We start from the raw sequence: 72,089 nt of genomic DNA, 5'->3' as shown, positions 1-72,089 counted from the left end.
AGATCTCATCCGGGACTCCGAACAACATTCGGTAACCAACCATACAACTCAAATACGCATAAAACAACGTCGAACCTTAAGTGTGCAGATCCTGCGGGTTCGAGAACTATGTAGACATGACCCGAGAAACTCCTCGGTCAATATCCAATAGCGGGACCTGGATGCCCATATTGGATCCTACATATTCTACGAAGATCTTATCGTTTGAACCTTAGTGCCAAGGATTCGTATAATCCCGTATGTCATTCCCTTTGTCCTTCGGTATGTTACTTGCCCGAGATTCGATCGTCAGTATCCGCATACCTATTTCAATCTCGTTTACCGGCAAGTCACTTTACTCGTTCCGTAATACAAGATCCCGCAACTTACACTAAGTTACATTGCTTGCAAGGCTTGTGTGTGATGTTGTATTACCGAGTGGGCCCCGAGATACCTCTCCGTCACACGGAGTGACAAATCCCAGTCTTGATCCATACTAACTCAACTAACACCTTCAGAGATACCTGTACATCATCTTTATAGTCACCCAGTTACGTTGCGACGTTTGATACACACAAAGCATTCCTCCGGTGTCAGTGAGTTATATGATCTCATGGTCATAGGAATAAATACTTGACACGCAGAAAACAGTAGCAACAAAATGACACGATCAACATGCTACGTCTATTAGTTTGGGTCTAGTCCATCACGTGATTCTCCCAATGACGTGATCCAGTTATCAAGCAACAACACCTTGTTCATAATCAGAAGACACTGACTATCATTAACCAACTGGCTAGCCAACTAGAGGCATGCTAGGGACGGTGTTTTGTCTATGTATCCACACATGTAAATGAGTCTTCATTCAATACAATTATAGCATGGATAATAAACTATTATCTTGATACAGGAATTATAATAATAACCATATTTATTATTGCCTCTAGGGCATAATTCCAACAAAACCGATAACGACATAGGGTATTATGGGGTTGATCAGGACCCAACGGTCACGACCGCCCGGTTTGGGTCCGGGGAAGTTCCGGGCTAGGTTACGGGTAGGTCGGTGCACTGTGCATGGGGCTAGGCGAGGATGAGAGAGAAAACGGGCAACCCGGCGACAGAGTTTAAAATACCGAAAACGTGCGACGAAATGACCGACTATAGTGTCGCTATAGTTTTAACGATTGGGGTATCAAACGAACTCCGATTGCTATCAAATTTGACACGCACACTTCCTACACTATATTAAGACCGCACGCCAACTTTCAACACAACCCGAGAAACTTTTACACACACTTTTAAAAACACTATTTACGTGATGCCGCGGGGGTCTCCAAAGGTCAACGACGAACACGGAGAGATCCGACAACTAATAACGGATGCAGGTTTTAAAAACTGGTGGCAACAGAGTGCCGATGCAATGGAGATGATGCGAATGATGCGATGATGAATGCGACAAACAATCTAATCACACGACGGCAACAGAATAATAGGGGAATATTCTGGAGCGTCGCTCTCGGGCTGTCACAATCTCCCTTTCTATATATAGGGGGAATGGAGGAGGGGACGGCGTCCTAGGGTTACCCCTAGGGAGGCGGCGGCGAGGGTGGGCCCTCTCACCTAGGCGCATTAACACCCAAATTGGGTTGGTCGGTTGCCCTAGGGGGTGAGGCACTCCCATGGCCGAAGTGGGATGGTGTGTGGGTGGCGCCCAGCCTCTTGTGGGCTCGTGTACCACCTCTCCTTGGCCCATGAGGCCCCCCAACAATTGTCGAGGCCCCTCGAAACTCATTTCGGCACTCCGTCGTTTCCCCGATATGCCCCGGAACACTTCCGGACTCGGATGCCCTTCATCATATATATCAATCTTCACCTGCGGACCATTCCGGAGTTCCTCATCACGTCTAGGATCTCATTAGGGACACTGAACAACCTTCGGTCACCAACACAATGAGTCGATTATGCTTATATCGTCACCAAACGTTAAGTGTGTAGACCATGCAGGTTCGAGAACTATGTAGACATGATCAAGACACTCTCTGATCAATAACCAATAGCGGAATCAGGATGTCCATATTGGTTCCTACATATTCCACGAAGATCTATATCAGTCGAATAAGGATTCAATCAATCCCGTATACAATTACCTTTGCCCATCGGTATATTACTTGCCCGAGGTTCGATCGTCGGTATCTCCATACCTAGCTCAATCTCGTTACCGGCAAGTTTCTTTACTCGTTATGTAATAGAAGATCCCGTGGCTAAGTCTTTAGTCACATTGCTTGCAAACTCATTGTGTTGCTGTATTACCGAGTGGGCCTTGACATACCTCTCCATCACAAAGAGTGACAAATCCCAGTCTTGATCAACGCCAACTCAATAGACACCCTTAGAGATACGTGTAGAGCAGCTTCATAGTCACTCAGTTACGTTGCGACGTTTGATACACACAAAGTACTCCTCAAGTGTGAGTGAGTTGCATGATCTCATGATCATAGGAACAAATACTAGACATACCGAAAATAATAGCAATAAACTGACACGATCATATGCTACGTTCATAGTTTGGGTCTTGTCCATCACATGATTCTCCTAATGATGTGATACCGTTATCAAATGACAGCTCATGTCTATGTTCAGAAAACCTTAATCATCTTTGATCAACGAGGTAGTCTATTTAAGGCTCAGTAGGAACATTGTGTTGTTTATATATCCGCACATGTATTTGAGTTTCCAATCAATAAAATTCTAGCATGGATAATAAACAATTATCATGAATAAGGAAATATAATAATAACCTCTTTATTATTGCCTCTAGGGCATATTTCCAACAGAAAGACATTCACTGAACTTTATTATCCAGACACCTCATACTGCAGCCCCTCGGCAGCATGCCGAGCACGCCGAAGAGACGCACACCACACCCAGCCGACGTCAACCCTCGCATGCCCTAAAGGGAAGCTGTAGTGGCAGGAAAAGAAGTACCATTATCTAGCTTTGCAATAAAGGTTCTAAAGCTTGAGAAGATGTCCAACGCAGTTGGTCGAGGCGGAGGGCAAAGTGGGGAAGGATGAAGGAGACAGATCGGGTGACTACCTTGGACTGTAGCTCGCGATGGATTCAACCTTCCTACCGTTGCAGGTTGGACTGGGATGGACTCATCTAATCCCTTGCCTGAAATGAAATGATCTGCACAGTTGTGTGAGCAACCTAAATGAAACAATTCTGAACTTTCTCAATGTATACATACACATTTTACATACGGAGTCATATGCTTCTCATGATGTGCATGGAAAAATTGAAAGAAAAAAAACTGAATTGCTCGAGCAAAATTGAAGAGGGAGTGGCACACAAGCCCGTGGCACACATGACGAGGGAGAACAATTCCTCCATCTTTGCCTTGACAGCATGCACGATATCTGAAGGATGGACCCTCAAGGGGATCATCATGTCGGACGAGTTGTTGGGGAAGACGTACATTTTGTATGAGCAAAGCAAATATCGCCAATAAAGATTTATACAACGTTATTTATCGTCAATGATTCCAACAAGTTAGAAGAAACAACAGAAATCTACTATGTAAATGCCTTGTTTCTACAAAACTAAGATGTAGCACTAAGCATAGAATTCCTGGCCAGTCATTAAAATACGGTACATGGTTCACTCAGTAGTGTATGTACACATAAGAGATCGGGAGAATATGTACTTGTCAATTAACATTATCTGCTGGTCAGACAACCAGGCACTAACGCTATAGATGCAGTCAATCGATCTTACTAATCTTTCCTTTTTTGAAGAAAACATGAACTTTATTCATTAGAAATAACCAAAACATCGTTTATGAGTAACATTACAATTTCATCTAATGGTTCTTCAGACCATTCAAAAGTCTGAAAAAATCTTGCTAGTCTAGCGAGCTCATGAGCAATTTTATTTGCTTCTCTATTACAATGTTTAAATCTAGTAACAACAAAATCACACGCATAATCAAAACAGTCATCGAATATTGCCGCCGCCGCACCCACAGATCGTCCTCCATCCTTCATTGTCTCAATGACCTCCATATTGTCCGAGTTAATAATGAGGCGATTGCAACGCGCTCTTTGCACTAGTGTTAGGTCAAATTTGAGCGCCAGTGCTTCAGTCATTAATACATCCGTACAATAGTCAATCTTGTTGTTTCCTCCTGCAATAAATCTTCCTTTATCATCTCTAACGACCGCCCCATTGTGCCCCGTAGTAGATTATGGTCAAAAGAAGCATCCACATTAAGTTTCACAAATCCCATGGTGGGCAAGACCATCCCTCCCTTCTCATTAAGGCCTTTGGGGGTGATGCATTGACAAAGTTTGTTGTTAGGGCTAAAATTCTCATAGAAATCAGATGAGCATTCTGAGTTTTCTATGCATCAATTTTCGTCTTTTCCACCATAGATACCATGCTGAGATAGCAATCATTTCATGCACATTGTGGCATCCCATAATCCTCAATTCTTGTTCTGGTAGAAGAATTAAGTACTGCAACACCGCCTCACCACACCAGCACGATCAACCTCACAAGCTTTTGCGATAATATCATTCATCCCTAATCTTTTCCAAACTTCCTTTGCTTTAGTACACAGAAAAAGCAAATCCTTAGTATCTTCAAAACCCTCGGAGCAAGTGGGACAAATTGGTGAAATTTTGATATGTCTATTTTCAAGTGTTGCATGACAAGGAAGGGTGCCATGTAGCGTGCGCTAGATAATTTTTTTACCCTTTGTCAGACAAGATAACCTCCACAACTTCCTCCAGATAGTATTAGTCATAGATCGACCCATCCCATAAGAATGTCTCAGTTTACTTCCATACTGCTGGTCCCACTCCACCGAGTAAGCAGACATGACGAAAACATACAATTCTTCGTATAATTCCAGGCAATGAAATCTGGCATGTCATGTTGTGGTCGTCGAACTGAAAGAAACTATTGGACATCAACGAGCCACATTTTTTGTCTAATAAAAACTTCATCTCAGTTATTCATAACAGGATCAATCAAATCAGCCACTTTACATAACGAAATTCTTCCCTTTAGTGTTACAATTTTCCTGTTGGAACAATTTAAACTCCAAGCATCATCCCAAATATTGATGTTTTGTCCATTCCCCACTCGCCAAATATAACTATTTTTTAGAAAGTTCACCCCAGCCATAATACTCTGCCACATGAAGGAAGAGACTTTCCTTAAATTGGTATTCAGTAGATCACCATCAAAATAGTATTTGACCCTAAGAATAGTAACACACAAGGAATCAGGATTATCAAGAAGGCGTCACATGTGGGACCAATAACCTTCACCAATAAACAAATGCACCCCTACCCATATTAAGAATAGCAACCTTCTATAAACATAAATAAACAAATGTACTTGTACTCACATGTGGGACCAAACATAAATAAATACTTCATCCGTAAACTAATATAAGAGCGTTTGGACCACTACTTTAGTGATTTAGACACTCTTATATTAATATATAGAGGAAGTAAAATACTATTCATAAGTGACTAATACTTAGGTCGAAATAACAAATGCAGAAATGCGACTCCAACTCAATATAATGTTGTTGTTTTTGTTTTTCTTTCTTTGCCAGTACCCCTCAGTCTAAAGTTGACAGCAAATCGATGCTTTTGCCCACCTAGCTTTTATTTCCAAGAAAATTTCTTGATTCTAACAGGTCGGTTGCCCATCCCTAGCTTTATCTCCCACCTCAATCATTGTCTCACCCTCAAGCAAAATGGCGAAGAACGGTAACATTTGTGGTTACCGACCTGTTTGGTTTTCAACCACACTTTGCCAAGCCAAAATTTGACAGCCACAGTTTAGTTGGCATATGTTTGGTTTTTGCGACACTTTGACTTGCCACACTTTATTGTCCCTATGATCCAGTTGTCATAGAGTCAATTTTTTCTAAAGAGTCATAGAGTCATAGAGTCAAAGTTTGGCGTTCGTTTTTTCAGCCACACTTTGATGGCTTGCCACACTTTGGCTTACAAAATTAGTCTCCAACCAAACAGGCCCTACATCATACGGGATAAACAATGAATGCACTTGGATCTAGTCCCACCTTACAACGAGAGTGAGATCCCCGAATATGAAGTACTTGGGGCGCAGAGAAACAACTCTGTACCTTGAAACAAGGTCAGTTGTTACCCGTGGCAAAAATTTACAGCCCATGGCAAAATTCAGTCAAGGCAAAATTGTGCATGGCAAATTTTATAGCCCATCGCACACATGCACGAACTCCGGTGACCAAAATCCCTGAGGCGACGCACATAAGCTCGTTGGGTTTGGGTCAGTGGTCCACTGAGCTAGATGGAGGAGAAGCAGCGGGAGTCCCCCTAAGGCCTTGTTTGGTTATAGGGGAACTAATCCCCTAGTGGAACTAATACACAAGGAATTGGGTTGATCCCCGCTTGTCACCTAATCCCCTAGTGGATCAATCCCCTCTAACCCCTCCATTCCAGTTAGCAATATTTTATTTGGATGGGGGACAGCAACAAGAGCTCTCCCAGGCATAGCGCCACCATCGCCTCGACGTCGCCTCTGGTGGATAGGTTCCACAGGTAGGAGGCGATTCTTCTAGCCCCGTGTATCGACGTGGTTTAGGCCGGCAAGTTTTCTCTCACACCTCAAACCAAACAAGTAAATTAGGATCAATGTGGAACGAAACCCGCCCAAAACGAACCACGTGGATCAGGCCGCGATCCCTGGTGATCCACGTGGATTTGGCCCTAAGCAAACAAGGCCTAAGAGTATCTCCAACGGCCGCGCCAAAAGACGCGCGCGCGGTAAACCCAGCTTTTAGCGCGCGCGGAACATTTTGACGCGCTCCAGCGGTGGCGGGAAAGTCGCGCGCGAGGCAACCGCTTGCGCGCGTGTGCGAAAAGGCGGGAGCTCGCGCGCCATTTTTGTCGCGCTTCTTCCGGCGCGCCTATAAAATGCGGTGCTCGCCACGCGAGCCTCCACCGCTCCTCTTCCTCTTCCTCTACCTCCCGCGCCTCCACCGCTCCAGCGCCCCGCCACCGACGTGCCACCATGACGCCGCATCGTCGAGGAGCGTCGGGTTACCGCGGCGTCCGCCTGTGCCCCAACGGCGGGTACTACTCCGAGATATGCTCTAGCAATCTCCGGCTCAGCCTCGGCACTTACGACACGGCGCATGAGGCCGCCCGCGCGTTCGACGCGGCGGCGTGGCGCCTAGGCAGGCCGCGCCAACAAATGAACTTCCAGGACGTCTATACGCTCCAGCAGGTGCTAGACGTCGCCCCGCCGCCTCGGCTTAACTCGGCACAAGACCGTGCGGAGCACACTGCGCGGCAGCGCCGCCTCCTCGTCGCCTAGGAGGACGAGCAGGTCATGGCGGAGTGGCACCGGCGTCACCCGGAAGACGTCGCCTACGAGCAAGACTACTAGGCAAGGCGCCGCGAGGAGGACACGCGAAGGCGCAGCAAGGAGTGGTTCGACAGGCATCAGCGGAAGTCATTGGCGAGTGCGCATGCCGATATCGTTGCAGTAGGCGAGAGGTCATTCTTCACTGAAAACGATGATCATTAGTTGGACATATGGCTCTCAACCTCTGACGACACCAACGACAATGATGATGGTGATGATTGGAGCGACTGGGAGTAGTTTCTATGTTTTCGAACTATCTATCTAGTTGCACCGATGTAAAATAACTTTTTATCGTTTCTTATTTTATGCAATCTATTTATTTTGCCAATTTTGGAATCTATCTAGTTGTAAAATGTTGTGCGCGCGCTGCATTTTTGCGCGCTGCTGGAGCGGCACGCGCGCTGCATTTTAGCGCTGCTGCTGGAGCCAGCGCTGCGCGCCGCGCCAATCCAGGCGATGGGCGCGTGGCAAACAAGTTTTTTGCGCGCGCACGTTCGGCGCCTGTTGGAGATTCTCTAAGTGAACTGGAGGCCTCGCTGTGTCGCTTCCTGTTAGTGTCGCATTGGCAGTCCAGATGGAGGATGTGAGGTGGAGGAGGGGACAGAGGGGGAGGTCTCACCTCTGTTGGCGAGTGACGAACGAGGATGGACAGCGCATGCCTCCTAGGTTGGACAACGCGACGGTTGCAGTTGGACGGGGAAGGGGCCGCATCTCCGGGCTAAATTGGCTAAGAATGCATTTTTGGAGCTAATTATGTCATTTCGAGGATAATTAGCTAAGTATAGGTCATGTTTTATTAAATAGACCATTTAGGAGCTAACTAAGCTAATTATGTCATTTAGATGGATAATTAGCCAATTTAGGCTTTGTTGGATGAGTCTAAGCTACGTAGAAGAAGAGAAATAGAAGAAGAAGTAAAAGAAGGAAGAGGAGGAGGAGGAGGAGGAGAAGGAGAAGGAAGAGGAGAAGAAGAAGAAAAGAAGAAGGAGAAGGAGAAGGAGGAAGAAGGAGGAAGAAGGAGGAAGAAGAAGGAGAAGGAGGAGCTCCTTCTCCTTCTTCTCCTCCTTCTTCTCCTTCTTCTTATCTTCCTCCCTCTCCTTCTTCTTCTTCTCCTCTTCTTCTTCTTCCTTCCTTTCATTTTTCCTCTTTCTTCTCCTCTCGTCCCCTTCTTCGGGCTCAATTGGCTAAGAATGCCTTTTTGGAGCTAATTATGTCATTTCGAGGATAATTAGCTAAGTATAGGTCATGTTTTATTAAATAGACCATTTAGGAGCTAACTAAGCTAATTATCTCCTTTAGATGGATAATTAGCCAATTTAGGCTTTGTTGGATGAGTCTAAGCTACGTAGAAGAAGGGAAAGAGAAGAAGAAGTAAAAGAAGAAGGAGGAGGAGGAGGAGGAGGAGAAGGAGAAGGAAGAGGAGAAGAAGAAGAAAAGAAGAAGGAGAAGGAGAAGGAGGAAGAAGGAGGAAGAAGAAGGAGAAGGAGGAGCTCCTTCTCCTTCTTCTCCTTCTTCTTATCCTCCTCCCTCTCCTTCTTCTTCTTCTCCTCTTCTTCTTCTTCCTTCCTTTCATTTTTCCTCTTTCTTCTCCTCTCGTCCCCTTCTTCGGGCTAAATTGCCTAAGAATGCATTTTTGGAGCTAATTATGTCATTTTGAGGATAATTAGCTAAGTATAGGTCATTTTTTTATTAAATAGGTCATTTAGGAGCTAACTAAGCTAATTATGTCATTTAGATGGATAAATAGCCAATTTAGGCTTTGTTGGATGAGTCTAAGCTACGTAGAAGAAGATAAAGAGAAGAAGAAGTAAAAGAAGGAGGATGAGGAGAAGGAGAAGGAAGACGAGAAGAAGAAGAAAAGAAGAAGGAGAAGGAGAAGGAGGAAGAAGGATGAAGAATAAGGAGAAGGAGGAGCTCCTTCTCCTTCTTCTTATCCTCCTCCCTCTCCTTCTCCTTGTTCTCCTCTTCTTCTTCTTCCTTCCTTTCATTTTTCCTCTTTCTTCTCCTCTCGTACCCTTCTTCGGGCTAAATTGGCCAAGAATGCATTTTTGGAGCTAATTATATTGTTTCGAGGATAATTATCTAAGTATATGTCATGTTTTATTAAATAGACCATTTAGGAGCTAACTAAGCTAATTATGTCATTTAGATGGATAATTAGCCAATTTAGGCTTTGTTGGATGACTCTAAGCTACGTAGAAGAAGAGAAAGAGAAGAAGAAGTAAAAAAAGGAGGAGGAGGAGGAGGAGAAGGAGAAGGAGAAGGAAGAGGAGAAGAAGAAGAAAATAAGAAGGAGAAGGAGAAGGAGGAAGAAGGAGGAAGAAGATGGAGAAGGAGGAGCTCGTTTTCCTTCTTCTCCTCCTTCTTCTTATCCTCCTCCCTCTCCTTCTTCTTATTCTCCTCTTCTTCTTCTTCCTTCCTTTCATTTTTCCTCTTTCTTCTCCTCTCGTCCCCTTCTTCGGCCTAAATTGGCTAAGAATGCTTTTTTGGAGCTAATTATGTCATTTCGAGGATAATTAGCTAAGTATAGGTCATTTTTTATTAAATAGGTCATTTTGGAGCTAACTAAGCTAATTATGTCATTTAGATGTATAATTAGCCAATTTAGGATTTCTTGGATGAGTCTAAGCTACGTAGAAGAAGAGAAAGAGAAGAAGAAGTAAAAGAAGGAGGAGGAGGAGGAGGAGAAGGAGAAGGAAGAGGAGAAGAAGAAGAAAAGAAGAAGGAGAAGGAGAAGGAGGAAGAAGGAGAAAGAAGAAGGAGAAGGAGGAGCTCCTTCTCCTTCTTCTCCTCCTTCTTCTCCTTCTTCTTATCCTCCTCCCTCTCCTTCTTCTTCTTCTCCTCTTGTTCTTCTTCCTTCCTTTCATTTTTCCTCTTTCTTCTCCTCTCGTCCCCTTCTTCAGGCTAAATTGGCTAAGAATGCCTTTTTTGAGCTAATTATGTCATTTCGAGGATAATTAGCTAAGTATAGGTCATTTTTATTAAATAGGTCATTTTGGAGCTAACTAAGCTAATTATGCCATGTAGCTATCTTTTATTAAAACACTAGAAATAACATACCTAAGTTAGGGTCAAGCACGGTGGCTTTGGCTTGTTTCACCTAGAGAAGGCTACCCTGGAGAAGGCTCGACTGTAGAAGGGTCGTGCGATGCGTTTCGGGACATATTCTGCACCAAACATCGTTTGCAATGTGTAGTTAGTATGAGGACACTCTTAAGATCACTCCACTGAAATGAAACTCACCGTCCCCGCCACGTTAATGACTGGCATCGGCGGAGGGACTTGGCCTTTCTTCTCGCACATAGACTATACATTTGGTTTCCACAAGTCAAACTTTTTATTTATTAATGAAATGGACATTCAAATGCAAGATTTGAAATAACATGAAGAAGAAACTTACCACGAAGAGCTCATATATGGCCCTGGTAGATGCCTCATTCTGTTCCCTCTCCGCCTCCACCAATGCAGTCGTCCTCTCCTCCAGCTCCCTAATTTCCTTATCCTTCGCCGCCATAGCCGCCTGCATTGCATCTCTCTCTTTCTGAATAGCAGCCTACAACACAACTCATTGCTAGCAATGTAATCATATTGGTTCCAGCGCACAACATAATGCGGAAAGCTAGTTGAGTCCATTAAACTAACCTCGATGGCGAGCTCGACTAGCCGTGGACGACGTGTTATCTCCGGACAAGAGCTCGTTTGGCGTGCCTTTATCTGCCGGAGAGAGCTAGGACAACGTATAAGTCCGTCTCCAATGGCGATCGAGCCATGGGGCCTCCCGTTGCCAGCTATCATCACCAGCTCTGGATCAATAGGCCGCTCGCTCGGGTTAAAGTCCTCCCCTTTCCTCGCCTTCCCGTGATCTCTGTACTTCACGAGCTTGTCGTGGGAGGAGATGTTGGTGAAGTTTTCTGGATGCTCGAGGTCAGACTCAGAGAATGCCTTGACCTTCTTGTACGAGGCAGTATGGGCCATCGCATACAGGTCGTACATCCGTGGCGCCTCCGTCTTATTGTGACGCGCCTAAAAGAAAGAGAGAGGAAAATTGTATTGGTAAAGTGCTCAAAATAGCATTAAGAATGAATTGCATGAAGCATGAAGCAAACCACATACCCAGTTCTCGCCAAATTGGATTAACTTGACGCTCATTTGATTTGTGTGGCACGCCAACCATTTTGCCACGCCTCTCCTTGGCGATGTTGTGGATGGCCTCCCACGTTTTGGAGCACCAGTGATCCACCAAGGCCTCCCAACAATCCATCTTATCCACACACCATCTCGGGGGCACCTAAGTTAATAAAGAGAAATTTGAGCGTGTAAGAACCAAATCAAGGAAACTAACTACAAAGCCTTAATAATATGTAATTACCTTCATGTAATGCTCCTTCTCCATCTTAGCATCACGTCACTTCGCCTTGTCAAGCCTAATACGCCGCGTGGCATAGTAGTCTCGAACACCCTGCAGCCGAGCCTCGTGCCGAAAGTTTTCAAGTAGCCGGCGACATTCAGTTTCGATAACCTTTGCCGCGTCCTCCTCGTATCCCTCCTCACACCTGTAGTAGGTCTGCAAACGAGACAACACCGATTAGTACAGTAAATAGCTATGGTTGATTTATTATTGTGTGAAAGAGAAATTACCCAGAACTTTCGGATCACCATGTCCGCCCTCGTGTCACACAAAACACCGTCGATCTCCACCTCCGGCGGGGCCGGAGCACCCAAGTAGTGCTCCCAGGTCATTCCTACCTCTCGCTCCCGACCGGGAAACGTAACAAACCCTGGGAAGTTTTGACGGCAAAGAACTCCAAGGACGCTGTTGGGCTTGCGGACACCCTTGGCAACAATCCAACCACTAAAGTATGACAAATTAAAGCCAAAACATTAGATATTTGAGAAAACGCGAAGGCAAAAGGTTAAATAAGAGTAAATTAACTTACTTGTCCCCATTTAGCCTAATCGACCACCTCTGCTCGGGGGTCGCTGGCACGAGCGGGAGCCCCGAACTACCACGCTGGTAGACGGTAGCCCCCTCACCCAGCTCCTCGTCGCTACCAGCATGGCCACTTGCCTCAGGCCAGGTATCCCACTGGGTCTCTTGATACGTACCCTCATCCCTACTTTGCTCCGGAGTCGCCTGGAAGGAAGCCTCTGGAACACGAGTCTCGTGTGTCGAAGGCTCGTCGACCTGAGGATCGTCGACCCGAGGCTCGTGAACTGGAGACCGTGTAGCCTCCACCTCAGATGAATCCACCCTAGAAGTCCTGTGCTCAGGTGCATCATCTTGGGGTGGTGGCGGAGACCGTGTAGCCCTACCTCTCTCGTGGCCACGTGTACCTTTAGTACAACATAAATACCAACATGAGTAATAAAATGTATATAAATACCAATATGCATACAACATGAGTACAACATAAATACCAACATGAATACAACGTGTACCTTTAGTGCCTCTCGGCTTCGTGGCGGTTCGACCTCCTCTCACGGGGGAGCTCCTTGCAAAGTAGAGAGCAACACTCTCCGAAGAGGCGAGGCAGGAATGGAAGTACCCATCCCATCACCCGCCGACGAAGAAGCAGCCGCGGAGTGCTTTCGACCCTTTCCCACCATCTTTCAACACCTGTCTTGACAAAGAGTAAATGAAATTAGTACAACATAAATACCAACAAGAGTAATAAAATGTATATAATTTAAGTGTATCATCGTCATAAATAGAAACATGACTAATAAAAATTGAATACCTAACATGAACTCCAAATTTATATATAGTATAATAGTTGAATACCTGACATGAACTAATAACAATCGTCCTCGTCTATATATGCTTTGGGGTCAATTAATGCATCATGATCATCACTATCATCAATAAATGCATCATCATCATCACTATCACGAAGAACATGTGGAAGGACACCATTATGTAATCGGTCAAGAAGTGACAGGTCATCCACAGCAGTAACCTCTTCTTCTTCCAGCTCTTCCTGTTCGGGCTCAGGGGTTAAGACGGATTCACTGTCGCTGTCTACTTCAATGTTCTCGGGTGAAGTAGAGCGGTTCTTGAAACGTTTCTTGGACATACGTGTTTCTTGGAAGAATTCTCCTTCATATGTGTCTGGGCTAATGTGAGGTTCGTAATCCTCTTCATTGAGGGTAGGTGGTCTAAAATGTGGTGGCACTTCATAAACGACATCCCAACCTTTGAGATTTGGATCAGTTTGGCAGGCCCACGGTAGATAGAAAACTTGTGTCGCCTGTTGAGCTGTAATATAGACATCGAGAACATCTAAGTGGGTGTTTTGGTTGATTTCGACTAGTCCTATATGTTCATGAGTCCTTCTAGTCTCCCTCGGCTCAAACCAATAACATTTGAATATTACAACGGTCGGTGGGTTCTCACCATAGAATAGAAGTTCATAAATTGCTTCAACTCTTCCATAATACTCGGTGTCTCCTTCGCCGGTAGCAGAGACAGAACAATTTGTAGTCTTTAGGTCGGGCATAGATAGCTCTTTGCCAAAGGTACGAAAGTGATACCGTTGATGTTGTATTTGTCAAATGAACGGACCTTATAGTCAAAACCATTAGCGACTTGTCTCAACTCGGCATCCATAGACTCTACATCAGCCTATAAGTTTAATACAAAAGAATGGATGCATTAGCCGCAAATTAGACCAAGAAATCAAATGGGCCCTTAATGGTAATTAATTACCCTTTGTTTGAACCAAGAGATGAAACCGGGATAGTCGCCTCCATGCTTTGCGAGAAGCTCATACTCTTCGACGGAATCCTTTTCGATGACTGCTCCATCCGAGAATTCGGCGACGTATCGACTATATCAAATATCCGGGAATAAGAGAAGTTCAAATCAATTAGAAGTTGTGGAACAATAAATTACCGAGAACTTACTCGATGTACGGCCACACTTCTGTTAGGTTGGTGAAGATATACAATGAAATGGTCCACCATTCTTCGACATCCAACGATTTCCCTTTCGAAGCACCGGATGGTGCGAGCTTACCTTTGAATAGGCTGATGTTGGATCGAACTTTTTTTAGATCGCCATCATTGTACCGAGGCTTCGAGTTATGCAAATGATGATTTTTGGCTTCGTAGTGTGCTGTCACGAAGTTTGCCGCCTCCTCAGTAATGAATGCCTCGGCCATCGATGCTTCAATTCTACGTTTACTTTTACACTTAGCTCGAAGCGTCTTCTGCATCCTCTCAGTTGAGTAGCACCATCGATTTTGAACGGGGCCCCCCATTCTTGCCTCGGTCGGGAGATGCAAAATCATTTGTTGCATTGGATTAAAGAAGCCCGGTGGAAAGATCTTCTCTAATTTGCAGATCAACTCCGGCGCCAACTCTTCCATTTCATCTAGCACGCCAGGCGATAGTTCTTTCGCACAAAGAGAACGGAAGAAATAGCTCAGCTCTGCCAGTACTTGCCATTCATCCTCAGGGATAAAGCCACACAACATCACCGGTATTACCCGCTCAATCCATATGTGCCAATCATGACTCTTGAGCCCAAATATTTTCAATTTCTCAAGACTCGCTCCCCTCTTTAGATTCGCAGCATACCCATCGGGGAACATCAACCGCATTTTCACCCACAATAGCATTTCCCTCATAGCTGGCCTTTCAAGATTGAACCATGCCTTTGGCCTCGCTAGGCTTTGCTTTCATTTCTGTTGTCACAAGTTTTGCAACGGTCTATCACATAGAGCCTCCAGGTCGATTCTAGCCTTAGGATTATCTTTTGACTTCCCCTCTATGCCGGACAATGTACCAAAAATGGCCTCCGCAATATTCTTTTCAGTGTGCATCACGTCAATGTTGTGTGGTCAAAGGAGGTCTTTGAAGTAAGGGAGATCCCATAAGCATGACTTGTGAGTCCAGGCGTGTTCCGTATTATACCCTTCGAAGTATCCTGGACGCAAAGGATCGGGCTCAAGAGCGTTTAACTGATCAAGGGTCTGTTGGCCTGTCAACGCAGCTGGTGCAATGTTTTTGACAACTCTACCTTTGATGAAATTCTTCTTGTCTTTTCTGAACTTATGGTCAGGATCCAGGAATTGTCTATGCATGTCGAAGCAAGAATACTTGCGACCAGCCTGCAGCCAACGGAACTGAAGAGCTGCCTTGGATGTGGTGCACGAGAACCTTCCATGCACACACCAGCCAGCGAATAGCGCAAACACCAGACAATCATGCGTCGAGTACATGTACCACAAATGCATTTTAAAATTTGTTTTGGTAGCCGCGTCGTAGGTCTTGATCCCATTATTCCAGGCTTCTTGCAACTCACCCTTAAGCGGCTACATGTACACATTCATATTCTTCCCCGGATAGTTGGGCCCTGGAATTATCAACGTCAGGAAAATGTTCTTTCTTTTCATAATCTCTCTGGGTGGCAAATTGAGTGGAATGACAAATACAGGCTAACAACTGTATTGTGCTGCCGTCATACCATACACATTGAACCCATCCCTGCTGATGGCAACTCTAGGTTGCCTTAGATCTTCTGATTTATCCTTATGTAATGCATCGAAGTGCCTCCATGCAAAACCATCTGAAGTGTGTACCAGCATCTTGTTCCCATCCGCATCTAGTTCGGTTCTTTTGCCCAATTTGTGCCATGTCATTTGTCTTGCCGTCTCTTCGACAATGAAAAGACGTTGAAGTCTTGGTACGATTGGCAGATATAGAAGAACACTAATGGGGATTTTGGTCTGATTCTTCTCACCCATGCCGTAGTCTACCACAATATACCTGGAAGAATTGGAAATGGGGCAATAGTTCAAGGCCGCATACTCAAGCCTAAATAAGTGTCGGGACCCTGATCCTAAGCCATAGGAATCCAGCCTGTAACACATCGCATCCCTTTGTGGTCTCACGCACGGTTAACTCCACGGCTGCAGCCTTACCTTAGCTCGGACCGTTTGCGTCTTTTGACTCACTTATGCGATACTGTCGCTAGCAATCCAATGTCAAAGAACCCGGATCGACATGTGTAGTCATAAACCAAAGTGGCAGTACCGCACAAGGACAGGCATACATGACCCAACAAAGCAGGTGTCGGTCATCAGCGAATGTAGACGAGTCGTAGCAAGCTACAAGGACTCTCTTACATCACGTGACATTTCCCCAATGAGGACAGACACAACAGCTAAGAAGGACACATGCCGGTCAACCAATGTGTCCGGAGCAGTAGCGAACTACCAAGGCTCGTTGGATCACAAAGGGGCATTTCCTTGTAAGGAGTGCTACTAAAGTTCACGACTAGGTAATCGAACCCCATACATATCAAGCATGACATACGTACGCATGGCATACCAATATGTATAGATACATCGATGGCATCACAACATAACCATAAACATACAAGCTTTATTTAAGAGGCTCGGAAGAGCCACACACATAATATTACACATTAAGGGTCTCACGACCCATAATAGCAGTCATTCAGTTACAAGCCAGCGGAAGAGTTATAAACTGTCTGAGTACAGACAGGGCAACTAGAAGGCACATGGCCTGGCTATACTACAGATCCAACGTAGGGCCAGATTGTAGCTGGGACACCAGCTACTCGTCGTCGTCGATGTCTACGAAGAACCCTCCATTAGGGTCATTAGCAACCTCTGCAACATTTATTAAGCAAACATGAGTACGAAGGTACTCAGCAAGACTTTAGGACAACTAACTACTCATGCAAGGTATCAAAAGGTATTGTGGGGTTTCATGCGGAAAGCCAGCATTTGACTCGTGGCTAGACAACTTGCATTTTTAAATAATTTTGACAACTTGACTTCTCGCACACGAGTCCACTAACACCACAACAATACACTATCGTGGAATCATTCCGTCTCCGTACGGAAATGCCGTCCACGACGCTCACGCTTATCTTGGCAATTTTATGAGTAGCCATTGAAGTTATCTATGAACAACATATGTCTCCAAGTAGTCCATATCCGCGGACGCGGCTATTCGAATAGATCATAACCCTGCAGGGGTGTACTTCGTCACACACGCTCTCGCCACTTATCGCCATGTGCACGTCATGCACCTCGGCAACCTTCAAGCGGAAGCCCAGCGAGGGAGTCGACCACGACCGTTAACCACACTAGTACCTAGTCCAGGTTTATCGCCTATCTGAGAGTAACCCGTACGGAAGTCCGGCCGAGGTTTCCGCCACGGCCTCAAACAATGTGCGCAGGGTTCCCAAGCCCACCATCCGGGTCCCACTTGGTACACCTTGCCACTGCCTACCGCATCACGGCCGACCTCTCATGTCAGCACCATGCACGGCCTCCAGCATTACTATAAACACCAGAAACTACTTGCAACTCCTGGACCGAGTACTACGCGATTAATAGGCCGAGCGGGGTCATATTTCAAGGCCCAGCATGTGGTAGTATCTAGTCTTGGATTACATACACGGAACTCAGTTCCTAAGGACGGTTCCAATGAAACAACCCGCCATGTACTCCTACACAGCCTTTCACCGGTACCTTTACCAAATCAAGTTCAACACACAACCTTTGCTCACCGAACACATTCTCACAATTATGTTCATCTCCCAGATGACAGACCATACACAACTCTAAGCATAGCATGCATAGCAGGATAAGTCACATCATAACTCAAGCAACTACCAGGTATGCTAGGTTGCAAGGTTCAGCTATTTACTGTGACAAGGTTAGGTAATGCAAAGGAAGTGGGTTCAACTAACGTGGTAAAAGCAGTTGAAGCATTTGATCCTAATGCAATAAATAAGTGCGGGAGCAAGAACATGGAATTATCGGGATGATCAAAAGGGTTGCTTGCCTTGTTGCTCAGAGGAGGAACGATATCCGTCAGACGGATATTCGGTGGAATCCGAGGGTGCGGAGCCTACCGAGATGAATGGCAACAATTAAATTACAATCATATGCAATCAAAATGATGCATGAGCATGGCATGAGAATGCAAGGTGATAAATATTATAATCAACATGTATTAGGTTTAGAGTTGATTTGAATCACAATCGAATATCAATTCAAACGGGGTATTCTCGGATACCGGTTTAATTGATTCGACCTGATGCTCAGATCAACTTGATGTTAGCATGCATGAGATGTCATGTTAATGTACTGATTTGTAATGAGGACAGTGTGTGATCATGGCATTCATAATGAAATTTGAATATTTTCCAAATTCCATTTAAAAAGTAATTATAAGGGTTGAATTATTCCTTATTCTACATGTTAGGGTTCTGTAACTTTTTCAAATATGATTGAAAATAGCATATTCAGATTCCTTGAATTTTTCTGATACTTTTTCATATATAAATTATTTTCATTGGAGTTACAGATTAATTTCTATGATTTTTACAAGTTTTAGCAATTTCCTGGATTTATTTCTATACTGGAAATTCTCTTTATTGCATCAGCCTGACGTCAGCAGGTCAACCGACCTGTTCAGGTCAAACCTGACACGGGGACCCACTGGTCAGCCTCTCTGGGACTAATCCCGCGCTGACCAGTCCCTTAACTACGTTGACTTGGCCTTGGGCCCACTGTCAGCGAGTGATTAAGCCCCTAAGCTGCTGGGTTAACTTGGCCACGTCGGCCCCCACCGGAGCATGGCCGGCGGCGACCACGGGCGCGGCGGAGGGCTCGCCGGAGAGAGCTAGACAGCACATCGGCCGTCGGTTTTGGGCGTAGAAAGGAGCTACGGGTAGCTGGTGCAACGCCGCATCTAGCAGGGCCATCAGGGGAGGCTAGGGTCGCCGGGAGAGGCGCCGGCGACGAGCCGAAGCGGCGGCCGAAGCTCGGCCTTCTATGAGTGATGGCTCTAGGGCACGGGGAGGGCAGCTGAAGGGCTCACCACACTCCTGGAGGCTCCAGGAGCTCGATCCCTAGCTCGAGCGCGTGGAACAGACACCACAGCGACGGCGATGACATGATTGGCGGCGAGGAGCTCTCGGCCTTGGTGGGGAACGGGGCTACGGTGCACGGAAGAGCGTGGGGCGAGAGGGGAAACGACGACGAGCTCACGGCAGTTCCGATGGTGTTGTTGAGGGGCTCGGGGGTGCGCCGGAGGGAGCGAATCGACGGGAGAGGTCCGACGGCCGGAGGTGGAAGACGATGGCGTTGGGGCAATGCAGAGTTCGGGGAAGCTTCGGCTTCTGCAGAGAGGACCAGATGGACGAGGCGAAGCTGCTGGACTACTCGGAGGAAGGTTCCCGTGGCTAGAAGCGCTGCGGCTCGAGCTCGAGCTCGTGGTAATGGCAGCAGCAGGAGGGAGGAAAAGATCCGAGAGGAGGGGGAAACCGGTGTTGGGGAATGGATAGAGGAGGCCTCGGGGAGCTTATCCCCGTTGTCGCGCTGTCCCGGGGGCTCTGGAGCTCGCCACGGCGAAGCAGGAGGTGGAGGGGCCGCCGTAGTCGATCTCCCCTCTGCCAGAAGGCAGAGGAAGAAGACGACCCTGCCCCTGGTGGGCTGGGCCTCCTCAGGCGTCACGTAAGGTTTTTCTTCCTCTTATTTCTTTTCTGTTTTGTTCTGTTTTGCTAACTAATGTTTTGCTATTTATTTCAGCTCCAAAATGGTGGTAAAAACTATTTGAAACACACCTGAATATTTGTTATAATATTCCCAACCATTTCCAAAGTTTTCAACATTTGTGAAAATTTAAAGTTTCTGTTTTCAAATTTAAAACTTGAAACCACTAGATTTTTGCATTTATTTAAAATGCTTAAAGTGTCAAGAAAATAGTTTTCTCAACTTTTCACGAATAATGCGAACCTGCTCTTCTGCATCCTGGATCATATCCGGGCCAAAGAGTTGCCTCTCTCCGGTTTCTGACCAATTTAGAGGTGTTCGACATCTTCGTCCATAGAGAACTTCAAAAGGGGCTTTGCCCAAGCTTGATTGGTAACTATTGTTATAAGCGAATTCGGCGAATGGAAGACACTTCTCCCAATTCATACCGAACGATATAACACAAGCTCGGAGCATATCTTCCAGGATTTGATTCACTCTTTCTACTTGACCACTTGATTGGGGATGGAAAGTAGTGCTAAAAGATAGGTGAGTCCCCATGGCATTCTGAAAACTTTCCTAGAAGCGAGAAATAAAGATACTTCCACGGTCCGAGTTAATCTCCAGGGGAACACCATGAAGAGACACTATTCGGCCTATTAATCGCGTAGTACTCGGTCCAGGAGTTGCAGGTAGTTTCTGGTGTTTATAGTAATGCTGGAGGCCGTGCATGGTGCTGACCTGAGAGGTGGGCCGTGATGCGGTAGGCAGTGGCACGGTGTACCAAGTGGCACCCGGATGGTGGGCTTGGGAACCCTGCGCACATCGTTTGAGGCCGTGGCGGAAACCTCGGCCGGACTTCCGTACGGGTTACTCTCAGATAGGCGATAAACCTGGACTAGGTACTAGTGTGGTTAACAGTCGTGGCCGACTCCCTCGCTGGGCTTCCGCTTGAAGGTTGCCGAGGTGCATGACGTGCACATGGCGATAAGTGGCGAGAGCGTGTGTGACGAAATACACCCCTGCAAGGTTATGATCTATTCGGATAGCCGCGTCCGCGGATATGGACTACTTGGAGACATATGTTGTTCATTGATAACTTCAATGGCTACTCATAAAATTGCCAAGATAAGCGTGAGTGTCGTGGACGGCATTTCTGTATGGAGACGGAATGATTCCACGATAGTGTATTGTTGTGGTGTTAGTGGACTCGTGTGCGAGAAGTCAAGTTTTCAAAATTATTTAAAAATGCAAGTTGTCTAGCCACGAGTCAAATGTTGGCTTTCCGCATGAAACCCCACAATACCTTTTGATACCTTGCATGAGTAGTTAGTTGTCCTAAAGTCTTGCTGAGTACCTTCGTACTCATGTTTGCTTAATAAATGTTGCAGAGGTTGCTAATGACCCTAATGGAGGGTTCTTCATAGACATCGACGACGACAAGTAGCTGGTGGCCTAGCTACGATCTGGCCCTACGTTGGATTTGTAGTATAGTCACGCCATGTGCCTTCTAGTTTCCCTGTCTGTACTCAGACAGTTTATAACTCTTCCGCTGGCTTGTAACTGAATGACTGCTATTATGGGTCGTGAGACCCTTAATGTGTAATATTATGTGTGTGGCTCTTCCGAGCCTCTTAAATAAAGCTTGTATGTTTATGGTTATGTTGTGATGCCATCGATGTATCTATACATATTGGTATGCCATGCGTATGTGTGTCATGCTTGATATGTATGGGGTTCGATTACCTAGTCGTGAACTTTAGTAGCACTCCTTACAAGGAAATGCCCCTTTGTGATCCAATGAGCCTTGGTAGTTCGCTACTGCTCCGGACACATTGGTTGACCGGCATGTGTCCTTCTTAGCTGTTGTGTCTGTCCTCTTTGGGGAAATGTCACGCGATGTAAGAGAGTCCTTGTAGCTTGCTACGACTCGTCTACATTCGCTGATGACCGACACCTGCTTTGTTGGGTCATGTATGCCTGTCCTTGTGCGGTACTGCCACTTTGGTTTATGACTAGACATGTCGATCCGGGTTCTTTGACATTGGATTGCTAGCGACACTATCGCATACGTGAGTCAAAAGACGCAAACGGTCCCGGCTAAGGTAAGGCTGCAGCCATGGAGTTAACCGTGCGTGAGACCACAAAGGGATGCGATGTGTTACAGGATGGATTCCTATGGCTTAGGATCGGGGTCCCGACAGCGTTGGTATCAGAGCCTGACTGACTGTAGGATTAGTAAGCCAAACTGGTCGAAGTTGAGTCTAGAATTGCTTTAGTTATATATAAGGAAATTGTTTGTGGAAGGGAACGTAAGATTCTTGTTCTCTTCTCAAGTTATTCTATTCTGGTCATCCTCGTCTTTTCTGCGGGAATTAAGGACTAGGTTACTCATCTTCTTCCAGGCTCGTGTTCTGATCAGTAGACTATAGGACTACGGGTCAAGAGATATGTGGTTTCTGTCATTCCTAGGAAAAGGAAGTAGGTTTGATGATCAGAGAGTTGAACTTGATAGTTGAGTGGTTACGCAATTCCATTTTTGGGTTGTCTCAAAATTTGTTTTGAGCATTTACAGCCGTTATGCTGCCCGATTTTTCATTCGGAGCTCTAATGCTTTTGCATTACTCTCTATTTACAGATGCTTGGCCGCCCTTCTCGTCAGGTGGTACGTCTGACCAGGTGCATTGATGTGCCGGGTCATACGGCCATGCTGGTCAGGGTAATGTCGGTGTGCGGTTACCGCTGGTACCCCGAGTACACAGTAGAGGAACAGTACCGAGACTTCAATCAGAGCCAGTACATCTGCACTGTTAGGGTATTTCCAGACTACCCTGGAGCTGAGGAGCCAATCCATTGGTCCTATGGGTTGGGAGTCACTGTTGACATGGCAGTACAAGATGCTGCCTATTCAATGCTGACTATTATGAGAGCGAGACATGCACTGCTGCAGAATTCAGAGTTCTGCTATGTTCCGGCCTCTCAGCCTGGTGAAGAGGGATACCTCAGTGGAGTCTATTTTGATTCTTCTATGGAGGATCCACTACTGCAGTCCACTGTTGAGATGCTAGAGAACAGAGACAGGGATGCTCGTGCTCTCAGCATGGAGCTTTATGCTACCCGTGCCGTCTGTGGACAGCTTTGACGCAGCTGGCACCGGTGTATGGAGAGATGGAGATGCTGAACCCTGTTAGGACCCATCTTCCGGCTCACGTTGACTGGCCAGCTATAGGAGGAGTCACACCTCTTCGGGGACCCCTCTTACCACCAGTCAGGGGACCAAGGCCACATCCGTGTCCTTATGGATCCCAGGGATCTCAGGCTAGAGTGTTTCCTGATCCGCAGGTTGAGCTTCTAGGTCATGGAGGTAATCTCTATGAGATGTTCTATGCGGATGCCTGAGCTGTGAGCGGAAGGATAGTATGGTAGTAGCCGTACGTTCACAGTCCTGCATGACTTGTGAAGTATGCATGTAATGTGAAATGAATTCCGGAGGCCTAGATAAATAATGTATAGGAAGCTTGTAAGCCTCTGATGAGTAGTTTCATAATTTCAGTAGTTTGCTCTTCGAGTAAGTTTGTACTGAACTATGTAAGGGTGTGTATGAACCATGGTGTATATATAGCAGTTGCTTGTTACCATGCTGTTCGGATATTCATTTCCGCATTCCGTGTGTTCAGTACATTCTTAATCCATAGCTAGTATTGATATAATATTGGTCTAAGCTATGAGTTTGTTTGTCAGGATGGTGTTCACCAGGTTGAACCGTGCCCCTGCTCATGAGCAAGGCGAGGGTAGTCAAGCGTCGCAGGAAGACCTGCCTCACCCGCCTTCTCTGGTGGAAGTGATGCTTGAGGCAGAGAGAAATAAAAGAGAGACCAACCGACTGTTAGAGCGTATTGAGCAGAATACGGCTCGACAGCCTAGGAATGCCGCAGTGTCCCTCAATGACTTTGTGAAGTTGAATCCTCCAAAGTTTCATCATTCCGTCGATCCCCTCGACGCTGATGACTGGCTCTGCGGCATCTCATGCAAGATTCGCTCTGCGAATGTGTCTGAGGCCGACAAGGTGACCTTTGCGACATATTTCCTAGATGGGCCCGCCAACCTGTGGTGGGAGAACTTTGAAGCTATGCGTCCCGCTGAACCAGTAGCCACATGGGCAGACTTCAGTGCCGCTTTTCGTCTGCACCATATTCCAGAGGGCCTGATGGACAGAAAGAGAGAGGAGTTCTGTGCTTTCACTCAGGGCAAGTTGTCTGTGGATGCCTATAGCCGCGAGTTCGGTAACCTCGCCCGCTATGCAACAGAGGAGGTGTCTACTGACGCCAAGAAGCAAGCAAGATTCCGTAAGGGTCTGAGCCCTGAGTTGCGTCGTGACCTGCGCCTCCATGAGTGTGCAAGCTTTCAGGCCCTGGTCAACAAGGCGATCAGTGCGGAGACTGGTCATACTGACTTCGAGGCCACAAGAAAGCACTCCCGTGACATTGGCTCATGTTCTGGTTCCGCGTTTCCAAAACGCAGGTTGTGGGTTCCAAACAGTTCTCTACCGCCAAGATACACTCCGAGGCCATCCTATGTGGCGCCTCCGACGAATCAGGCCAACCCTCCAGTAAAAGCTTATGGTGGTCCAGCTAGCAATGCTGCACCACATGCCAACCAAGTGATATGCTACAAGTGTGGAGAACCGGGGCACTATTCCCGTGAGTGTCCTTAGAATGTGGGTGCCAAGCAACCCGGAAAGTCCGTCGGGCAAGCCAAGTCGGGCAAAGCTTTTTATGTGAAGCCAACTCCTGCACGTGGCCGTGTGAACTATGTGTCAGCAGAAGAAACTGCAGAGGATCCCGACGTCATGCTGGGTACGCTTCTTGTTAATCATCACCCAGCGTCCGTTCTCTTTGACACTGGGTCTTCTCATTCCTTCATTTCAGAAAGTTATGCGCAGTTGCATAACATCTGTTTTTGTGATATGCCAATCCCATTGGTTGTCCAAACCCCTGGGAGTAAATGGCAAACCTCTAGGATAATCGTTTTTCTAGTAGATAGGCTAGTTTTTCTAGCCTCATTGATAGCCTTGAAATCTTCGGATATTAATATCTTCTTGGGCATGGATTGGATGTCAGCTCACTATGCCAAGATTGATACTCATTCTAGAAATGTCCAGCTTACCCATCCCTCGGGTGAGATAGTAAATGTCTCCACTCGAGTTGCCAAATGCCAACTCTATTCCTTAAATGCCAACCCTCTTCCAGAACTTGAAGACATTCCGGTAGTCCGTGAATTCCCGGATGTCTTTCCAGAGGAACTGCCAGGAATTCCACCTGACAGAGATGTAGAGTTTGTGATAGATATTGTTCCGGGAACTGTCCCAATAGCCAGAAGACCATATAAGATGCCACCCCAGGAGCTAGCCGAACTTAAGAAGCAATTAGATGAGGCCTTGAAAAAGGGTTTCATTCGTCCTAGCTCTTCTCCTTGGGCTTGTCCCGTCCTCTTCGTCAAGAAGAAAGACGGAACGGATCGGATGGTTGTAGATTACCGACCAGTTAATCTGGTCACCATAAAGAACAAGTATCCGCTCCCCAGGATCAACGATCTGTATGATCAGCTCGTTGGATCCTCAGTCTTCTCCAAAATGGATTTGAGGTTGGGATACCATCAAATTAAGATTAAGAACGGGGACATTCCAAAAACGGCTTTTGTTACTCGTTATGGCCAATATGAGTACACCGTTATGTCCTTCGGTTTAACCAATGCCCCAGCCACTTTCTCTCGACTGATGAATTCAATCTTCATGGAGTATTTGGATAAATTCGTCGTGGTATACCTCGATGGTATTCTCATCTACTCGAAGAATGAACAAGAACATGCCGAGCATCTAAGGCTGGTATTGATGAAACTTCGAGAGCATCGCCTTTATGCCAAGTTTTCAAAACGTGAATTCTGGTTACCAGAAGTGACCTATCTAGGACACGTAATCTCTGGTATGGGTATTGCTGTCAATCCCGAGAGAGTTCAAGCTGTCCTTGATTGGACTCAACCTGAATCGGTTAAGCAAGTTAGGAGTTTTCTTGGTCTAGCGAGCTATTGTCGCCGCTTTGTCGAGAATTTCTCCAAGGTTGCAAAGCCTCTAACTGAACTCCTCAAGAAATATAAAAAGTTTGAGCGGACACCACAATGTGAGCATAGTTTTCAGGAACTGAAAAGACGCCTGACTTCTGCACCTGTGTTGCTACCACCAGATTTTTCTAAGGACTTTGTTATCTATTGCGACGCCTCGCAACAAGGATTAGGTTGCATTCTCATGCAAGATCGTCATGTGATCGCATATGCATCTCGACAGTTGCATCCACATGAGGATAATTATCCCATACATGACCTTGAGCTTGCAGCTGTGGTCCATGCACTACAAACCTGGCGACATTACCTTCTGGGTAATCGTTGCGAAATATTCACTGATCACAAAAGTCTGAAATATATTTTCACCCAGACGGATTTGAATCTCAGGCAAAGACGGTGGGTTGAGTTGATCTCAGATTATGACTTAGGGATAACTTACACCCCGGGGAAGGCCAATGTTATGGCCGATGCACTAAGTCGTAAATCTTATTGTAACAATTTGATGCTACAACAAGGTCAACCACATCTCCATGAGGACTTTCGGAAGTTGAATCTTCATATTCTTCCTCAAGGATTCCTTTCTACCCTGGTGGCGAAGCCTACTCTTAAGGATCAAATTATAGCTGGCCAAAAGCGTGACAAGGGTATATCACGGATCAAGGAGAATATTTTTAGCGGAAACGCTAAAGAATTTTCCATGAACGATCAAGGTGTTGTGTTCTTCCAGAATCGTTTAGTGGTTCCTAAGAACCCACATCTAAGGCAGTTAATCCTTAAGGAGGCTCACGATTCTCCTCTCACCATTCATCCCGGTAGTACTAAGATGTATCAGGACCTACGTCAGAGGTTCTGGTGGACTAGGATGAAGAGAGAAATTGCTGAGTTTGTTGCTAACTGCGATGTTTGTCGTCGAGTTAAGGCAGAACATCAAAGGCCTACTGGCACCCTTCAACCTCTAGCTATTCCTGAATGGAAATGGGATAAAGTTAGCATGGATTTCATTACCGGATTTCCCAAGACCAAGAAAGGGAATAATGCTATCTTTGTGGTCATTGACCGTCTTTCCAAAGTGGCTCATTTTCTTCCTGTTCGTGAGAGTATAACAGCTAGCCAGCTAGCAGAGTTATATATCTCTCGAATAGTGTCTCTTCATGGTGTTCCCCTGGAGATTAACTCGGACCGTGGAAGTATCTTTACTTCTCGCTTCTGGGAAAGTTTTCAGAATGCCATGGGGAGTCACCTATCTTTTAGCACTGCTTTCCATCCCCAATCAAGTGGTCAAGTAGAAAGAGTGAATCAAATCCTAGAAGATATGCTCCGAGCTTGTGTTATATCATTCGGTATGAATTGGGAAAAGTGCCTTCCGTTCGCCGAATTCGCTTATAACAATAGTTACCAATCAAGCTTGGGCAAAGCCCCTTTTGAAGTTCTCTGTGGACGAAGATGTCGAACACCTCTAAATTGGTCAGAAACCGGAGAGAGGCAACTCTTTGGCCCGGATATGATCCAGGATGCAGAAGAGCAGGTTCGCATTATTCGTGAAAAGTTGAAAACAGCCCAGTCTCGTCAAAAGAGCCAATATGATCGTCGTCATAAGGCTGTGACCTTTGAAGTTGACGAGAAGGCTTACCTTCGGGTTACACCTTTGAAGGGTACCCATCGATTCGGTATCAAGGGCAAATTGGCTCCTCGTTACATTGGTCCTTTTCGCATTCTTGCCAAACGAGGAGAAGTTGCCTACCAGTTGGAACTTCCTCCACATCTTTCCAAGGTTCATGATGTTTTCCACGTCTCGCAACTCAGGCGTTGCTTTTCGGATCCTATCCGTGAAGTGGACCACGAAACGCTTGATCTCCAAGATAACCTTTCATACCGAGAATACCCCGTGAGTATTCTTGATCAAGCTGAGCATACCACTCGACATCGAAACCTCAAGTTTCTTAAAGTTCAATGGTCAAATCATTCTGAAAAGGAGGCAACTTGGGAACGAGAGGATCGTCTCTGACTTGAGTATCCTGCGTTATTCCCGACGACTTCCAAATCTCAGGACGAGATTCTTTTGAGTGGGGGTGAGTTGTCACATCCCTGACACCTTAGGCAAGTTAGTCTTGTGCTCATGTCTTCTTTACATTTGCATCTAATAATTCTCCATCAAGAACAAGAAAGTGGCAAAGGAAAAACTCAAAACCCTAGCCACTACTTTAAATAAAGGAAAACTCAAAGTAGTTAAAATCAATGAACCCAAAATGGCCTCAAGAAATGTTCAAACTTTCTGATAAATCATGAAAGTAAATGAGCATTGGAGAAAACTATTTTCTTGACACTTTAAGCATTTTAAATAAATGCAAAAAGCTACTCGTTTCAAGCTTTAAATTTGAAAACAGAAACTTTAAATTTTCAAAAATGTTGAAAACTTTGGAAATGGTTGCGAATATTATAACAAATATTCAGGTGTGTTTAAAATAGTTTTTACCACCATTTTGGAGCTGAAATAAATAGCAAAACATTAGTTAGCAAAACAAAACAAAACAGAAAAGAAATAAGAGGAAGAAAAACCTTACGTGACGCCTAAGGAGGCCCAGCCCACCAGGGGCAGGGTCGTCTTCTTCCTCTGCCTTCTGGCAGAGGGGAGATCGACCACGGCGGCCCCTCCACCTCCTGCTTCGCCGTGGCGAGCTCCAGAGCCCCCGGGACAGCGCGACAATGGGGATAAGCTCCCCGAGGCCTCCTCTATCCATTCCCGAGCACCGGTGTCCCCCTCCTCTCGGATCTTTTCCTCCCTCCTGCTGCCGCCATTACCACGAGCTCGAGCTCGAGCCGCAGCGCTTCTAGCCACGGGAACCTTCCTCCGAGTAGTCCAGCAGCTTCGCCTCGTCCGTCTGGTCGTCTCTGCAGAAGCCGAAGCTTCCCCGAGCTCTGCATCGCCCCAACGCCATCGTCTTCCACCTCCGGCCGCCGGACCTCTCCCGTCGATTCGCTCCCTCCGGCGCACCCCCGAGCCCCTCAACAACACCATCGGAACCGCCGTGAGCTCGTCGTCGTTTCCCCTCTCGCCCCACGCTCTTCCGTGCACCGTAGCCCCGTTCCCCACCAAGGCCGAGAGCTCCTCGCCGCTGGTCATGTCATCGCCGTCGCTGTGGTGTCTGTTCCACGCGCTCGAGCTAGGGATCGAGCTCCTGGAGCCTCCAGGAGTGTGGTGAGCCCTTCAGCTGCCCTCCCCGTGCCCTAGAGCCATCACTCATAGAAGGCCGAGCTTCGGCCGCCGCTTCGGCTCATTGCCGGCGCCTCTCCCGGCGACCCTAGCCTCCCCTGATGGCCCTGCTAGATGCGGCGTTGCACCAGCTACCCGTAGCTCCTTTCTGCGCCCAAAACCGACGGCCGATGTGCTGTCTAGCTCTCTCCGGGGAGCCCTCCACCGCGCCCGTGGTCGCCGCCGGCCATGCTCCGGTGGTGGCCGACGTGGCCAAGTTAACCCAGCAGCTTAGTGGCTTAATCACTCGCTGATAGTGGGCCCAAGGCCAAGTCAACATAGTTAAGGGACTGGTCAGCGCGGGATTAGTCCCAGAGAGGTTGACCAGTGTGTCCCCCGTGTCAGGTTTGACCTGAACAGGTCGGTTGACCTGCTGACGTCAGGCTGATGCAATAAAGAGAATTTCCAGTATAGAAATAAATCCAGGAAATTGCTAAAACTTGTAAAAATCATAGAAATTAATCTGTAACTCCAATGAAAATAATTTATATATGAAAAAGTATCAGAAAAATTCAAGGAATCTGAATATGCTATTTTCAATCATGTTTGAAAAAGTTACAGAACCCTAACATGTAGAATAAGGAATAATTCAACCCTTATAATTACTTTTTAAATGGAATTTGGAAAATATTCAAATTTCATTCTGAATGCAATGATCACACACTGTCCTAATTACAAATCAGTACATTAACATGACATCTCATGCATGCTAACATCAAGTTGATCTGAGCATCAGGTCGAATCAATTAAACCGGTATCCGAGAACACCCCGTTTGAATTGATATTCGATTGTGATTCAAATCAACTCTAAACCTAATACATGTTGATTATAATATTTATCACCTTGCATTCTCATGCCATGCTCATGCATCATTTTTATTGCATATGATTGTTATTTAATTGTTGCCATTCATCTCGGTAGGCTCCGCACCCTCGGATTCCACCGAATATCCGTCTGACGGATATCGTTCCTCCTCTCAGCAACAAGGCAAGCAACCCTTTTGATCATACCGATAATTCCATGTTCTTGCTCCTGCACTTATTTATTGCATTAGGATCAAATGCTTCAACTACTTTTACCACGTTAGTTGAACCCACTTCCTTTGCATGACCTAACCTTGTCACAGTAAATAGCCGAGCCTTGCAACCTAGCATACCTGGTAGTTGCTTGAGTTATGATGTGCCTTATCCTGCTATGCATGCTATGCTTAGAGTTGTGTATGGTCTGTCATCTAGGAGATGAACAAAATTGTGAGAATGTGTTCGGTGAGCAAAGGTTGTGTGTTGAACTTGATTTGGTAAAGGTACCGGTGAAAGGCTGTGTAGGAGTACATGGCGGGTTGTTTCATTGGAACCGTCCTTAGGAACTGAGTTCCGTGTATGTAATCCAAAACTAGATACTACCACATGCTAGGCCCTGAAATATGACCCTGCTCGGCCTATTAATTGCGTAGTACTCGGTCCAGGAGTTGCAAGTAGTTTCTAGTGTTTATAGTAATGTTGGAGGCCGTGCATGGTGCTGACCTGAGAGGTGGGCCGTGATGCGGTAGGCAGTGGCACGGTGTACCAAGTGGCACCCGGATGGTGGGCTTGGGAACCCTGCGCACATCGTTTGAGGCCGTGGCAGAAACCTCGGCCGGACTTCCGTACGGGTTACTCTCAGATAGGCGATAAACCTGGACTAGGTACTAGTGTGGTTAACGGTCGTGGCCGACTCCCTCGCTGGGCTTCCGCTTGAAGGTTGCCGAGGTGCATGACGTGCACATGGCGATAAGTGGTGAGAGCGTGTGTGATGAAGTACACCCCTGCAGGGTTATGATCTATTCGAATAGCCGCGTCCGCAGATATGGACTACTTGGAGACATATGTTGTTCATAGATAACTTCAATGGCTACTCATAAAATTGCCAAGATAAGCGTGAGTGTCGTGGACGGCATTTCCGTACGGAGACGGAATGATTCCACGATAGTGTATTGTTGTGGTGTTAGTGGACTCGTGTGCGAGAAGTCAAGTTGTCAAAATTATTTAAAAATGCAAGTTGTCTAGCCACGAGTCAAATGCTGGCTTTCCGCATGAAACCCCACAATACCTTTTGATACCTTGCATGAGTAGTTAGTTGTCCTAAAGTCTTGCTGAGTACCTTCATACTCATGTTTGCTTAATAAATGTTGCAGAGGTTGCTAATGACCCTAATGGAGGGTTCTTCGTAGACATCGACGACGACGAGTAGCTGGTGTCCCAGCTACGATCTGGCCCTACGTTGGATCTGTAGTATAGTCAGGCCATGTGCCTTCTAGTTGCCCTGTCTGTACTCAGACAGTTTATAACTCTTCCGCTGGCTTGTAACTGAATGACTGCTATTATGGGTCGTGAGACCCTTAATGTGTAATATTATGTGTGTGGCTCTTCCGAGCCTCTTAAATAAAGCTTGTATGTTTATGGTTATGTTGTGATGCCATCGATGTATCTATACATATTGGTATGCCATGCGTACGTGTGTCATGCTTGATATGTATGGGGTTCGATTACCTAGTCATGAACTTTAGTAGCACTCCTTACAAGGAAATGCCCATTTGTGATCCAACGAGCCTTGGTAGTTCGCTACTGCTCCGGACACATTGGTTGACCGGCATGTGTCCTTCTTAGCTGTTGTGTCTTTCCTCTTTGGGGAAATGTCACGCGATGTAAGAGAGTCCTTGTAGCTTGCTACGACTCGTCTACATTCGCTGATGACCGACACCTGCTTTGTTGGGTCATGTATGCCTGTCCTTGTGCGGTACTGCCACTTTGGTTATTTATGAATAGACATGTCGATCCGGGTTCTTTGACATTGGATTGCTAGCGACACTATCGCATACGTGAGTCAAAAGACGCAAACGGTCCCGGCTAAGGTAAGGCTGCAGCCGTGGAGTTAACCGTGCGAGAGACCACAAAGGGATGCTATGTGTTACAGGCTGGATTCCTATGGCTTAGGATCGGGGTAAATCTTGAAAACAGAAGCTTTTTGCATTTATTTAAAATGCTTAAAGTGTCAAGAAAATAGTTTTCTCCAATGCTCATTTCTTTCATGATTTATCAGAAATTTGAACATTTCTTGAGGCCATTTTGGGTTCATTGATTTTAACTACTTTGAGTTTTCCTTTATTTAAAGTAGTGGCTAGGGTTTTGAGTTTTTCCTTTGCCACTTTCTTGTTCTTGATGGAGAATTATTAGATGCAAATGCAAAGAAGACATGAGCACAAGACTAACTTGCTTAAGGTGTCAAGGATGTGACAACTCACCCCCACTCAAAAGAATCTCGTCCCGAGATTTGGAAGTCGTCGGGAATAACGCAGGATACTCAAGTCGGAGACGATCCTCTCGTTCCCAAGTTGCCTCCTTTTCAGAATGATTTGACCATTGAACTTTAAGAAACTTGAGGTTTCGACATCGAGTGGTACGCTCAGCTTGATCAAGAATACTCACGGGGTATTCTCGGTATGAAAGGTTATCTTGGAGATCAAGCGTTTCGTGGTCCACTTCACGGATAGGATCCGAAAAGCAACGCCTGAGTTGCGAGACGTGGAAAACATCATGAACCTTGGAAAGATGCGGAGGAAGTTCCAACTGGTAGGCAACTTCTCCTCGTTTGGCAAGAATGCGAAAAGGACCAATGTAACGAGGAGCCAATTTGCCCTTGATACCGAATCGATGGGTACCCTTCAAAGGTGTAACCCAAAGGTAAGCCTTCTCGTCAACTTCAAAGGTCACATCCTTATGATGACGATCATATTGTCTCTTTTGACGAGACTGGGCTGTTTTCAACTTTTCACGAATAATGCGAACCTGCTCTTCTACATCCTGGATCATATCCGGGCCAAAGAGTTGCCTCTCTCCGGTTCCTGACCAATTTAGAGGTGTTCGACATCTTCGTCCATAGATAACTTCAAAAGGGGCTTTGCCCAAGCTTGATTGGTAACTATTGTTATAAGCGAATTCGGCGAATGGAAGACACTTCTCCCAATTCATACCGAACGATATAACACAAGCTCGGAGCATATCTTCTAGGGTTTGATTCACTCTTTCTACTTGACCACTTGATTGGGGATAGAAAGCAGTGCTAAAAGATAGGTGAGTCCCCATGGCATTCTGAAAACTTTCCTAGAAGCGAGAAGTAAAGATACTTCCACGATCCGAGTTAATCTCCAGGGGAACACCATGAAGAGACACTATTCGAGAGATATATAACTCTGCTAGCTGGCTAGCTGTTATACTCTCACGAACAGGAAGAAAATGAGCCACTTTGGAAAGACGGTCAATGACCACAAAGATAGCATTATTCCCTTTCTTGGTCTTGGGAAATCCGGTAATGAAATCCATGCTAACTTTATCCCATTTCCATTCAGGAATAGCTAGAGGTTGAAGGGTGCCAGCAGGCCTTTGATGTTCTGCCTTAACTCGACGACAAACGTCGCAGTTAGCAACGAACTTAGCAATTTCTCTCTTCATACTAGTCCACGAGAACCTCTGGCGTAGGTCCTGATACATCTTAGTACTACCGGGATGAATGGTGAGAGGAGAATCGTGAGCCTCCTTAAGGATTAACTGCCTTAGATGTGGGTTCTTAGGAACCACTAAACGATTCTGGAAGAACACAACACCTTGATCGTTCATGGAAAATTCTTTAGCGTTTCCGCTAAAAATATTCTCCTTGATCCGTGATATACCCTTGTCATGCTTTTGGCCAGCTATAATTTGATCCTTAAGAGTAGGCTTCGCCACCAGGGTAGAAAGGAATCCTTGAGGAACAATACGAAGATTCAACTTCCGAAAGTCCTCATGGAGATGTGGTTGACCTTGTTGTAGCATCAAATTGTTACAATAAGATTTACGACTTAGTGCATCGGCCATAACATTGGCCTTCCCCGGGGTGTAAGTTATCCCTAAGTCGTAATCCGAAATCAACTCAACCCACCGTCTTTGCCTGAGATTCAAATCCGGCTGGGTGAAAATATATTTCAGACTTTGGTGATTAGTGAATATTTCGCAACGATTACCCAGAAGGTAATGTCGCCAGGTTTGTAGTGCATGGACCACAGCTGCAAGCTCAAGGTCATGTGTGGGATAATTATCCTCATGTGGACGCAACTGTCGAGATGCGTATGCGATCACATGACGATCTTGCATGAGAATGCAACCTAATCCTTGTCGCGAGGCGTCGCAATAGATAACAAAGTCCTTAGAAAAATCTGGTGGTAGCAACACAGGTGCGGAAGTCAGGCGTCTTTTCAGTTCCTGAAAACTATGCTCACAATGTGGTGTCCACTCGAACTTTTTATCCTTCTTGAGGAGTTCAGTTAGAGGCTTTGCAACCTTGGAGAAATTCTCGACAAAGCGGCGACAATAGCTCGCTAGACCAAGAAAACTCCTAACTTGTTTAACCGATTCAGGTTGAGTCCAATCAAGGACAGCTTGAACTCTCTCGGGATTGACAGCAATACCCTTACCAGAGATTACGTGTCCTAGATAGGTCACTTCTGGTAACCAGAATTCACATTTTGAAAATTTGGCATAAAGGCGATGCTCTCGAAGTTTCATCAATACCAGCCTTAGATGCTCGGCATGTTCTTGTTCATTCTTCGAGTAGATGAGAATATCATCAAGGTATACCATGACGAATTTATCCAAATACTCCATGAAGATTGAGTTCATCAGTCGAGAGAAAGTGGCTGCGGCACTGGTTAAACCGAAGGACATAACGGTGTACTCATATTGGCCATAACGAGTAACAAAATCCGTTTTTGGAATGTCCCCGTTCTTAATCTTAATTTGATGGTATCCCAACCTCAAATCCACTTTGGAGAAGACTGAGGATCCAACGAGCTGATCGTACAAATCGTTGATCCTGGGGAGCAAATACTTGTTCTTTATGGTGACCAGATTAACTGGTCGGTAATCTACAACCATCCGATCCGTTCCGTCTTTCTTCTTGACGAAGAGGACGGGACAAGCCCAAGGAGAAGAGCTAGGACGAATGAAACCCTTGTTCAAGGCCTCATCTAATTGCTTCTTAAGTTCGGCTAGCTCCTGGGGTGCCATCTTATATGGTCTTCTGGCTATTGGGACAGTTCCCGGAACAAGATCTATCACAAACTCTACATCTGTGTCAGGTGGAATTCCTGGCAGTTCCTCTGGAAAGACATCCGGGAAGTCACGGACTACCGGAATGTCTTCAAGTTCCGGAAGAGGGTAAGCATTTAAGGAATAGAGTTGGCATTTGGCAACTCGAGTGGAGACATTTACTATCTCACCCGAGGGATGGGTAAGTTGGACATTTCTAGAATGAGTATCAATCTTGGCATAGTGAGCTGACAGCCAATCCATGCCCAAGATGATATTAATATCCGAAGATTTAAAGGCTATCAATCAGGCTAGAAAAACTAGCCTATCTACTAGAATTTCATTGTCATAGGTTATCCTAGAGGTTTGCCATTTACTACCGGGGGTTTGGACAACCAATGGGATTGGCATATCACAAAAAGACATGTTATGCAACTGCGCATAACTTTCTGAAATGAAGGAATGAGAAGACCCAGTGTCAAAGAGAACGGACGCTGGGTGACGATTAACAAGAAGCGTACCGGGCATGACGTCAGGATCCTCTGCAGCTTCTTCTGCTGACACATAGTTCACACGGCCACGTGCAGGAGTTGGCTTCACATAAAAAGCTTTGCCCGACTTGGCTTGCCCGACGGACTTTCCGGGTTGCTTGGCACCCACATTCTGAGGACACTCACGGGAATAGTGCCCCGGTTCTCCACACTTGTAGCCTATCACTTGGTTGGCACGTGGTGCAACATTGCTAGCTGGACCACCATAAGCTTTTGCTAGAGGGTTGGCCTGATTCGTCTGAGGCGCCACGTAGGATGGCCTCGGAGTGTATCTTGGCGGCAGAGAACTGTTTGGAACCCACAGCCTGCGTTTTGGAAACGCGGAACCAAAAGATGAGCCAAAGTCACGGGAATGCTTTCTTGTGGCCTCGAAGTCAGTATGACCAGTCTCCGCACTGTTCGCCTTGTTGACCGGGGCCTGAAAGCTTGCACACTCATGGAGGCGCAGGTCACGACGCAACTCAGGGCTCAGACCCTTATGTAATCTTGCTTGCTTCTTGGCGTCAGTAGACACCTCCTCTGTTGCATAGCGGGCGAGGTTACCGAACTCGCGGCTATAGGCATCCACAGACAACTTGCCCTGAGTGAAAGCACAGAACTCCTCTCTCTTTCTGTCCATCAGGCCCTCTGGAATATGGTGCAGACGAAAAGCGGCACTGAAGTCTGCCCATGTGGCTACTGGTTCAGCGGGACGCATAGCTTCAAAGTTCTCCCACCACAGGTTGGCGGGCCCCTCTAGGAAATATGTCGCAAAGGTCACCTTGTCGGCCTCAGACACATTCGCAGAGCGAATCTTGCGTGAGATGCCGCAGAGCCAGTCATCAGCGTCGAGGGGATCGAAGGAATGATGAAACTTTGGAGGATTCAACTTCACAAAGTCATTGAGGGACACTGCGGCATTCCTAGGCTGTCGAGCCGTATTCTGCTCAATACGCTCTAACAGTCGGTTGGTCTCTCTTTTATTTCTCTCTGCCTCAAGCATCACTTCCACCAGAGAAGGCGGGTGAGGCAGGTCTTCCTGCGACGCTTGACTACCCTCGCCTTGCTCATGAGCAGGGGCACGGTTCAACCTGGTGAACACCATCCTGACAAACAAACTCATAGCTTAGACCAATATCATATCAATACTAGCTATGGATTAAGAATGTACTGAACACACGGAATGCGGAAATGAATATCCGAACAGCATGGTAACAAGCAACTGCTATATATACACCATGGTTCATACACACCCTTACATAGTTCAGTACAAACTTACTCGAAGAGCAAACTACTGAAATTATGAAACTACTCATCAGAGGCTTACAAGCTTCCTATACATTATTTATCTAGGCCTCTGGAATTCATTTCACATTACATGCATACTTCACAAGTCATGCAGGACTGTGAACGTACGGCTACTACCATACTATCCTTCTGCTCACAGCTCAGGCATCTGCATAGAACATCTCATAGAGATTACCTCCATGACCTGGAAGCTCAACCTGCGGATCACGAAACACTCTAGCCTGAGATCCCTGGGATCCATAAGGACACGGATGTGGCCTTGGTCCCCTGACTGGTGGTAAGAGGGGTCCCCGAAGAGGTGTGACTCCTCCTATAGCTGGCCAGTCAACGTGAGCCGGAAGATGGGTCCTAACAGGGTTCAGCATCTCCATCTCTCCATACCCTGTCTGGACTACCGGTGCCAGCTACGTCAAAGCTGTCCACAGACGGCACAGGTAGCATAAAGCTCCATGCGGAGAGCACGAGCATCCCTGTCTCTGTTCTCTAGCATCTCAACAGTGGACTGCAGTAGTGGATCCTCCATAGAAGAATCAAAATAGACTCCACTGAGGTATCCCTCTTCACCAGGCTGAGAGGCCGGAACATAGCAGAACTCTGAATTCTGCAGCAGTGCGTGTCTCGCTCTCATAATAGTCAGCATTGAATAGGCAGCATCTTGTACTGCCATGTCAACAGTGACTCCCAACCCATAGGACCAATGGATTGGCTCCTCAGCTCCAGGGTAGTCTGGAAATACCCTAACAGTGCAGATGTACTGGCTCTGATTGAAGTCTCGGTACTGTTCCTCTACTGTGTACTCGGGGTACCAGCGGTAACCGCACACCAACATTACCCTGACCAGCATGACCGTATGACCCGGCACATCAATGCACCTGGTCAGACGTACCACCTGACGAGAAGGGCGGCCAGGCATCTGTAAATAGAGAGTAATGCAAAAGCATTAGAGCTCCGAATGAAAAATTGGGCAGCATAACGGCAGTAAATGCTCAAAACAAATTTTGAGACAACCCAAAAATGGAATAGCGTAACCACTCAACTATCAAGTTCAACTCTGTGATCATCAAACCTACTTCCTTTTCCTAGGAATGACAGAAACCACATATCTCTTGACCCGTAGTCCTATAGTCTACTGATAAGAACACGAGCCTAGAAGAAGATGAGTAACCTAGTCCTTAATTCCCGCAGAAAAGACGAGGATGACCAGAATAGAATAACTTGAGAAGAGAACAAGAATCTTACGTTCCCTTCCACAAACAATTCCCTTATATATAAACTAAAGCAATTCTAGACTCAACTTCGAACAGTTTGGCTTAGTAATCCTACAGTCAGTCAGGCTCTGATACCAACGCTGTCGGGACCCCGATCCTAAGCCATAGGAATCCAGCCTGTAACACATCGCATCCCTTTGTGGTCTCAGGCACGGTTAACTCCACGGCTGCAGCCTTACCTTAGCATGGACCGTTTGCGTCTTTTGACTCACGTATGCGATAGTGCCGCTAGCAATCCAATGTCAAAGAACCCGAATCGACATGTCTAGTCATAAACCAAAGTGGTAGTACCGCACAAGGACAGGCATACATGACCCAACAAAGCAGGTGTCGGTCATCAGCGAATGTAGACGAGTCTTAGCAAGCTACAAGGACTCTCTTACATCGCGTGACATTTCCCCAAAGAGGACAAACACAACAGCTAAGAAGGACACATGCCGGTCAACCAATGTGTCCGGAGCAGTAGCGAACTACCAAGGCACGTTGGATCACAAAGGGGCATTTCCTTGTAAGGAGTGCTACTAAAGTTCACGACTAGGTAATCGAACCCCATACATATCAAGCATGACACACGTACGCATGGCATACCAATATGTATAGATACATCGATGGCATCACAACATAACCATAAACATACAAGCTTTATTTAAGAGGCTCTGAAGAGCCACAAACATAATATTACACATTAAGGGTCTCACGACCCATAATAGCAGTCATTCAGTTACAAGCCAGCGGAAGAGTTATAAATTGTCTGAGTACAGACAGGGCAACTAGAAGGCACATGGCCTAACTATACTACAGATCCAACGTAGGGCCAGATCGTAGCTGGGCCACCAGCTACTCGTCATCGTCGATGTCTACGAAGAACCCTCCATTAGGGTCATTAGCTACCTCTGCAACATTTATTAAGCAAACATGAGTACGAAGGTACTCAGCAAGACTTTAGGACAACTAAGTACTCATGCAAGGTATCAAAAGGTATTGTGGGGTTTCATGCGGAAAGCCAGCATTTGACTCGTGGCTAGACAACTTGCATTTTTAAATAATTTTGACAACTTGACTTCTCGCACACGAGTCCACTAACACCACAACAATACACTATCGTGGAATCATTCCGTCTCCGTACGGAAATGCCGTCCACGACACTCACGCTTATCTTGGCAATTTTATGAGTAGCCATTGAAGTTATGTATGAACAACATATGTCTCGAATAGATCATAACCCTGCAGGGGTGTACTTCGTCACACACGCTCTCGCCACTTATCGCCATGTGCACGTCATGCACCTCGGCAACCTTCAAGCGGAAGCCCAACGAGGGAGTCGGCCACGACCGTTAACCACACTAGTACCTAGTCCAGGTTTATCGGCTATCTGAGAGTAACCCGTACGGGAGTCCGGCCGAGGTTTCCTCCACGGCCTCAAACGATGTGCGCAGGGTTCCCAAGCCCACCATCCGGGTGCCACTTGGTACACCGTGCCACTGCCTACCGCATCACGGCCCACCTCGCAGGTCAGCACCATGCACGGCCTCCAGCATTACTATAAACACCAGAAACTACTTGCAACTCCTGGACCGAGTACTACGCGATTAATAGGCCGAGCGGGGTCATATTTCAGGGCCCAGCATGTGGAAGTATCTAGTCTTGGATTACATACACGGAACTCAGTTCCTAAGGACGGTTCCAATGAAACAACCCGCCATGTACTCCTACACAGCCTTTCACCGGTACCTTTACCAAATCAAGTTCAACACACAACCTTTGCTCACCGAACACATTCTCACAATTTTGTTCATCTCCCAGATGACAGACCATACACAACTCTAAGCATAGCATGCATAGCAGGATAAGGCACATCATAACTCAAGCAACTACCAGGTATGCTAGGTTGCAAGGTTCGGCTATTTATTGTGACAAGGTTAGGTCATGCAAAGGAAGTGGGTTCAACTAACGTGGTAAAAGCAGTTGAAGCATTTGATCCTAATGCAATAAATAAGTGCAGGAGCAAGAACATGGAATTATCGGTATGATCAAAAGGGTTGCTTGCCTTGTTGCTGAGAGGAGGAACGATATCCGTCAGACGGATATTCGATGGAATGCGAGGGTGCGGAGCCTACCGAGATGAATGGCAACAATTAAATAACAATCATATGCAATAAAAATGATGCATGAGCATGGCATGAGAATGCAAGGTGATAAATATTATAATCAACATGTATTAGGTTTAGAGTTGATTTGAATCACAATCGAATATCAATTCAAATGGGGTATTCTCGGATACCGGTTTAATTGATTCGACCTGATGCTCAGATCAACTTGATGTTAGCATGCATGAGATGTCATGTTAATGTACTGATTTGTAATTAGGACAGTGTGTGATCATGGCATTCATAATGAAATTTGAATATTTTCCAAATTCCATTTAAAAAGTAATTATAAGGGTTGAATTATTCCTTATTCTACATGTCAGGGTTCTGTAACTTTTTCAAACATGATTGAAAATAGCATATTCAGATTCCTTGAATTTTTCTGATACTTTTTCATATATAAATTATTTTCATTGGAGTTACAGATTAATTTCTATGATTTTTACAAGTTTTAGCAATTTCCTGGATTTATTTCTATACTGGAAATTCTCTTTATTGCATCAGCCTGACGTGAGCAGGTCAACCGACCTGTTCAGGTCAAACCTGACAGGGGGGACCCACTGGTCAGCCTCTCTGGGACTAATCCCGCGCTGACCAGTCCCTTAACTACGTTGACTTGGCCTTGGGCCCACTGTCAGCGAGTGATTAAGCCCCTAAGCTGCTGGGTTAACTTGGCCACGTCGGCCCCCACCGGAGCATGGCCGGCGGCGACCACGGGCGCGGCGGAGGGCTCGCTGGAGAGAGCTAGACATCACATCGGCCGTCGGTTTTGGGCGCAGAAAGGAGCTACGGGTAGCTGGTGCAACGCCGCATCTAGAAGGGCCATCAGGGGAGGCTAGGGTCGCCGGGAGAGGCGCCGGTGATGAGCCGAAGCGGCGGCCGAAGCTCGGCCTTCTATGAGTGATGGCTCTAGGGCACGGGGAAGGCAGCTGAAGGGCTCACCACACTCCTGGAGGCTCTAGGAGCTCGATCCCTAGCTCGAGCGCGTGGAACAGACATCACAGCGATGGCGATGACATGACCGGTGGCGAGGAGCTCTCGGCCTTGGTGGGGAACGAGGCTACGGTGCACGGAAGAGCGTGGGGCGAGAGGGGAAACGACGACGAGCTCACGGCGGTTCCGATGGTGTTGTTGAGGGGCTCGGGGGTGCGCCGGAGGGAGCGAATCGACGGGAGAGGTCCGGCGGCCGGAGGTGGAAGACGATGGCGTTGGGGCGATGCAGAGCTCGGGGAAGCTTCGGCTTCTGCAGAGAGGACCAGACAGACGAGGCGAAGCTGCTGGACTACTCGGAGGAAGGTTCCCGTGGCTAGAAGCGCTGCGGCTCGAGCTCGAGCTCGTGGTAATGGCGGCAGCAGGAGGGAGGATAAGATCCGAGAGGAGGGGGAAACCGGTGCTGGGGAATGGATAGAGGAGGCCTCGGGGAGCTTATCCCTGTTGTCGCGCTGTCCCGGGGGCTCTAGAGCTCGCCACGGCGAAGCAGGAGGTGGAGGGGCCGCCGTGGTCGATCTCCCTTCTGCCAGAAGGCAGAGGAAGAAGACGACCCTGCCCCTGGTGGGCTAGGCCTCCTCAGGCGTCAGGTAAGGTTTTTCTTCCTCTTATTTCTTTTCTATTTTGTTCTGTTTTGCTAACTATTGTTTTGCTATTTATTTCAGCTCCAAAATGGTGGTAAAAACTATTTTAAACACACCTGAATATTTGTTATAATATTCCCAACCATTTCCTTAGTTTTCAACATTTTTGAAAATTAAAGTTTCTGTTTTCAAATTTAAGACTTGAAACCAGTAGCTTTTTGCATTTATTTAAAATGCTTAAAGTGTCAAGAAAATAGTTTTCTCCAATGCTCATTTACTTTCATGATTTATCAGAAAGTTTGAACATTTCTTGAGGCCATTTTGGGTTCATTGATTTTAACTACTTTGAGTTTTCCTTTATTTAAAGTAGTGGCTAGGGTTTTGAGTTTTTCCTTTGCCACTTTCTCGTTCATGATGGAGAATTATTAGATGCAAATGCAAAGAAGACATGAGCACTAGACTAACTTGCTTAAGGTGTCAAGGATGTGACAATAAGGCACATCCATTCTCACAGGCATGTATCTTCTCATAGGGCATCTTAAGTACACGGAGGATTTTCTCTGACTTGTACGGGTTTGCAGGCAGTACATGGCCTTTGGGTAGAAAGCGTCCAAATATCGTCATCATCGTGTCGTAGCATTCTCTGCCTAGGTTGAATTGAGCCTTCGGAGCCATTACTTGCACGATGGCATCCAGCTTACAAAGCTCAGTCTGTTCGTGGAGAGGACGTATTGAAGACTCCAACATTTCATAGAAGGCCTTTGCAGATTCCTCCATCTCATCGTCCGAATCCCGAGCATCATCAAAGTCTTGCACCATGTCTTCCATCCCGGTACCATGCTCGTCGGTGCGACGACGAATCACATCACCTCTGGCACGTTGGTCAGACTCACCATGAAAAGTCCACACCATATAATTAGGCGTAAAACCCCACTTCTATAGGTGTTTACCCATTTCAAACTCTGTCTGCTTTTTCTAGTGGTCACAGTTGGGACAGGGGCACCATGTTTTTTGCCGGCCATTTGCAAATGCGGCTCTCACAAACCCCCTGGATTTTGTTAACCATTCATGGGTCATGTCTTTCTTACTAGGGTGACCAGTGTACATCCAAGCATGATCACTCATCTTGCCTAGCTACCTATGGGCACACAAGAAATAAATATGTAATTCATCATCTATAATCATCCGCTAATCAAGTTGTTCAGTTTTATTATGTCCATGCAACCTACATGCTAATAGGTAAAGATAGGTCCTAATCCCACCCGAGTATGTGTAGACTAGGTTCGTTTTCACATGCTCTGCTCCAGACCTGACGCAGAATTTCGGCAGCACCTCCCCGCAGTTCTCCTGATACACGTCTCGGCAATAAGCAGAGAGGATGTGTACCCGGAGAACAACAGGGAGGCACTGACGAAATTCCACATCGGATCCGGAGCACAACATACGGGAAAACGAACCCAATCTACACATACTCGGGCTGTCCATGCATAACGTTGGACAATTCAAAAGTATGGCGGTTATAAATATGCAAAAACATGCATATTTATAGATGTCCCCTTTCGAACGGGAGACGCATACTATTCACGCATACTCATGATTGAAGAAACCTATAGCTAGCAAGTTTCATCGGCACGAAGACCGGAACAGAGCAAATTAAGGGGGTAGGAGGAGAAGTCATTTGTGCTCACCAACGCACGTGGAGGTCGTCGAACAACTGCACATTGAAATTCACCCGATCAACCCAAATATGATGTTTTTATAATTAAAATAATCGAAAAATATGTGACCTAACTCATAATTTACAAAATTATGACCCCGTGGGCCTCTAGAAGGCCGAAAAGCACCTTCTCGTTCAACAGAAGGCAGAAGAGGTGTCGGGGGTCGGGGCTTAGTGGTGTCGGGAGTCAGTGCCGTCGAGGGTCGGTGATGTCGGGTGTCGATGGTCGGGAGTCGGGTTAAATGCGTCGATGGTCGGGGGTCAGTGTCATCGGGGGTCGAGGGTCACTAGCTTCGGGGGTTGGGGTCTTTTCGATCAACATGAGGCCAAAGAGGTGTCGGGGGCCCGGGGTTGGGGGTTAGTGGCGTCGGGGGTCGGGGGTAGGGGGTCGGGGGTCGAGGGTCAGTGGCGTCGGGGGTCGGGAGTCGGGGGTTGGAGGTCGGGGGTCGGGGGTCGGGGGTCAGTGGTGTCGGGCCTCGGGAGTTGGGGGTCGTGGGTCAGTGGTGTCGGGCGTCGGGGGTCGGGGGTCGGGAGTCGGGTGTCAGTGGCGTCGGGGGTCGGGGGTCGAGGGTCGGGGGTTGGTGGCGTCAGGCGTCGAGGGTAGGTGGCGTCAGGCGTCGGGGGTCGAGAGTGGTGTCGGGGGTCAGGGGTGTCGGGTGTCGAGGGTCGGGAGGCGGGTGTCAGTGGCGTCGGAGGTAGGGGGTCGAGGGTGGGGGGTTGGTGGCGTCGGGCGCCGGTGGTCGGGGGCCGCGGGTCGGGGATCAAGGTCCTCTTCTTTCTTCTTCGCCTCTCTCCTCTTTTTCTTCTTCTTCTTCTTGATCATCTTATTATTATTATTATTCGTCTTTTTTCTCCTCCTCCTCCTCCTTCTCTTCTTCTTCTTCTTCTTCTTCTTCTTTCTTTTATCTTTCTCCTCCTCTCCTCTTTCTTCTTCTTCTTCTTCTTCTTCTTCTTCTTTTTTATTCTAGTTTATTATTCTCTTATTTTCTTCTAAGTTTTTTTTCTATCTATTTTTTTTCTTTTCTATCTACTTTTTCTACCTAATAAACTAAGGAAAATGCTTGCCATCCTCCGGCGGATCTTAGCGAACGCGTGTGTCACCTTTTTTGCCTGACACGCGTTGAAATAAGGTCACCCACACCATGTTTTATCGAACATATTTATGCAACAGAAGCTATGTTTTGGAAACATATGCGATGTTGCGATGGTCCACGACATATTTATATTTTCCAACAAAACATCTTTTGGATATTATTTCTGCAACAAGATATGAGTTGGAAAAAATGCCACAAAATCTCAGTTGCAAATTTTTGCTACAATAATGTGTTGCAAACATTTCAGCAACAAGACGTATGTTTCAAAAATAATTCCGCAACAAGACGTGTGTTGCAGAAATAATTTTTCAACAATGCCTATGTTGCAATAATGGAGGCGTGTCCGATCGTTCGATGCTACAGATCTAATGGCTTCTGATCTGGATGATCTTTTTAAAAGATCAACCGGAGGATGCGTAGCACTCCCCATAAACTAACTAACTAATTTAACGTAAAAACAAAAAAAAAACTAAACCTAGCACTAAACTACATATTCTTCGTCTACTTTTTCTACCTTTTCTACTTTTTCTATTTACTAGGACATATGCCCGTGCGTTGCAACGGGTCAATAAAAGTTGTCACATACTCTGACAGGACCTTTAATACTCCATGTTATGACATGTGCTTGGCTACGAAGAAAACTTTACTTGCCCCATCCACCATAATAAGCACATGAGATAGTCTAGAGAAGAAATTTGTATTCAACAGTGTTTTAAACCAATTATACCTATATACATTATAGTATACAATTTCATTTAATTAGAGCTATTACACACACAAAAATTGAGGGGTAGCTATACCACCGATGAAATGCATAATGCATTTAGGCTGGTACCATGTTAGGTGGGTCGGCCAGATTGGACCGGCTAACGCCAATTGGGTGTCATTGGGTGAAAAAGTAATTGAATAGTCTTTGAGTGAAAAAAAAATATGTCGAACTGTTACGTAGTCTTCGAGAGTTTAATAATTCATTCTAAGGATTTTTAAATAAAATTCGTCCATCAGAACTTCATTACAAATAAGAAGAAAACCACTCAGGTTGTTTGTTGCTCGCACTTCACAAACACGGTATATGCCATCACAATAATGAGTATATGACTGATTTGTGCGCCATATAACAGTCATACGTAATCACAATTCCTATGAACACTACTACAGATGCGAAAACCCTCTGTATCTACATCATTGTTCTAATTTATGCAAACCTTCCTCTCACAACTTGCTAATTTTAAATGAATAATTTCATCTTTATATTTGTTTGCTGGAATTTTGAAGCTTGGAGCTAATTTCTAAGATCTTGAAATTATCTCAAATGACATGGTACACACCAGTAAACATATAGCCAAACTTACCGGAGGGGAGGGCGTCGGGGTCGCCGGCACAGGGGAGGTGAGGCTGGGGCGGCGACCGGGAGGGAGGTGGGAGGGGGGCGGCTACCGGGAAGTAGGTGGGAGGGGGCGGCAGCGACCGGGAGGGAGGTGGGAGGGGGGTCGGGAGGGAGGTGGGAGGGGGCGGCGGCGGCTGGGAGGGAGATGGGAGGGGGGCGGCGGCCAGGAGGGAGGTGGGAGTGGGCAGCGGTCGGGAGGAAGGTGGGAGGGGGCGGCGGCCGGGAGGGCGGCGGCGCGGGGTGGCTCAGGAGGGGAGCTACGGCGGTGGCGGGGTGGGAAGACGACGGCGCGCGAGAGAGAGAGAGAGGGGGGTAGGCGGGCAGGGATTGGGTGCGGGGTGGGAGCCGTTAGAGGCGCCGGAGCCGTTAGGGCCATGCCCCCTTTGCCGTCTGCAAAGGGAGGGTGGCGGACGGCAAAGGGGCGGGGTGGGTGGGGGTGTGGGTTCGGGCGTTGGGGGGTCTGCAAACGAGAAAAATATGTTTTTATAATTAACATAATCGAAAAATATGTGACCTAACTAATAATTTACAAAACTATGACCCTGTCGGCCTTTGGAAGGCCGAAAAGCACCTTCTCGTTCAACGGGAGGCAGAAGAGGTGTCGGGGGTCGGGGCTTAGTGGTGCCGGGAGTCAGTGCCGTCGAGGGTCGGTTGTGTCGGGTGTCGGTGGCACCGGGGGTTGGGGGTTAGTGGCGTCGGTGGTTGGGGGTCAGTGTAATCAGGGTCGAGGGTCAGTGGCGTCGGGGGTCTTTTCGGTCAACAAGAGGCCGAAGAGGTGTCGGGGGTTGGGGGTTAGTGGCGTCGGGGTTCGGGGGTCGAGGGTCGGTGGCGTCGGGGGTCGGGGGTCGAGGGTTAGTGGCGTCAGGAGTCGAGGATCAGTGGCGTCGGGCATCGGGGGTCGGGGGTGATTGGCGTCGGGGGTCGGGGGTCAGTGGCGTCAAGCGTCGGGGGTCGGGGGTCAGGTGTCAGTGGCGTCGGGGGTCAGGGGTCGAGGGTCCGGGGTTGGTGGCGTCGGGCGTTGGGTGTCTGGGGCCGGGGGTCGAGGGTCAGTGGCGTCGGGGGTCGAGGGTCAGGGGTCAGTGGTGTCGAGGGTCGGGGGTCAATGGCGTCTGGGGTTGGGGGTCGGTGGCGTCGGGTGTCAGGGGTCGAGGGTCAGTGTCGGGGTGTCGGGGTTCCTTTTTCCTCTTCTTTCTTCTTCTCCTCTCTCCTCTTTTTCTTCTTCTTCTTCTTTTTCTTCTTCTTCTTCTTCTTCTTCTTCTTCTTCTTCTTCTTCTTCTTTCTCCTCCTCCTCCTCCTGTTTTTCTTATTATTATTCTTCTTCTTCTTCTTCTTCTTCTTCTTCTTCTTCTTCTTCTTCTTCTTCTTCTTCTTTCTCCTCCTCCTCCTCCTCCTCCTCTTCTTCTTCTTCTTCTTCTTCTTCTTCTTCTTCTTCGTCTTCTTTGAACTCCTCCTCTTCTTCTTCTTCTTATTCTTCTTATTCTTCTTCTTCTTCTTATTCCCCTTCTTCTTTTCCTTCCTCTTCTAATTATTTTCTTCTTTTCCTTTTTTATTTTTCATTTTTTTCCTTCTTCTTTTGCTCTTTTTTTCTTCTAAACTAACTAAGTAACCTAATTAGCCTCATAATCTAACCTAATAAACCAACTAAATTAACCTATAATAAAAAACTAACCTAGTAAACTAACTAAAGTAATTAACTTAATAAAAAAGAAAACTAACCTAAGAACTCATCGGCAGTGGACGGCGGGGTGGCGTGGGTGGCGGCGGACGACGACAGGGGGGCAACGTCTGCAGCGGTGGATGATGGCACGGGCCGCGCGGTAGGGGGGGGGGGGAGGGGCGCCGCGAGGGCCGGAGTGGGCCGGGGTAGCCGGGCACGGTTGTGGCGACCGGGACGGGGTGGTGGGCCAGAGCGGCTCCGACAGTGGCGGCGGCGGCGGCGGGTGGGCTGGCGAGAGGGAGAGGGCAGGGCAAGAGAGAGGGGGCAGACGTGGTTGCAAGAGCCGTTAGGGGAGGGGGTGGGGGGTTGTGCGTCTTTAGAGAGGGAGCCCCCTTTACCGTTAGGGTGGCACCTCCTTTGCCGTGTGCGACCCCTTTGTCATTTGCCTTTGGTTCCTTTGCCATCCACTGGCCAACTCCAAAGGGAAAGCCGACGGCAAACAAAACTTTTGCCTTAGGTGATGTGTTTGTCGTCTGCTTTGTGCCAACTAACGACAAAGAAGCTCTTTGCCATGTGTCAGCAGACGACAAAGGCAAGGCAGACGGTAAATTTCTGAATTCCAGTAGTGATGGGATCATTGGAGTTATCAGCTTCCTTGTGTTTCTTCTTCTTCTTCGGGGAGCTGGCAACGTCTTCTTCCTGCAATTGAGAATCTTGCTCGATCCTCTTTGGATGCCCCTCCGGATAAAGGGGGTCCTGGGTGTGTGTACGTCCTCGGGTCTTTATACCATATGCGTGCGTATCAACTTGTTTGGCATTGTTAGCAAGCAAATCTTTTTGCACATTAGAAATTTTTTCAAGTTGAGTTTGAAGCATAAGAAAATGCTTAACAAGACCTTTAACATCATTAACAGTTCTACTTAAGACATCAAGCAAACTTTCGATGGCAAGGGAATTATTATGCAATTGGCTTTGAATCTTCTCATTAAAGTGATTTTGCTTGCAATAAAATTATCAAGCTCATCTAAACATTGATTAGGGGGCTTACCATGAGGGATGCCACTTGCATTGAATTCTAAAAGAGAGTCTACCTCTACCATAGATGAGTGAGTGGTAGGCTCACATAATTGCTCAATAGGAGGTAGATTCTTCACATCTTCAGCTTTTATACCATTCTCTTTAATAGACTTCTTTGCTTCTTGCATAACTTCGGGGCTCAAGAAAAGCATGCCTCTCTTCTTTGGTGATGGAGGTGGTTCAGGAACGGACCAATCATCATGATTCTTAGCTACCTTGCCCATTAATTCTTCAGCATCGTCCGGTGTTCTTTCCCTGAAAGCACAACCAGCACAACTATCCAGATAGGTTTTAGATTCATCGGTTAGACCAACATAAAATATATCAAGCAATTCATTCTTAGTGATTCCATGTACCGGTCTAGCCTTAAGTAAAGTGCAATACCTCCCCCAAGCTTTAGGGAGGTGCTCATCTTGCAACTGTTTAAAGTTATAAATTCTTTGTAAAGCGGCATGTTGCTTATGAGCAGGAAAATATTTAGCAACAAAAGATTGAGCTAAATCTAGAGGACTCTTAATGGAACCACATGGTAGTGCATCATACCATGCTTTAGCATTTTCCTTCAAACAGAAAGGAAGTAGCTTAGTAACATAATAATTTCTCTTCTTGTCCTCTATAGTGAATAAGCCACCCAACTGAGTGAGTTTGGTAAGGTGTGCAATAGCATCATCATCTTCTATGCCATAAAAGGGGTCAGCTTCAACTATGGATATAAGTGAAAGATCAAAAGAAAAATCAAAATCAGCATCCTCAATGCTAATAGGAGATGAAGCAAATTTAGGATCAGGAGTAAATTTGTTCTTCATAGAATGCTTTTCAAGCAACTTCTTAACAGAAGCAGGGTCAGAGTCAGCACACTCCGTAAGTTCCCTGCATAAATCATCATCAAGTTTAATATAATCATCATCAAGAATTCTTTCCTTGAGAGTACTCAAGTCTGGGTAACCAAAAGATCTACCAATGGGGTAGCGTGTAACAGGAAGTTCAATTACAGACTGCTTAGCAGCCTTAGCAATCTGAGACTCAATAAAATTACCAAGTAAACCAGGCTTATCAATAGTAGTAGAAGCATCATCAAAAGTATCAGGCATAGTGACAGACTCGGTAGAAGCAACATGTGGTGGTGGTGAAGCAAACTTACTCATAACGGAAGGTGAATCAAGCATAGTGCTAGTGCTAAGAACAATACCTTTTCTCGTAGTGGATGGTAAAATTGGAACCATGGGGTCTCCTTTTTTACCCATAGTGAATAAATTGCAGCAAGCCAAATAACTCCAAGTAGACTTGTAAATAAAGCTATGCTCCTTGGCAGCGGTACTAGAAAATGGTCTTGATAACCCACAAGTGTAGGGGATCGCAAAAGTCTTCGCGGGTAAGTTAAACCAATTTATTGATTCGACACAAGGGGAGCCAAAGAATATTTATAAGCTTTAATAGTTGAGTTGTCAATTCAACCGCACCTGAAAGATACTTGCTTGGCAACGAATTATTAGTAGCAACGGTGATATGGAAGTGATTGTGGCAATGGGAATAATAGTGGCAACGCAACGAATTTAAAATGGTGAAAGTAAAGCAACTTGTAACTAGTAGTATTGAAACACTGTAGCCTAGGGAGAGGGATGATTGGTCATGGATGAGAGATATCATGTATTTTACTTGGGGCAAGGCACATAGAAAAGTAACGATCATCTAGGCATATATCAAACATTAGGCATGTATCCCAAGTTAGTCGTGCGTGCTTGCAATAAGAACTTGCACAACATCTTTTGTCCTACCATCCCGCTATCATCGGGCCAAAAGGAACTTATGGAGATTAAGGTGCTCCTATCAAAGAGCACCAGAACAAAGCATCAAAAATCAATGGATACATGGAATCCTCAAACTATAGTCTATCCCCTTTGGTATCCCAAGCTGTCACCATTGGGATAGCCGGTTTGAGACTATAATAGGTGCATACTACTCATAGATAGGATCTAGAACACAAATATATTCAAGAAAACAAAAGGTATTCAGATCTGAAATCATGGCACTCGAGCCCAAAGTGACAAGCATTACTTGTCGCAAAATGGATAGAAATGAATGTATCTAGAACTAAAATGTATCTAGATACATCCATTCCTCCGACAAGTATTTCCGGACGGAGGGAGTAGTAGCAAAGATGATAAACACCATAGTAGATGATAGGCAACATGCCCCCAACAATTCGACAAACTATTACATGATCTAACTCACCCAATCTCTCCCATCCCCTTCACCTACAGCAGACAATTACTGACACATCATGGGAGAAGCCATGGGAGGATGATGGAGTGGTGATGGTGATGACGATGGCGATGATTTCCCCTCTCCGGAGGCTAAAGCATCCTCCAGATTAGCTCTCTCGAAGAAGAACCGAGGGTGCCGACGGCTCCACGTCGAGAACTTGCAAAACGACTTCTGTTCTAGGAGTTCTCTGTGTAAAAATAGGAGCCAAAGGAGGGCACCATAGGGGGTGGACCCACCCATGCGGCCTCCTGGCGCGGCTAGGGGGCAGGCCGCGCCCACAGGTCGCCTGGGGGCCCTGTGGCTCCCCTCTAGCCCATCTTCTGGCCCATAGTTCCTCCCGGTGCATGGATTTTCTCTATTTTTATGGAAATTTTCCGGGACGTCTAAATATCCATTTTCCCGCACACAAGAAAACCATACAAGAAGCTCTGCTGAAAACATCGCCAGTCCGGGTTAGTTTCATTCAAATCATGCAAGAATGATGCCAAAATAATTGCAAAAGTGTTTGGAAAAGTCGATACCTTTGAGATGTATCACACGACACTGGTAACATGAGGAGGGAGACCACATAGAGTGAGAAAGATGCACGGCCGCACTCAGGCAAGGTCCACGCATGCACCCATACATGAGTAGTACGTTGAACGCCCTACAGCAGTGGGAGGACCCTCGAAGGATCCGTGCAGCGAGGTTGATGGATCCGGCGTACAGGGCCAACATCGCCGCTCCTTCACTTCCCAGTGTGACTCACCCTCCGCGTGACTCCTCCTCGAGCCCTAGTGTAACGACCAAGATACGACACTTTCCTTATTTGGGGGCGAGGCCTCAAAAGGGGAACGGGTCGCATCTAACCGCTTTGCAAGTAGGATAACAATGTCATTACATAAATATAGAGATGAGTATAAGATTTGGCTTACACTCGCCACATGCTACATTACAATCCACACAAGCATTCATTATTCATACATAAGACAGGTTCCGACTATGGACAAGATAAACGACAAAATATGCTATCCTATCTTGCTAGTCCCATGATCACGAACATGCGCCTCTAGTCATCGGGATAAGTCACATACAGCGTGCCACTGTCCTCGTCGAACTCCCACTTCAGCTGGTTGTAAGCGGGAACTCCTGCATCTAGGGTACCTGTACGTGTGGGTGTTTATAGTAAACTTTTAGCCACGAGGACTTAGCAATCTCATGACCTTAGTATCGAGTCTAACTAAGTTAAATAGGTGGGGTAGGGTTGAGTGTTTGAGTTTGCAGCTTCCTAAGCATATATGGTGGCTATCTTAGGGAGAACAGAATTAACATGTGGTGGACTATGTAAGATGGTCGAAGACTAAGATGATCACTAAATGATCCTGAACATCTACTTACGTCATATGTAACCCCACCGTGTTCTCGATCAGAGAAGGAGCTCTCAAAGAAACAGTCATTGTCACTCACTCAGTTGGCAAGTTTTATTTGAATTACTTTAAGTTTTCTAGAACCGGATGTTAACAAATTATCCATGTTTGCCACATAACCACGAGAACGGCTTTCCGAAAGATTAAACCCTAGAGGGGTGCTCCAACTAGTCCATCACACATTACCACAGGCCGCATAGTTATCCTCTACCATGAAACTCGTGATCTCGTCGGATTCCTTAGAGGAAAACCCCAACTCTAAGAAGAACCAAAGTCTCACCAGAAGTCCAATGCACAAGATATATTGCTAAGTTAAGACAAGTCCAGCAAGATCGTCCGATGTGTCAACGACCCTGATAAGAGTTGCGTATCTCAGTCTCAGGACACGCCGGATAAGCGAAGCGTATAGTGGCGTGATAGAGATCACCCGACTTGCCCGGTGTGACAGCCCGATACCGACGCTCCAGAAGATTTCCCTTTTATTCTGTTCTCGTCATGTGGTTCGTTTGTCTGTCGCATTCATCATCGCATCATGCGCATCATCTGCACTGCATCGGCACTCCGTTGCCATAAGTTTTCAAAACTTGCATCCGTTATTAGTTGTTGGTTCTCTCCGTTCTCGCTGTTGCCCGTTTTAAGCCTGACCACACACGCACGTGCCCGCGACATTGTCAAAAGCTTGTTTTTAAAAGTGTGTAAAAAATATTCTTGGATTGGGATGAAACTTGGCGTGCGGTCTTATTTTAATATAGGTTGGCTGCCTGCCAATTTTCATCGCAATCGGAGTTCATCTGGTACCCGAACTATCGACCGTAGCGGCACCATCTTCGGTTATCGTTGGACGTTTTTCGGTGTTTAAAATCACGTTGCCGGGTGCCCCTTTTCCCTCTCGTCTCCGGCCAGCCACTCTACACAGCCCACCTAGCCATTTTCGCGTCCGTGGCCATCCGATCGCGATCTCGTGGTCGAAAGCGGAGCCGGATTCGGATCACCCTAGCCCTGTTTGTCTATAAATAGACAGCTTCCCTAACCCCCTCGTTTCCCGTGCCAAACCCTAACCTAGCCGCTACCCCGTGCTAGCCTCCTCCCTGCAGCCGCCGGGCCCACCGAGCCCAGATTGGGCCCGGGCAGGCCCATCCACCGGCCGAGCTCCAGATCGGGAGCCCCATTCTCGTCCCGTGCCCGAGCGGCTCCCGACCGCCTCCCCGTGCTCCCTGCTCCTGTCCAGGTCGCCGGAGCGCCCCCCCCCCCCCCCCCCGCTGCCGGGACCCTGCCGCACCTGCAACCTCTGGCCGCCCCCAGCTGCTCATCGGGGCGCAGTTGGCGCCGTTTCATCCAGGGTAGCAGCATCAGTCTCGTGCTGCCTGGCGAGCTCCGCCCCGCATCCCGCGCCGTCGCCAGGTGCCTTCACCGTTGGCCACCCGGTCCCCGCCTGTCACGCCCAAGATGCGACCCTATCCTCAATTTGGCACGAGGGCCTCGTCAGGGATAGAAGCGCATCTCGTCGTGTCGCAAGAATGGATATCGTCACAAGTACATGTACTAAAAAGAAGAGATATATAATAGAATTGGCTTACACTCGCCACAAGCTACATCACAGTCACATCAGTACATTACATATACATCAAGAGTAAGAGCAGGGTCCGACTACGGACGAAAACAAACGAGAAAATAAGAACGACATCCATCCTTGCTATCCCAGGCTGCCGGCCTAGAACCCATCCTAGGTCGATGAAGAAGAGGAAGAAGAAGCAACTCCAAATGAACAATCAATGCGTTCGCGTCAAGTAACCTTTACCTGTACCTGCAACTGGTGTTGTAGTAATCTGTGAGCCACAGGGGACTCAGCAATCTAATTTCCAAAGGTATCAAGACTAGCGAAGCTTAATGGGTGAGGCATGGTTAAGTGGTGAGGTTGCAGCAGAGGCTAAGCATATATTTGGTGGCCAAACTTACGAGTACAAGAAATAAGAGCGGGAAGATCTACGCATAGCGGACGTGTCTACTGCTGATCAAATGAATGATCCTGAACACCTACCTACGTCAGACATAACCCCACCGTGTCCTCGATTGGAGTAAGAACTCACGAAAGAGACAGTCACGGTTACGCACACAGTTGGCATATTTTAATCAAGTTAACTTCAAGTTATCTAGAACCAGTGTTAAACAAATTTTCCACGTTGCCACATAACCGCGGGCACGGCTTTCCGAAAAGATTTAACCCTGCAGGTGTGCTCCAACCAGTCCATCACAAATTACCACAAGCCGCATAGAAATCCTCAATCATGAAGCTCGCGATCTCGTCGGATTCCTTAGTGGAAAACCTCAACTCTGAGATTACCCAAAGCATCACTGGAATCCCGATGCACAAGATATCTCGTCAAAGGTAAAACTAATCCAGCAAGGCCGCCCGACGTGTCGACGATCCCGATAACAGCCGCGTATCTCGTTCTCAGGACACGACGGATAAGCGAAGCGTACGGTGGCCTGATAGAAATCTCCCAAGTTTCCCCGGGTTGGCCCCGCACGGTGCTCTGTTTTGGACCAGCACCATCAGCACTGGCCCTCCCTGTATTATGTGAAATTACTCCTCGGGTTCATGACGCCCTATGCTTTCAGTATTATGAAAATTATTATGTTGGGCAAATGTAGTACCAATATTGGGCCTTGCCAGACCAGCTGTAATCTAAAACGAATTATCAAGGGGGTCTGACCAAGGGGGCCTGCCGGCGAGCAACGAGGCGGCGCGGGCACGCGTGGGAAGAGGCGGCGTGCGGGGTGGAGCAGGCGGCGGGCAGGGGAGCTGCTGCAGGCGCTAGCGGCTGCGCGGAGGCGAGCACGAGGGGGTGCGAGGGGCGAGGCCGAGGGCGAGGGGAGGCGCTCGCGACGAGGGGGAGGAGAGGGAATCGGGAGGAGAAGGAGAGGAACGCTACGGGGGGACGACGGTGCACGGGGGAAGGGGGAGGAACGAGAGAGGAGAAGGGATCGGGACGGGCCTCCCTGCGCTAGGGTTGGGCCTGGCCTGGCCGGCTGGCTCCCTCCTCAAATTTTTTTCACTTTTAAAAATAGCAACTCAAACAAAAGAAATAGATTTAAACAAAAAAATAAAAAAAATGATGTTGACTCCTTTGAAAAAAATATTCCCAACTATAATAAATAGTTGGGCATTTTTAAAAGAAATAAAATAAAAAAATTTGAAGAATTAAAATTAAAACCCGTTTATAAAAGAACAAAAATCAAACCCCTTTGAAGAATTAAATAAAACCTCTTTATTTAAAGAATAAAATAAAAGTTCTTTAAAAGAGACAAGAAAAAGAGACTGTTTAAAGATAAATCAAAAGGAGAAAATGAAGAGAACCCAAGGGGTTTCCTCCACCTTTTAACAAAACGAGTTTTTAAAAGAAGACGATTTTTTAGAAGAGGTTAAAACGGAAACTTTTACGCCACCACAAAACAAATAAAAGAGGAGAGAGGGGGAGCTACTATCGCACTAAGACTCGGTGAACACTCGAAGCACAACACTCAAAACACCACACGTGACAGACGATGCAAGATGCCATGCATGAAGCGATGATGCAAACTACATGACGATGCAACGAATAAAACTAATCACTGCACCTGCAACTAGCAACGCTAACAACAAGGATAAGCAAGCGGTAACATAGCCAATCAGTGGTTTGCTAGGTCGAACAGGTTGATGGTTAACATGGCATTGTTGAGAGGCTCATATTTAACATGTGGTAGGCAACGAGACATAAACGATAGAAGCGACAAAACTAGCATGGCAATGATAGTAATGGTATCTGGGGAAATGGTCATCTTGCGTGAGATCCCACTTGGAAGAAGAACAACTCCAAGAAGTCAACGAACCATCGTAGTCGAACGGGTCCTCGCATTCCGACACGCTTGCGGAACTCTATCGAGACGGAGCAAACCGGAAACAAACATCAACACAGATATTCACCACACGATGCACAACATGATGCATAACCTACTATGATGCATGATCAGTTCAATGATGCAAGGGATGGCATGGCAATTCACCTCACGCAAACACTACACATTAAGTGAAGCTTGGTATGCAACGGGTTGCATATCGACGAAACTCCATGATTTATTATTTAATTCACTCCCGTTTATTTACAAGACAAAATTAAATTGTTGTTTAACATGGCAAGGGGTGAAGCGGTGATTCTACATGGCATCCTAAACGGTTAACTCACGGAGCATAGATCGGAGCTACGTCCCAAGAAACATGCAACACACGGTATATGCCATGAATGCGTCATGCATGCAAGTTCATCAACACCACGGCAATAAGAGAAAGAAACATGTGTCGCCACGGCGAGCGAAAGGGGAACTATGGCGGCAAGACGGAACTGATGCCACGGCAACGTTCCTATCCCAATAACTCGTCGAGATATCGTGCCAACATACTGGGAACGCGTGCGCGAATGATAAATAAAGATGGGGTGATCCCGGTTACCGGCTTCCCATGTGTCGAGGGCACAACAAAAGAGGAACACCACGTGCAACGGCCAACATACGGTGCAACACACGATACAACTCATACATCACATTCGTTCGTTACGCGACACGTCTCATCGGTATAACTTCGAAGCGTGCGATTCAAAGCGGATCGGTACATAGCGGACGTCGTGGAAGTCGTGGAAGTAGTTGTCGTCGTGGAACTCGGGTCTCGTCGATGGTAGTCGTTCTCTTGTCGTCGGTACACCGTCTTCGGCGTCGGTTACAGTCTTCACCTCGGTACTCGAACACAGGTCTTCGGCGACGTCGAGGAAGTCGAACTCGTTTCCGGGGTCGTCGAGGATGTCGCTGTACTCGCGATCTGATGGTTCCATGAAGGAGGGGATGGTGCACTCGGCGACGGCAAACAACGACAGTGGCAACACAACTTCAACATCTACAACAACGCAAAGCGGCAAGCAACAACATCTATAGCAGCAGCAGCAAATAGCAAAGGCGACAGGCGCATCCAAAGCAAGCAAGCTATGGCAACATATAGTAGCATCTACAAGCAGCAGCTAGCAAGCAACGCAAGCAAGCAAAGCAAGAAAGCATGCCTCAGCAAGCAACCTAGCAACCATAGCTAGCATCAACACATCTATTAGCAAGCAAAGCAAAGCAACAGCAACATCTGGCAGCAGCCGACTTCAGCTAACAACAAACAACAAGCTATGGTGGCAAGCGGCAGCACCTAAGCAACTAGCAACAGCAGCAAGCACTAAGCTGCCTAGCAGCAGCTAGCAGCAAAGCAGGCAAACAACACAGCAAGCAGCGGCGGCATGGGCAGCAGCAAGCAAGCAAGCAGCAGCGGCAGGAGGCACAGCAGCAAACAACAGCTACAGTGACGACACAACACACGCAACAGCGACAGCAGCTAGCTCCCGGCTTGGGCGCGCATCAACCCCAGCAGGCAAGCAACACGGCGGCAGCAAGCACAATGAGGATGAGGAAGGGCCAAGGCGGCTGGAGGCGAGGGGGACCTCCTGGTCCCTGCCGGGAACGGCGACCCGCAGGCGGCAGGGCTTGTGGTCGGCGAAGGGGCGACGGCAACCACGGCGTGGCACGGGATGAGGCACGGGGCACGTGGATGAGGCCGGCGGCGGCGGGGCTGACCAAGGGGGCCTGCCGGCGAGCAACGAGGCGGCGCGGGCACGCGTGGGAAGAGGCGGCGTGCGGGGTGGAGCAGGCGGTGGGCAGGGGAGCTGCTGCAGGCGCTAGCGGCTGCGCGGAGGCGAGCACGAGGGGGTGCGAGGGGCGAGGCCGAGGGCGAGGGGAGGCGCTCGCGACGAGGGGGAGGAGAGGGAATCGGGAGGAGAAGGAGAGGAACGCTACGGGGGGACGACGGTGCACGGGGGAAGGGGGAGGAACGAGAGAGGAGAAGGGATCGGGACGGGCCTCCCTGCGCTAGGGTTGGGCCTGGCCTGGCCGGCTGGCTCCCTCCTCAAATTTTTTTCACTTTTAAAAATAGCAACTCAAACAAAAGAAATAGATTTAAACAAAAAAATAAAAAAAATGATGTTGACTCCTTTGAAAAAAATATTCCCAACTATAATAAATAGTTGGGCATTTTTAAAAGAAATAAAATAAAAAAAATTGAAGAATTAAAATTAAAACCCGTTTATAAAAGAACAAAAATCAAACCCCTTTGAAGAATTAAATAAAACCTCTTTATTTAAAGAATAAAATAAAAGTTCTTTAAAAGAGACAAGAAAAAGAGACTGTTTAAAGATAAATCAAAAGGAGAAAATGAAGAGAACCCAAGGGGTTTCCTCCACCTTTTAACAAAACGAGTTTTTAAAAGAAGACGATTTTTTAGAAGAGGTTAAAACGGAAACTTTTACGCCACCACAAAACAAATAAAAGAGGAGAGAGGGGGAGCTACTATCGCACTAAGACTCGGTGAACACTCGAAGCACAACACTCAAAACACCACACGTGACAGACGATGCAAGATGCCATGCATGAAGCGATGATGCAAACTACATGACGATGCAACGAATAAAACTAATCACATGACAGAAACGAAAATAAAGGTGAATCTTCTGGGGCGTCGGTCTCGGGCTGTCACACCGCCGCCGGATCTGCATCGCCTCCCCGCGCCGCCTCCCGCCGGCCGATCCCGCCGCCAGCCTCGCCCCTACCTCCTCCGTCCTACTCGCTCGGGAGTACGACGAGGCAGCGATCCAGCGCTCACCCCCACATGGCCAGGAGCCGGCCCAGCAGCGCTTCCTTGCGCCAGCCCAAGCCAGCTCCTGAGCCGGCCCATCTCCCGTGCGCTTCTCCCAGCCCATCTCGACCCATGGCTTGGCCTGCCTCAGCCACCTCCAGCCGGGCCAAGGCCCGAGGTGAGTTCCCCCTGGCCCCTCTAATTTGCGCCTCGAGCGACAATTAGTTAACCAGCGCCCACCCGTGTGTAGGCCCGTTTGTTGTAGATTTGGCCCGGTAGGTTTTTATTATATTTTGTGAATTTAGAAATTTCAGTAAATATTAGGTATTTCAAACGCCCGTAGATAATTATTCGTGCGTCAGATCGCGAAGATTTAAATATGTAACTTGATTAGTTTTTCGCGTAGAACATGATTTTGCATCTTGCATGCATGTTTCAAGTAGTTTGACCCGCTGTATGCCTAGATTGCGTGTTGTCCTAATAGAGAATTATTCCGTAGCTATTTTTGCGCGTGTCCGATTTGTTCAAATCCCATAGATAAATGTTCATGTTTTTTGGGACCCTTTTCCATGTATTTTAGAGTAGTTGTTTGCATTATTGCATGTAGGTTCCGTCACTTGTTTGCTATGTCGTGTTTAGGACATATTCTCGCATATATGTGTGATGTTAGTTTTATTTTGAAACTCCACATGTTATATATGTTTTCGGGGTAGAAAAACCCATAGAATTTAACTGTGCATTTAGTTTTAACTTTTGAGCAAGTTAGCATGCATGATATTTCTGCCATGTTGCCCTCTTGTCTATTTTGTGGGTTTTATTCCGTGCATGATATGAATGAGTTGTCAACTAGAGATATGCTCTTGGATATGTATGCTAGCCCCTGGTAATTTTGGTTGCAATAGAAATCCATGTTTAGATGTTGTTTGGTTGTCGCCAACATGCTAGAAAATAGTGCTGATTTGGAGATGTGGAATATTTCCAAGTCTGAAATCTGTAATATTATGTTGCGGTCTTTCCATGAGTTTTGCTAGTGATCTACAACTCCTTTAGGGTTCGTGCAATGGAGTTAGTTGTAGTCCTTAAGATTCTCTAGCATGTTGTACATTTTCATGTCATTCGGAGCCCTGTAGAATATAGTTTTTCTGCTGTCAATATGACTTCAGATCTAAAACTGCACTGCCAAAAACTGTTATTTTCACTAAGTCTGGAACTGTGTGTGAGATGTCATTTTGTGAGTTCTTTTCCTAGTGATGCATGTTGTTATGCTAGATGTTATTAGTAGGGGGTTGAAGTTCATCTTGACCACTGCTGCCTTATGTCTTGTTTGAGCATTTTAGATTTATGTAGCTTGTTGTTTTGGGGTGTAGAAAATGCCATCTTGCTGTTTTTGGGAGATTATGACTATTTCTTGTGTAGCTTGTATTTGTTGAACCGTTGCTCCGTTTTGATCGTGTCCTATATGAAACTTGCTTAGAATCTCGTGTAGTTTTGTATTATGTTGCCGCCTTCTTTGTTTTGGAATGCTTGTGGTGATTATATACATATTGCATTCATGACATCATATGTTGCGGTGATCATATCTTTTGAACAATAGCTCCGTTGAAGATGTTCCATATATATAAATGAACTAGAACGACGCGTAGAATCACGTGAACCTATTTATTGGGCTGTTTAACAAATATTAAAATGTGTTAGTTCAGATCTGGATAGAATTATAAATTAATGTATGAGGTCAGTTCGGAGATGCTATAAGTCGTTTCCGACCTCATTTAAAATGCTTAGATAGGTAGATTAATTACGCTTAACCTCTTGCCATGTTTAACAAAATTTAATATTGATGTGTACCTAATCGGGATAGAATTAAATAATTAAAGATGGAGTTTCGTCGATATGCAACTCGTTGCATATTGAACTTCACTTAATGTGTAGTGTTTGATTGTGTGAATTGCCATGTCATTCCGGGCATAAGTGAAACCGCTCATGCATCATTTGTGTTGTGCATCGCATGGCCAATATCCTATGTTGATGCTTGTTTCCGGTTTGCTTCATCTCGATAGAGTTCTGCAAGCGTGTCAAAATGTGAGGACCCGTTCGACTACATCGGTTCGTCTGCTTCACGGAGTCGTTCTTCTTCCAAGCGAGATCTCAGGCAAGATGACCATTGCCCTAGATACATAACTATCATTGCCATGCTAGTTATTTCAATTCTATCGTTATGTCTCACTGCCTACCATGTGTTAAATATCAGCCTCTCAACATTGTCATGAAAACCTTCAACCTGTTCATAATCTAGCAAACCACTGATTGGTTATGTTACCGCTTGCTTAACTATGTGGTAGCGTTGCTAGTTGCAGGTGCAGTTGATTCCATGTGATAACATGGTTTCCTTGTCATATCACCCTATTAATTACCAATTAATTAATGCACTTATATACTTGGTAAAAGGTGGAAGGCTCAGCTTTCTAGCCTGGTGTTTCGTTCCACCTTTGCCCCCTTAGTTTTCGGCTACCGGTGTTATGTTCAATAAATGAGCGCTCCTAACATGCTTGGGGTTGTTATGGGGACCCCCTAGATTCTCATCTTAGGATAAAGCTCGTCTGGCAAGGCCAAACATTGGTACTATATTTCCCAACATAATAATTCTATTAATACTGAAAAACATAGGGCGTCATGAACCCGAGGAGTAATTCTACATAATACAGGGAGGGCTAGTGCTGATGGTGCTGGTCCAAAACAGAGCAGCTTATTAACACTACCCGGGGCAACACGGCGTTTGGCGTGGTAACCATCGCTCATCCGTCGTGTCCTGAGAACGAGATATGCGGCTTCTATCGGGATCGTTAACACGCTGGGCGGCCTTGCTGGACTTGTTTTACCTTTCTTGAGCATCTTGTGCGAGGGATTCCGAGGATGCTTTGGGTAATCTCGAGGTTGAGGTTTTCCAATAGGAACCCGAGGAGATCACGGGTTTCCCTGATCGAGGTCATTCCTCCGCTTTCGGAAAGCCGTGCCCGCGGTTATGTGTCAATGTGGAAACTTTGTTTAACATCCAGTTCTAGATAACTTGAAGTAATCTTAATTAAAATATGCCAACTGAGTGCGTAAGCGTGACTGTCTCTTTCGCGAGCTCCTTCTCCGATCGAAGACACAGTGGGTTGTTTGACGTAAGTAGGTGTTCAGGATCATTCATTTGATCATGAGTAGTTCACGACCGCTATGCGTAGATCCTCCCCCTCTTTATTCTTGTAATCGTAAGATAGCCAGTAAATAAATGCTTAGTCGCTTGTTGCAACCTCACCACTTAACGATGCCTCACCCATTAAGCTTTGCTAGTATTGATACCTTTGGAAATGAGATTGCTCAGTCCCTTGTGGCTCACAGATTACTACAATACCAGTTGCAGGTACGGGTAAGGATATTAAGACGTGAGCGCGATGATTGTTCATTTGGATTTTCTTCTTCTTCTTCATAGAGCTAGGATGGGTTCCAAGGCGGCAGCCTGGAATAGCAAGGATGGACGTCATTCTTTTCTCGTTTGTTTTCGTCCGTAGTCGGACCCTGCTCTTCTTCGTGATATTTATGTATTGTACTGATGTGACTCTGATGTAGCTTGTGACGAGTGTAAGCCAATTCCATTTACTCTTCTCTTCAGTACATGTACTTGTAACGATATCCATTCTTGCGAAACGACGAGATGATCTTCTATCCTTGTCGAGGCCCTCGTGCCAAAATAAGGATAGAATCGCATCTTGGGCGTTACACTCGGGTTGGCCTCGCACGGTGCTCTAGTTTGGACCAACACTCATGAGGAGCACTGGTCCAGGGGGGTTGATTAGATTCCTCGGGGTAGCTATTCCCTATGCATTTAATTATTAAGTTGTTACCAGATTAACACCAAAGTTGGGTCCTGCCAGACAAGTCTTAACACTATATGATTTATCGAGGGGTCCCCATAACAACCCCAAATGTGTTAGGAGCGCTCAGTTATGGAATAAAACTCCGGTAGCTGAAACTAAGGTGGCAACAATGGAGCAAATCACCAGACAAAAGGGTAGGCCTTCCATTATTTACCAAGTATATAGGTGAATTGATTAAATGGCAATTAAATATGATGATATCAAATTGCCCATATTATCACATGGACCAGCTGGCACGTGCAACTAGCAACACTAACTATTAGTGGTTGAGCAAGCCTAACGTAGCCAAACAATATTTGCTAGAAGGGGAGGTGTTTGAGGTTTCATGGCAATGTTTGGTGGCCTATATATCATGTGGTAGGCAGCGGAGATGTAACAAAGGAAACATAACACTAAGCATAACAAGGCTAGAAACGGTGTCAAGGTCACGATCATCTTGCTTGTGATTTCTTCAGAGTGGAACTGATCCTGATCTTCCTGCAAGAACTCATTGAACTCTTCGAATTCGTTTCTGGTCCCAATAGCTACCCAAAAGAAAACAAGTAGGAAAAAAATACTAGCAGGAAGATGATACCACAAAAATAATGATGCAAGCACGCACAACCTCTAACCATGCACATGAACCACCCTACACCAATAAAACTATTGTCACCTCACCATAAGGGAACTTTCTACACAAATGCTCAAAATCAGAAACCAACAACACCATTGGATTCATTGGGATTTTCTTCCCCAAATCCATATATCATACTGCCCATGTTGCATTCAGAAAAACACCACAAACCATGAAAGAAAATCTATCACACATCTAACTACAACATATTCAGAATCAGGGTTGTTCTTGGGCCTGCCCAATTTGGCAAGTCCATATTTGGACATTTCTAGAAATGGAATTATTCATATTTAGCTCAAAGAAATGCACAAACAATAAAATAAAAAAAATAATAGGAAATATGATAAGGAGGGGGACCCACCTGGCAGTGGCCAGGCCCCCCTCACTAGATGACATGTGGGCCCCTGTGGCCCATTGTCATCCACACACACACTACTTGCACTACACATCACACATACTAATATATAATGCTCACAAAAATAATAGGTGCAGGGGGTCGAACCCTGCACCTCTTGCACACACGCACGACACCACACCACTTTGCTATAGCCTCGAATCTGACCATTGAGGGGGGGGGGCTATCCATCTATGATAACTACACTTCCACTCGCAACAGGGTAAAAAGAAATAAAAAGAGGGTGCTGGTGGGGATTTGAACCAACGACGCACAAGGTAATAGGGCAAGCACTTGACCACTTCACTAAACACACGGATCTGAACAGAGAGGGGGTCTTGCTCTTTTGAACAAGCCCCTCTACAAGCACACTACCACACCAACGACCAAAATAGAGGCAATCGCCGGCGAGCACACGGGCCACCAACGGCAGGGATGGTCACCGGCGGGGGATGCGGAGTCTCTGGGGTACCCATTCCAGAAGCAAAGACAACGACCTGGGGACTCTACTAGCAGCGCAAGAAGCTCACGCTTCCAGCCATTGCGGACCATGATGGCGGCGATGCTATGCTACGAAGAGGGCATCGAGCACGCGGGAGAGGGGAAGAGGGGCTACGTTGCTCACCCAGGATGCACCAAAGGCGAGGACGAGGCGTGCGGGAAGAAGATGCTCGGCGATGCGATGACGGGGCTGACGCCACGGAGGGGGCTCGGCCTCTCCTAGCGGCGTGAATGGGACGAGGACGGCACCGACATCCTCGTGGCCGTCTTGGACGCCGCGGAGGGGCCATCTGCGAAGAAGGAGAAGGCAGGGACGACGCGCTCTCCTCTGAAAAATGAACATCTCTCTCTCTCGGAAACTTACGTGCGAGGGAGAGGGAAGAAGAAGGCGAGGGAGAAGGGGTGGTTGCACGATGGAGGAGGAAGAGGGAAAATGGAGAGGGCTAGGGTTGGAGAGGGGCTGGGATCCCTGTTATGGCCCTCGAGATGCGAGTCCAGTCGTCTCATGAAGGAGGGAAGCTGATCTGGTGGTGGCTATGGAGTCGTACAAGGATGACGAACGCAAGGTGGGAGAAGGGTCATGGAGCTGGGCTGCTATCGCTGAGGGAGATGGGCCACTCGGGAGAAGAGGGAGCTGGCCCATTCCCTGACTCTCTCTTTAAAACAAAAGGACCCTATACTCCTATTAATAAACCAGCCCCACTCAAATAATTACCACACAAAATAAAAGGGGTTTTAAAAATAAAATATAATACTTTGCTGAACAAAAGAATATAGCCTATTTAATAAAATAGGTTTGACTATTTTTAGTCAAAGCAAAATATATGCTTTATTAATAAACCTAGGCTGTTTTTTCAAACAAACATAATACCAAGGCTTGGAGAAAAATAAAAGAACTCCACTTCACCATTCACAAAAATTGAGAGGAAAGGTGGAACATTTCTATAGGATTTCTAAAGCAAGTTGAAAACACATGTATCAAAATATTGAATAGGAAGGTTTTAGAATCATTGTGCAACAAGGGTTTTTGAATGGGCTTGTTGCACCCACTCTCATGCACAAGATCACAACCACACATCACTCACATGATCATCAAGGTGGCATCCAACACAAGATCAACCAACCCAGAAATAAGGGAAAAGAAATAAGATATGCATGATGCATGAGATGCACATGAAATGACACACCACAAGACTATCATCCATAACATTGCATCAACAGAGTTGGCAAACATGGAAATGATTACAAAAGGGGAAGGAAAATCACTTGGGCTGTTACACCCAGTCCCTCCGGTGAGCCGCTATTCATGCTTGAAGACACGAGGAGGTCACAGATTGAGGTATTACATGATGACATGCCGAGATATCAAATGGATAATCCAAATCAGACACAAGGACATTAGAGATTGAGAAGCTTACGGCGGTGGAGGCCGAGCGGACTCGTGCTTGCGGACAGGTGACGGCGCTCAAGGCCAGAGAATGCGGTCCGCGGCAGACAGGTGATGGTGGCGCATGCTCATGCATGGCAAACGCGGCCTGCGACGGCGAACTCGGACCCCGCGGGCAGGATTTGCTTGAGGGGCTTCTCGAGCACGGGGATGCGCACCTCCAGGTAGCCGTATTCTCGTCGAGGCCAGTGCCAATAGTGCTGCGCGGGCGCGCCTCGCACCTACTCCACTCGCCCCGCAAACATGCCATGCCGGCAATTGGAGCACAGTCTCCCTTCTGCCTCGACCCCTGCCAGCGGAGCGCCAACCGCCAACGACCTGCGCCCGACCCCGCCAAGGCCTTATCCTCGACCTATTCGAGTCTTCCCTGCTTCACTTCGCCGTGTGGCCTCCTCTGCCCCTGCTCTAGCTCGTGCGCACAGAGAGAGCTGAGCTACCAGCCGCGGGCGCATGTGGATAAGAAGACATTGGCCGCGGGGAGGGATGTTTCTATAAGGCGAATCGTTTTCCATCTAAAAAAGGACCACGGGTTGATTTCTCAGAAACAAAAGTTTTTCTTGTAAAACAGTCGCGATGGTGAGCGGGCAGAAGGAGTAGTCGCTTTATTATTAGGTAAAGATAAAGATATTTATGTATGAACTTTGTAGTGAAATCTCTAAAAAGACATGTATTTAGGAATGGATGAATTATATATATGTACGAACAGGGTGTTGTCATGTTCAAATGCCCAATGCATAACTTTAATGTGGCACATGATGAATATATATGTGCATGCCAAAAAGTGTCAAGTGTGACAGAAAACTGTTCATGACATATACGTAGGGTGTTGACCTATACACTATGTGTCGGCGGAGGGGATCCTGTGAATACATGACCTGGCTCAAACCTTGTCACACATTCAGCCATACCTGACTTGTCATAAGACAACCAAGAGATTTATACCTTAATTTGGTCAAGCCATCGCATTTTGTTGTCTATCAAGAGGGATATATAGACCGTGCAGTTTGATGGGGACATGTGCCTAGGGTAGTGTCATAGGCCTGACCTACATGTCCTACCCAAGGCCAGAACATTAAAGACATAAAGATTTCAAGGAAGATTCCGACTGACTCGCCATGGGTCACTCGGTAGAGAATCCACTCGGAGACTCTCTCTCTTTCCAGTCGACAAAAGACTTCCACTCGGAAGAATAAGAAGCCAGTCGAACGCAGAAGTTTAGAAGTCACTCTTGGAAGACCAAAGGACAAACGTTTGACTGGACATCATAAGTAACATTTATTACATAGGTTATCAGTAACACACGCCTTTGTATTCATTACTCGAACCCTTGGTTGCCTTGATCTAGATGATGGATAGCGCACTCTATATAAGCCACCCTCCCCTCTGGCACAAGGGTTCGCACCCCCTATAACATACACTCCACACGACAAGAGCTCCCGAGCACTGATACGTAGGGATGTTGCCTCCACTAGAGGGGCCTGAACAAATACATCATGTGTACAAGCTTGCCGTAGCTAGGACTCTCCCTCTCCTTTCGTACCCCTCACCTCTACTGTCAGGTTTGTTCCCATGACAGTTGGCGCCCACCGTGGGACAGACGCCTAAGCGACTTCCGACAAGTTTGCAATTTCCATTCTCCGCCATGTCTTCGAGCGGCGATTCGTCTTGGGCTGCGAGATCCGTCTCGGCGCGCTCGTCTTCATCGTCGATGACTCGAAATGGCTTCACGAGGCGCCTCTCGACGTAGAGGCGCTCCCGATCCACGGGGTAACACACTTCCGTGCAAGTTCCTGTGGCGTTCTCCTTCGGCAACCAACGACCCCAGTGTCGATTGTTCGCCCCGCTGTTCATCGCCACTAGCGATCTGGTGGCTTGCGACTCCAGTGATGGGTGAAACACGCGGTGGCTCGCCAGGCGTCGTCTCCACAGATTGCGGCAATCGAGCCCGTCGAATCACTTCGCGGTGCGTTCAACTCGGCGTCAGATCAGTCTGATGTTCCTTCTGAGTGCGAGAGCTATAATCCTACATCGGAGGTCTTCATGGCGGTTTGTATGGAGAGCCCGTCTAGGTTTGGTCGCGGCGGACGTGAGGCTGGAGAGCCGTGGAGTGGACACGCTCGCCAACGTCCTCCAGTTTACAGTCGGCGTCATAAACAACTGTTTTTGAGTGAACCACAAAACAACGTCGAGGTATTTCATACTCCGGTTCTAAATATTGCAGTTGCCGCTAAGATAGTAGATTCTATTCAGCCATCAAATGCAAAGGCTGGCAGACGCTTGGAGTAGATTCGTACTTTGCTTCAAGCAGCATGTGATAGCCTGGCTTATTAGGGATGATAGACTACTCATATCAATAAGGAATTCCTTCGTTTCCACGAGCCCACTCGAACAGAACTCCCAGGTTAAGCGTGCTTGGCTTGGAGTAGCTCTAGGATGGGTGACCGATCGGGAAGTTGATCCCGGGTGCGCATGAGTGAGGACAAAGTGCGTAGAAAAGACTATTATTGATATGTGGGGCCAGTCTAGATCTCGCCAGGAGTAACGACTGCCGGCGGGTGTGTCCGGTGCGTTACAAAGTGCGGTCGCCTCAGCGTTGCAGAGGCGGGGGTTACCGAGAGGATCAACACAGATATCATGGGTGAAATTAGTTTGCTCCCCGTTACCACCGTGATGACCGCCGTCGGGTGCATTGTCCTTCGCGGAGTGGTTCGTATGTGTTGTTGGGGAACGTCACATGGGAAACAAAAAAATTCCTACGCGCACGAAGACCTATCATGGTAATGTCCATCTACGAGAAGGGATATTCGATCTACGTACCCTTGTAGATCGCACAGCAAAAGCGTTAGTGAACGCGGTTGATGTAGTGGAACGTCCTCACGTCCCTCGATCCGCCCCGCGAACCGTCCCGTGATCAGTCCCACGATCTAGTGCCGAACGGACGGCACCTCCGCGTTCAGCACATGTACAGCTCGTCGATGATCTCGGCCTTCTTGATCCAGCAAGAGAGACGGAGAGGTAGATGAGTTCTCCGGCAGCGTGACGGCGCTCCAGAGGTTGGTGGTGATCTAATCTCAGCAGGGCTCCGCCCGAGCTCCGCAGAAACGCGATCTAGAGGTAAAACCGTGGAGATATGTGGTCGGGCTGCCGTGGCGAAGTTGTCTCAAATCATCCCTAAAACCTCCGTATATATAGGGGGAAGAGGGGGAGCCTTGCCTTGGGGTCCAAGGACCCTCAAGGGGGTCGGCCGAGCCAAGGGGGGAGTCCTCCCCTTCCAAACCGAATCCAACAAGGTTTGGAAGGAGGAGTCCTTCCCCTTTTTCCCACCTCCTCTTTTTTTTTCTTTTCTCTTTGATTTTCTTCCTATGGTGCATAGGCCCTTCTTGGGCTGTCCCACCAGCCCACTAAGGGCTGGTGCGCCACCCCCAAGGCCTATGGGCTTCCCCGGGGTGGGTTGCCCCCCCCCCCCCGGTGAACACCCGGAACCCATTCGTCATTCCCAGTACATTCCCGGTAACTCCGAAAACCTTCCGGTAATCAAATGAGGTCATCCTATATACCAATCTTCGTTTCCGGACCATTCCGGAAACCCTCGTGATGTTCGTGATCTCATCCGGGACTCCGAACAACATTCGGTAACCAACCATATAACTCAAATACGCATAAAACAACGTCGAACCTTAAGTGTGCAGACCCTGCGGGTTCGAGAACTATGTAGACATGACCCGAGTGACTCCTCGGTCAATATCCAATGGTGGGACCTGGATGCCCATATTGGATCCCACATATTCTACGAAGATCTTATCGTTTGAACCTCAGTGCCAAGGATTCATATAATCCCGTATGTTATTCCCTTTCTCCTTCGATATGTTACTTGCCCGAGATTCGAACGTCAGTATCCGCATAACTATTTCAATCTCGTTTACCGACAAGTCTCTTTACTCGTTCCGTAATACAAGATCCCGCAACTTACACTAAGTCACATTGCTTCCAAGGCTTGTGTGTGATGTTGTATTACCGAGTGGGCCCCGAGATACCTCTCCGTCACACGGAGTGACAAATCCCAGTCTCGATCCATACTAACTCAACGAATACCTTCGGAGATACCTGTAGAGCATCTTTATAGTCACCCAGTTACATTGCGAAGTTTGATACACACAAAGCATTCCTCCGGTGTCAATGAGTTATATGATCTCATGGTCATAGGAACAAATACTTGACACGCAGAAAACAGTAGCAACAAAATGACACGATCAATATGCTACGTCTATTAGTTTGGGTCTAGTCCATCACATGATTCTCCTAATGACGTGATCCAGTTATCAAGCAACAACACCTTGTTCATAATCAGAAGACCCTGACTATCTTTGATCAACTGGCTAGCCAACTAGAGGCTTGCTAGGGACAGTGTTTTATCTATGTATCCACACATGTATATAAGTCTTCATTCAATACAATTATAGCATGGATAATAAACGATTATCTGGATACAGGAATTATAATAATAACTATATTTATTATTGCCTCTAGGGCATAATTCCAACATGTGTCCCAACATTATGACGATAGACGCCCGTTCGGTGATGAGCGGAGTCCTGGGTTCGATGCGAGGAATGTACTCACCGAGAGGCGGATTGATAGGGGTAGAGCTCACAGAGATGGTTTTGACATAGACCGGTCGAGTGGAAGTGGCACTTTGGTTTCCGGCCCCGAGTGCTTCAGTAGGGCAATTCGTTCTGCTGATATTCCCCCCAATTTCAGGTTGGTAGCTGGAATTAGTAAATTTATAGGAGAATCTAAGCCTGAAACATGGCTCAATGACTATCGAGTGGTAGTGCAGATTTGCAGAGGTAACGACAATGTCCCGATGAAGCATTTGTCTCTGATGCTGGATGGTTCGGCCAGGGCGTGGTTGAATTAGCTGGCTCCTTCCAGCATCTATTGCTAGGAGGATCTCGCTTGAGTGTTCTTCAAAACATTGGAGTGAACGTGCAAGCGCCCTGCTGGTTTGTGCGAGTTGCAGCATTGCATAGAGAAGCCAAATGAGTCCTTGAGAGATTATATCCAGTGTTGGACTACCCTTCATCACACGGTGGAAAACATTTGTGAGCACCAAGTAGTCTACGCTTTCAAGGCTAGTGTCACGTACACAGAGTTATATCTGAAGTTGTGTCGGACAGGCGACATGTCCATGAGAAAAATGATGGAAATTGCTGCCCGATACGCCAATGGTAAAGGAAAAGCAGTCGACTATGATGCTGACGGCAATTCAATCGGAAACAGAAGCGCAAGGCTGATGATTCCTCTCTGGCAGAAGCAGTCGCCCTATTGGCACAAGGAAAGTTCAAGGGAAAGCCCAAAGGGAAATTTCCCCCAAGGAGTCTAAGAATTAGTTTGATGTCCTGGACGTACCGTGTGCAATCCACACAAAGAAAGATAAAGATGGGAATCTGATATTGCCCAAACACACTACTCGTCAATGTAGACTGTTAATCCAATAATTCAAAGATAATCCGTCGAGTGAGAAGACTCCTGAGAAGGAGGATGAAGAGGATAAAGAAGATTTTCTAGAGGTCAATGCTACTCTGATGATTTTTGCTGATGTAGAGAGCAGAAGTCGACTGAAGGTCATAAACAGGGAGGTCAACATGGCAGTTCCGACCACCCCATCATACCTCAAATGGTCTTAGACTCCCGTAAAA

Source organism: Hordeum vulgare, chromosome 6H (assembly GCF_904849725.1).
Source record: "Hordeum vulgare subsp. vulgare chromosome 6H, MorexV3_pseudomolecules_assembly, whole genome shotgun sequence".
Taxonomy (NCBI): Eukaryota; Viridiplantae; Streptophyta; class Magnoliopsida; order Poales; family Poaceae; genus Hordeum; species Hordeum vulgare.
The sequence above is the reverse complement of the archived record's forward strand: the minus strand, read 5'-3'. Positions refer to the sequence as shown.